This window comes from Bombina bombina, chromosome 6, assembly GCF_027579735.1.
Source record: "Bombina bombina isolate aBomBom1 chromosome 6, aBomBom1.pri, whole genome shotgun sequence".
Taxonomy (NCBI): domain Eukaryota; kingdom Metazoa; phylum Chordata; class Amphibia; order Anura; family Bombinatoridae; genus Bombina; species Bombina bombina.
Window position 1 is genome coordinate 1,117,065,591 of NC_069504.1, and position 72,089 is coordinate 1,117,137,679.

Consider the following 72,089-nt stretch of genomic DNA (forward strand, 5'->3'; position numbering starts at 1 on the left):
AACCCATGAAGGACTGAACTTGACGTTTAGTTGTTGGTATGGGCCAATTTAAAACTGCATCAACCTTTTTTTGTTCCATATGGATACCTGAAGGAGAAATTTCATATCCCAGAAAGGATATGGTCTGTGAATTGAACAGGCATTTCTCAGCCTTAGCATACAAGTGGTTACCTCTGAGCCTTGATAAAACTTGTCTAACATGGGAAATGTGTTCCTGATAGGTCTTGGAATAAATTAAAATATCATCCAGATAGATGACAATAAAGACATCTAATATGTCCCTAAAAATGTCATTAATTAAGTGCTGGAAAGTTGCGGGCGCGTTGCAGAGCCCAAAAGGCATCACGACGTATTCGAACAATCCGTATCTTGTTCGAAACGCCGTGAGCCACTCATCTCCAGATCTAATTCGGATGAGATTATAGGCTCCTCTTAAGTCCAATTTTGTGAAAAATTTTGCTCCCTCCAACCTTTCAATTAACTCCGGGATGAGGGGTAAAGGATATCTGTTTTTTACTGTGATTTTATTTAGTTGTCTGTAGTCTACGATTGGCCTTAATGAGCCATCCTTATTTTTAACAAAAAAAATCCCAGCACTAGCTGGAGAGGTGGAGGGACGGATGAAACCTTTCTTTAGATTTTCATCTAAGTAAGATTTAAGGTGTATTAACTCTGGGTTTGAGAGTGGGTAAATATGACCCGTGGGGATCTCAGAGCCAGGTATGATCTCAATAGGACAATCATACTTCCTGTGAGGAGGAAGATTGTCGCACTGGGTTTTGCTGAATACATCTGCATAATCCTTATAAACCTCAGGAATTTGAATTGTCTCATTGGATTCAGTGGTTTGCAAAATAGTAGCTGGGAAACAAGTAGTAGAGCAGAATGTAGAATTAAATGTGACTGTTGAAGTAGACCAATTTACTTCAGGATTATGAATTCGGAGCCAGTTTATACCGAGAACTATGGGTGAAATAGGGGATGATATTACATCAAATGACAAATACTCCCTATGGTGGTCTTGGGTAACAACAAGTAAGGGTATTGTTTGATATTTAACTGGACCTGATGTGATTGGATTACCATCTATTCCACGTAATAACACAGGAGACCTTTTTTGCACAAGTGGAATTTTATTGAATTTAGTGAATACAGTATCTATGTAAGATGCTGTAGCTCCTGAGTCAATAATCGCGGGAGCGTTGATTCGATGTGACTCCCACTGTAAAAGAAGAGATAAATTTAGGTAAGGGAGAGCATGATCCTGAGTGGTACAACAAAAAGGTTCTTTATACATCTTACCCTTGTTTTGTTTCAGGAGGGAAGGACAGTCCCTGACAGTGTGTTTGTCTGAAGCACAGTATAAGCAGAGGTTATTAACCCTTCGTCGGATCTTCTCCTCAGGGGTTAATGGTCCCTTTATAAAACCTATATCCATAGGTTCAGCAGTTGATTTGCTGGGGCTGGGTGTATTTTGTTTCTTTGCAGGATATTCATGAAATGATCTCTCCTGCTGTCTCTCTCTCAGTCTTCTGTCTATAGTTATGCTAAGTGACATTAAAGCCTCAAGAGTATGTGGTAGTTCAGATCTAGACAACTCATCCTTAATTCCTTCTGAAAGGCCTAATCTAAACTGATTTCTCAGTGAAAGGTCATTCCATTGAGTGTCTTTCGCCCATTTTTTAAATTCGGCAATGTAATCTTCAACTACTCTTTTCTTTTGTTTCAAGCCTCGCATTGCAGTTTCAGCAGTAAGCTGTTTATATGGATCCTCATATAGCTGACCCATAGCAGAAAAAAAACTTTCCAACGAATTAAGTATATCATCGTTATTCTCGAAGTAAGTGTTGGCCCATGTGCGGGGCTCACCTCTCAAATAGGATATGACTGTGAGTACCCTTGCTCTATCAGTGGGATAGGTATGAGGTTTAAGGGAGAACATAAGCAAACAAGCATTCTTGAAATCTCTATACTCAGATCTCTCACCACTAAATTTTTCTGGTGTACTAACCTGTGGTTCTAATATAGGTACTCTCTTATCAACCACATCCCTGATATAAGCTTTTAAAGTATCATTTTCTGTTTTCAGAGAATTAACAGCTTCAGTTAATAAATCAACCCTCTGTGTGATATTTTGCACATGTGCGTTCATTCCAGCTGGGTCCATAGTTTTGGGCTTAGTATTATGTCAGGCACAACTAAGAAAGAAAAAATGTGTGCAGCTTAGTTATTTGGACCACAACTGCTGGGAATGAAAAAAACAATAAAAATTGTATGGTTGTTTGCAACAGAGTGATAAGGTAAAACAAAGATTAGGAATTAGGCAGCTATGTAAAACCTTATTCCTTATTGCAAAGTTTTAATATACAGGCAGTAATTGAGCATATTCCCTATGGCTGCCACATGTGTCTGGGTAGTCACTGTGAGAAAGTAAATGCAGCAGGGATATGCTCAGATAAACCTGAGATTTTACCATTAATGAAGGAAAAAATAAATAAGCAAGGAAAAAATGGTACTATGATCATAGAAAAAAAAAATAAGCAATTGCTATTGTGTACAGAGTTATGGTAAAACAGCAGGATATGAGGAATGAAAATAAAAGTCACAGAAAAATAACAGCAGCAACTGAGATACTAATCTTAGAGTATAGCAGCAAAGTAAAATACAGAGACTGGCTTACCCCTAACAGGACTGTTATAATGATAGTTGCAAACACCGGGTTGTAATGGCGACTTGCCAGAGGGAGCAGGGAAGCTCAGTAGCAGCTGGCTGATGACGTCACAGCATGAGGAAGTGGAGCTCAGTGAAAAGTGAATCCCAAGGCCGGTGAGCTGCAGGGGAAACTGAGTTAGAGTAAAGGTATGAATGAGGCTTTTGAAATAGCTGAATCTTCTTGAGGGAGAAGCAGGCAGGAAGGAGAGGATGACAACAAAAATCCAGCTAGGAGGAGTAGAGGAATCCAACAAACAGAAGTAGTAAGATAAATCTTACAGAGAGCAGGCTCAGGTTAAGGTTTAAGACAAACTTCAATACTAAGCAATGTGAAAATGCTGGGAGGGGCCTTAAATAGGTTGATGTTAATGAGAGCAGGATGCTTTAAAGGGACAGTGCAGAGAAATAAGTATGCCATTATCCTGACAGGGGGGAAACATACAGTCCTCTTCAATCGTAAGGAAATATCGTAGGAGGTAGGGAGTCAATAGGTCTTTAAAAGTGGCATAATACTCATTTCCAAAACCGTCCGGTCCAGGTGCTTTGCCCCCCTTAAGGGATTTGATTGCATTCAGAGTCTCAGATAATGTGAAGGGGGCGTCTAAGTCATCTTTTTGTTCTGATGTGATCTTGGGGAGGCCTAATTGTGCTAAATAGTCTTGTATGGCATTGTCTGTTGGGGTTGTATCACTACGATTCAGGTTATATAATGATTCATAGTACTGTCTGAACTTTTCTGCTATGTCCACAGATGTATACCAGTCCTTGCCCTTCTCATCCTTAATATGTGTAATATATCTACTAAGTGTTTTTCTCTTCAGTTGTCTGGCTAACATCCTCCCCTGCTTGTTGGCCCCCTCATAGAATTTTTTCCTTAAATATAAAGCGTTTCGTTTAGCTTCCTTGCCTAGGTAGCAATTGAGCTGTTGCCTCTTATGTTCTAGGCTGTCTAGTAGGGAACGGTCGTTAGGGAAGGTCTTATGTATTTCCTGTAATTTGTTTATATCTGCCAACAGAGAAGAAAGGTAAATATGGTTTTGTTTTGGCAGATTTCATAGCTATTAGTTCTCCACGTAAAAAGCACTTGTGTGCATTCCATAAGTGTTGGGGGTTAATGCCTGGAGTGTCATTTAGCCTGAAATACTCTTCTAGTTTGTTGGCTGTTTGAATTCTAATCATGGGATCTTTTAAAAAGGTCTCATCTAGTCTCCAGGTTCGCCGTAGGTGGGGTTGCAATGGAAAGTTTAGTGTACAACTAATCATGGCGTGGTCTGACGACGTTATGGGAAGAATCTCTGTTTGTGTAACTTGTGCTAGGCTAGTGACATCAATCATGAGATAGTCTATCCTGGAATAATGTTGGTGTGGGTAGGAATAGAAGGTGTAGTCTCTAACGTTAGGATGGTGCAAGCGCCAAGCATCATGGACTGCCAAGGAGGAGAGATGGGTTTTGACTAGGTGTATGGCTTTGGTAGAGGTTGAGGATGTACCTGTGGAGCAGTCTATTGATGGGTCTAAGGCTATGTTGAAATCACCACCAATCATCAAACAACCTTGGCGTGTGTCCATAATTCTTTTACATATGTGCTGAAAAAAACGAGGAGAGTCTAGGCTGGGAGCATAGATATTGACTAATGTAATATTTTTATGGTGGAAAGACCCTGTGAGAATTAAATATCTTCCCTCCCTGTCTCTGGTAACTGAGTTAACCTTAAGGGGGGTGTTTTTATTGATTAGTATTCCTACACCATTATGCTTAGTGGAGTTTGAGGCAAAATATGTAGGGCCAAATTTCAAGAAGGAGGATTTGGGCTCGTGGCCTCTTTTAAAGTGGGTCTCTTGAATCATCACCACATCACAGTGTAGTCTTTTATAATCTTTAACTGCCACAGATCTTTTCTGCGGAATATTGAGACCCTTTACATTATGGGACAAGATTTTAAGATTATTCATTGTTTTTGTTGACATGGATTATTAGCATGAAACCTATTTTGGGTGTCTTGTGATAATGGTATATCGAATTCCTGACTTTAGAATAAACACATGTTGAAACATTCGAGACCTCAAAATCATATATATCAAAACAGTAACAAACAGAAAAAAAACTGTAGTAAACATTTTCAACACTTTGTGTATCTGTGAAATTATACACCATAATTGGGGGAAATGGTGTCGTATCTTTGCTCTAAACTAATATATTCAAGTTATAGTATAGGATTGTGGGGGGGGTCTGTCTGTGAGAGAGGTAAATCTATTCTAAGCAAACAACAACTGCCTGGTCTATCACTCTGATATCACAATAAATGAGTAAAAACAAGACTTTCATTACAACATGAAATACAAACTGAACAGTATATCATCAGAACAATATTAGTGCTTTGTTTGTGCAACATTTCTAGTAAATAGGTCAGAATGACCCTTCTGGGCGGGCCCTGATGGTTTAGCAGGTGAAGACCAAACTTAAATTATAAGGAAATTTAACATGTAAGTCCCCGAGGGCATGATAGAAAGTCATATTTGCATAGTCAATGAGGACCCCCTAGTAAAAAGAGAATCCCTTTCCATCTTTCTTGCTGTGGGAATGTGTTGTGCCCCTCTCTCCACTGCATGAGAGAGTAGTGTGATGATGGAAGGATTGAATTATGTAAGCCCCAGATGAAGCTTAGGGTAGAGGGAAGCATTCAAATCTCTTTGTGGTGCTATTTAAACTAAACCCAATATCACATCACAACTACATTTTTACTTTATGTCTTACCCAACCTTCATACTCAGGGACCTCCTTGAGGAGTACTACAGTGGTGTCATTGATATTATCTTGGATTGAGTCATAATGTTAGGAGGTAGTTTCAAAGGCTTGTGAGTTAAAGGGAAAAAAAGTCTTTGTGAGGTTGCTAGTGGGATTCCTCTTGAGATGGAGGGTCTGTTTTGCGTCTCTTAGGTTGTGATTTGATCCATTGAGATCGTTGTTCCCTGGGAGGGTCACGATTATTGTCCTTTAGTTGAGAAGATGAGTTCAGAACATTGTCCTCTGGGGGATGGATAGAGATATTTAATTTCTTGGAGAAATTTTCTAGGTCTTGAAAGTTCTTATATATGGCCTGAGTGCCCTGGTGAGTAGCTATTATACTGAAGGGGAAACCCCATCTATATTGAATGTCATTGTCTTGGAGAGCTTTTGTGATAAATCTCACCTCCTTCCTCCTCTGAATAGTATGTGGGCATAGATCTTGGTATATCTGCAAAGAACTGTCTCTGAACGAGATTTCTCTTCTAGCCCGTGCTGCGTGCCATAGATCTTCTTTAATGGTATAGCGTAGAAACTAAATAATTACATCCCTAGGGGGTGCAGGCGGCTTTGAAGGTGGTCTAAGAGCCCTGTGTATTCGCTCAATGTCTTCGGTCTGGAGAATAGGTGACCTTGGCAATAGAAAGGCACATAAGTCCTTCAGATATGATTTTAACTGGTCTTGCTGGACCTCTTCTGGGACACCACATATCCTAAGGTTATTGCACCTTCCACGATTATCCAAGTCCTCTATCTTTTCCTGTAGGCTTTGGACAATTGAATCTTGTATCGATAATTGAGTTGTATTGGAGCTGACTAGATTATTAAGAGCATCTTGCCCCTCTTCCAGGTACTCAATTCGAGAGCCCATATCTGTTAATTCTTTTTTAAGGTCCCTCATTTCTTCTTTTATAAAGGACCTTAAGGAGGCCAGGTCAGACTTAGAGGGAAGGTCTGCTAGTTGTGATTGCAGCATCTTTAATGTGTGATGATGTAAAGATGAAGATTCTGTTTGTGAGTCTGAAGGGGACTTGTCTTGAGGGTGAGATGTGTCAGGGGGTGATGTCTCTGATGATTGAAAAAAGGTAGACACTGATGGCGTAGTCGATATTGCCTTAGGTGGATTATCTGACTTTGGGCCTTTGCGTTGTGACATTTCAGCCCCACCTGCAATTCGTCAAACGAGTGGCTCAGGCCTAGACAGGATCTTAATCACTCACTCCCGGTTTCTAATAAGAGACCCGTTGATTATGGAGTAGCAGTTTATAGTTATGTAGGCCTTGGAGTTTTAAATTAGAAGTTAGGTCAGATGAAATCTAGCAGATCGCATAGGCCTCGCAGGGGGTGGGTAGGTCGCCTCCTCTTTACACACCAAACTTGCAGGTATAGTATGATCTCTCTAAAGTCTAAGTATGTCTGTTAGCGTGTAGTGTTTGCGGTGGGGGCCCCCACAGTCTGGGCCGCGAAACTCACCCCTGTGTAGGCCGCAGATCGATGCGATGCGGTAGTACACCAGGCAGCTCAGTGGTCCAAATCAAGGTGACAGGAACTGCTCCGATCGTGAGTGGGGATAGTGCAGGTGGCCCTTGTGTGTCTGGCTGTATCGGGTAGGTACTCCGTGAATGCGGTATGCGAGCGCCTGCAGAGTTTTCTCTCCTCTAAGTAATCAAAGATGGCGGCCGCTAACTCCACTGGGTCAAACAAAAACCACACCTAAAATCTCCCCACGGGTCTGCAGCCAGCAAATTCTTTCTCCGTTTCAGGGCATAAGTGTTAGTTGTTTAGAAATGGCAAATTTAAGACCTCCACTTATCCTTTATGTGTCATTAGAGCTACGACAGCTACGGAGCTCAGCTAGAACGCAGTCATGTTCCAGCACGGCTTGGCTCCTCCCCCCCAATAATAATAATTTTAATATATTTAAAGTTTACAAAAAGTTATTGAGCTAAAATTCCCAGCATATCCATCATGCCCATATTTAAATGGAATTCAGATTGTTTAACACATATCAGAAACAACACTCTATCCATCTGCAAAATACACGCATGGACTCCATTAACCGTATTTTGTTTTTCTTTTATGAACAGCCATTATCATCTGTTATGAGGAAAAAGAGTATGGATTGGTGAATGTTTTGTAACATTTGAAAAATTAAACAAATTTTAACACATTCCGATATTTTAAAGTATTAATGCTGGTACATGTACAATATTCTAACATTTGTAATGTAATAGCATTTCTAAAGCTTTCATTTAATGTAATTTTCCATTTGAATTTTTCTCATAATTCGATGCGAATTATGCAATATTCAAATTAGAAAATTTCGAATTGATATATTTGTATCTATTATCTATCAATTTACTAAATTCCATACCATATGAACTATTGAATTTCTGAATGGTATTTGTTGAATCGAATGTTTCGAATGTGGATATTCGATCTAATTATGAACATTCGAAAATGAAAGTAACATTCCAAAACCAGAAATAACATTTGATTACTGAATTTGAATCGATTTTCATTCTTATTAACATTCAATTGTCCAAAACAAATGTCCATGGGGCTATTTGTTCTACCAAAAATAACTACACTTTCAGAACATTCACCCATCCCTAAAATAGAGACAGAATATAATGGAAGTTAACAACATCAATTGTGGCCAATCCTGATGTTTTTTTGTTATATAGAACGAGAATTTTAGAAACTTTGGAACTGAATGTGACAATATTAATGTAACTTTCTAATTGTGTTTCCCTCAGCCATTGATTACACAGAAGTCCAGTTGACAATAATTGCCTGCTTTAAATCTGTATCTATGATTAAAGGGACAGTTTACCCAATTTTTTTCTCCCCTTTAAATTGCTCCCAATGATCCATTTTATCTGCTGGAGTGTATTAAATTGTTTACAAGTAGCTCATTCACCCTTATTTCTGCCCTTGAAATAGCTGATTAGCCTGTGGGATATGAGATATATCTTGAACCCACCTAATATTTTTTTGTTTATTTATTTTTTATATATTTTTATTGAGGTTTTCAAAACACATATCATACATTGAAGATTCACTTGTCTCAAGAATCATGTTACAGTAAAATATAGGATCTGCATCAACAAACAGAAATGCATATCAAACAATAATCTGTATAATGACTATGAAATATTGTAGTCCAGCATTAAATACCATGACTGCTCAAATTTAACATATTTTCAGTAACAGAATAAAATATAGCAACGCTTTTACCACAGTATTTTGCCTTGCCTATTGAAATGCCAGAACTTGAGAAAAGAACCTATAGAAAAATACCTCATTTAACTTTTAAAGGGTACAGGGGGATATATCGATAACTTCTATGGGTAATCACACTTAAACATAATGTAGGGATTTGCGTGTGGGATCTGTGTCCCTATACTTAACCAGTAAGTAATATAATGGGGGAAATGGAGCAATATGAGGATCACGATTGTCAGTCTGCTAGGGCTAATCAAATAAGATATGAAAATAACTCACTCAAGACAAATCTGCTTGAGGGCAAATTAGGCATTATAATGAGACTGTTTTAGCTCTATCCGCATGAACCAAAAGGAGACTATAACTATAGCAGCAGAGAACACTAAATGAACCAGTTGAGTATACATATTGAACGTTGAGTTACCTTTATAGGAAAGCATAGAATGGATAGTATAGGTGCCTCAATTGGGACAGTAGATACATATAATGCAACTTAGAGAGACATAATTAGCACTATAATGCTATTATTCACCTTAATATAGGTGGTCTATGAAACTGTATTGTAGCTTTGTATTTAAAATACCTCTAAATATGGCTTTATCAGTACAAACATGGCGTGTTTGCTAGGCTGTCTCGGCCACAGGAAGCCCAGCAGAGGGAATGAGAGCCGTTTACAGTGTCTCAGACCTAGTTCTATTATTATTATACGGTAACTCCAAAACTGGTATGCACATACATAAACCAGCGGTTTGTACTCAATGTTGGCTAATAAGTGCCTAGGGTGCATAGAGAAAGAGCCGTCTATTCTGTATTAAAGGTCTAATTAAAAGGGTAGGAGGTGTTTAGTCCTGCCTAACCTGGACTTCAATCCAGTTGAGAAAACCCAAAATGTGCCAGCTTAAAAACAAACCAGAACATCTAGTATATACATTATATAACTAAAGGCATTCCGGAACAAAACACAGTGTATATAATAGCATTCTTGACAAAACATATATGCTGAACACGCAGACTAACTAATACTAAAATCACATTTGCATTAACCAAGGAAGTCTCTGCGTAGGGCTTAATATGCTATCACTCCCAAGTTTGTCTAGTAGCAAGCTGCCTGTCTAATATAGCATTCTTAACATAAAATACATTCTGAGCACACGGCATAAAATATGTACATGGCAATAGGGCTAAATTAAAAAAAAGGCAAACAATCATATATACGTACTAGTGTCTAAAGTATATTCAGAATAAATCTCTGTGTATGGCTTAATAGCCTATCTTTCACAAATTTGTCTAGCAGCGTGCTGCCTGTCTAGTATACCACTCATATCATAAAATACACACTGAACAGACAGCATTAAATATGGAAATGGCAATAGAACCAAATGTAAAGAAAAGCCAAACAATCAGATATATATAAACTTATACTAAGAGTACATTCAGAATAGCCAAATAAGCCTCCATGCAAGGCCTAGCAGTCTACCCCACTCCAACTTTTCTAGCTGCGTGCTGTATCAGATTATAGGACGGGCGCAAATGCTGGAAACATAGCCGTCTAGCACCTTGGGAATAAGCCCTCTGGACCGAAGTCCCGGTAAGTCTCCCCACTGCCACTGTCTTAGGGGTAAAGTCACCTTTGTTATATGCTGCAGCTGTGGCGGTTTGGGACATAAAGAAAACAATTTCCTCATCAGCCGCCTCGTTGTCTCTGTCCCACTTAGACGATTTCACTTTGCCGCCTGGAGGTGAGATGTCGGGAGGTTCCGCGTCTGGGCTGCCCATGTCCCCGTGTTCGATGCACTGCCAGTACAGTAGAGATCTCTGTAAGCTTGTTGCCCTCCGTGTAGATCCTATTGTCAGCATCGCTCTGTTCCAGTGGGGCAGTAGCATCTAGTTGCGATTCAGCGCCATCTTGAAGTGCATGCTTTCTGTCCATGTTCTCGCACCGCTTCAGGAGCAGGGTGCTTAGCCCAGACAAATGGTCTCTCACCAGATCACATAGTCTGTCCTCAAGTGTTCCCAATATTGTTAGGAGAGGATGCAGTAAAAAGGTCTCTTCAACGAGATTAGCGTCTACAGTTGCTGCTGCCTGTTGAGCCATTGAAGCAGTTACCCGGGTAGAAGTAGAAATGTAAAAGTAATTCTTGGTCCTTCTAAAGCTGTATCATGAACCCTTAATTAAAGGTCTCTATGAAAACTCAAAAACATGCCAAATATTGAAGTCAAGAACCCCAATAAATAAAATGATATCCAGGAGCTTCTGCTATGTGCTTCTAGCTCCGCCCCCGAACCCACCTCATTTTTTAAAAGGTTTTATACTGGATGTTTATATCAGTATCAGTTCATATTATTCGTTATAGTAGTGTCTTTTACATGTAGTTATATGAAAATTGGTAAATACTGTCCCTTTAAAGGGACATCGTACACTAGATTTTGCTTTGCATAAATGTTTTGTAGATGATCCATATATATAGCCCATCTGGTAGTGTGTATATAAAAATATATAGTTTTGCTTATTTGTTAAGAACATTGTGATGATTTTTAGACTCCTAACCAGGCCCCACAGTGTCAGATGTATACACGCGTTTACAGACTCCTGCCGGCTCCTGTTTATGTTATGTGTCTTTTCATATGCAGAGAGGGGGGGGGAGCGGGGGACAGTCTGCTCTTTTTGTTTACCCAAGCCCTTTTCAGTGGGTGTCCCAGACTAGTCCATTAACAGAGCTAAACTGGGAGCTTCTAAGTAAGTTTTTAAAAGGTTTTCTACTGGATTTTTAGATCAGTATCTGTGCATAGCCTTCTTTATAGTAGTGTCTATTACATGCAGTTATATGAAAATTGGTGTACACTGTCCCTTTAACTGTGTGTGTTGATTTTTTTTAATATGTTTGTAATAAAAGACTGTTTTTACTTGTCAAGATCTGTGAACAATGTTTTATCTGTCCCTAATCGTCCTCAGTAATAGAGATTAGATAAAGGGAATCCTAGGTTTCAACATGTTCAACATTACTTTATAAACACTCAGCATTAAATTACAGGAAAGGGGGGGGGGATAAATAATTTAAGTATACAGCAAACTGTTCAAGTTTACCTTTAAATTGTCCACTTTAGATGCAACAAAGATAAAACTATTTTTGCGCCCCTTTAACTTATAAATTATAGATGTATATAGTTCCTTGTATACTGCCGGTCCCAGATACTTGTATAAAGCACCATTATTTTCCATTTTGACATGTAAAAGAGGGTATTTTAAAATGTAACAGATTTCTATGTAGTCAAAGGGTTAATCCCATACATTTTTTAACAATTTATTATTAATACTTTTTACCATTTTGTATTGTAGCCTATTTATCCTGCAGTACGCTGACTGCATATAATTGTTTATGGACAATAAAGACATTTTAAATGAAGAAAACTACAGAACTCAGCTGGAATCATCTTTATGATTTAGCACAAAAAGCATTGTTAAATACTTTGTCTATTACAGGCTTGTCTGTTCTGTGTGTGAGCTGGTGATTTGGAGGCAATCAGTGAAAAAGAATAACTGATTTGAATCTCAGTGGGTCATATACAGACATAAGTAATACAAGCATTGAAAACACCAGCTGTAAATAGTCTGGCTTGTTCTTATTGTCAGATTGAAGGCTACACATTGTTCAAAAGAAAACGAAATCTGGCGATTAATTGACAGCTGTTATTTCCAGCTGTTAAGTATTTTATAAGTATCAGCTAAGCAAAGATTATTGGAATCATATAATAATTATTGCTATTTATTGAATAAGCACTGTTTCTTTCCACAGGGTTTTGCTTTATTTACTCTTGCTATGATTTGTGTAGAAATAGCGCTGATATAAACATTACCATAGGCCGGCATTTGCCTAATACGCCACATGCTTTTAAAGAGGCAAGATAAAATAAGCCGCCACTTAATATGCTATTTGCAGTAAAATCAGCAATATTTTCTCAGTATGTTAAAGGGTTAAGTTCATAAGCTCTTCCATACATGCAGTAATTCACAGCAGCAAGTAGAGGGAAAGGAACTTTAAATTGACACTGCAAAATTATTTTTATTATGAGTTAAAAAAAATTTTTTCTTGATGTTAGAAGCTATAGTAGCCCTTTTAATTATGTATAATGTATAGGTCACCAGAATATTGCATTGGTTACATTATTCAATACATTTTAACTTTCAATATTACCTCTCCTGCAATAGTAAAAGCATAAGTAATTGCACAACTAGTACTGCTGACTGGATCAGTGGCATTTTCTGTTCTGGACCTGCAGTGCTCTGTGGGTCTCGAGCAGGACTTTAACTATGTGATTACAGCACTGCTAGTGTTAAAATGACATTCTCTAATGAATTATAGAATGTCATTTTAACACTATAATGGCTAATTAAAGGGTAAGTTAATCTTTTTTTTTTTTTTTTTTTTTTTTTTAAACTTTATTTTTCAATCGAAGGTTGCCATAAACAAACAAACAATGCTTCAACATTATGTAGCTGCGGTTACATTCCAAAGATTCTGTTACAAATTCAAGTTTTCCCTGGCAACACCCTCATTTTCAATATTTTCCTTCTTAAGTACCCTCCCCCTCCCCAACTCCCTCTCCTTTATCCAAACTCTTACCTCCTCTCTCCCTAGCCAGCAGCAACAACATAGTATGTCACCAGGTGTAAGTTAAGTGTTCTCTACGTGTCTCTCTGCCCTTTCCGTGTATAGGAAGTCCCATTTGCCCCTGAGGTTTTCTCCTAGTAGGTATTCAGTGTTTTTGAGGGGGAGTAGTAATTGTTTTTGCATGGATACATTCAATGTGCGTATGTATGTTTCCCACTTTCTCATGAATAGTCTTGTTCTACCCTGTACATCCCCTAAAGTGTCTACTGCCTCACTTGTCAGTTGTCTTTGCATACGTGCTTTAAGCTGCAAGATCGCGATGGGGCCTTTCCATCTAGCCACTCCCTGAATATAAGGTTTCTGGCCTGGAGAATTATGTTACTGATCCACTCCTCACTATTATCCGTGATTGATGAGGAGGTCTCCAGGAACACTATCAATTCGGGGGAGAGTTTTAAAGTTGTATGAAAAGTAGTCTTTATCCAATAAGATACCATTCCCCAGAATCTATTTATTTTTGGACAACTCCATAGCATGTGTATTATGTCTGTGTCTGGCGCTCTGCATTTTTGACAATGTCCCTCTGAGTCCGGTCTCCACTTTTTGTAAATTTTTGGAGATATATATGCTTTCTGTAGTAGTCTAGTGTGGGATTCTTGGCTGGCCGTCGATAGAGTTGCCCCCCTTGTGTGTCTTATACTTCGCTTTACCATGTCCGTCGTGATATCTGTGTGTAGGGTGGACGTCCAGCTATCACTAATGTGTTTAACAGTTGCCTCATTGGTCTGCTGAATGTAGAGTTTGTAAATAGGTGTGATGGTTGTCTCTCCCTTTTCCCTCCTGTTAAGTAGTCCGTTTATCCCCAGGTTTTGGTTGGCAAGTTCATCGTGCTTAAGTAGCTCGTTAACATAATGTCTTGTCTGCAAGTATTTTGATACGTGGAGTGTAGGTGGCGCTAGAAGTACACTAGGTATACCAAGCAATGGGTTAATAAACTGATTTTCTAAGTTTGTATTATGCTAATGATAAAGTGGTGGATATAGGAGGCGCTATATAAGCTGTAGGATATATAGATATGAGTTTAAGTTAACAGTATCGTTATCAGCCCTAGAAAATCCTATTAAAACAAAGTGTCCGTTAATATATATATAAATACAATAATTAATATCAAAGTAAAATCAAAGTGAAATTTAATGAAGTTGTGATAATTCAATAAAATACAAACTATCGATGCTACATCAGAGTTACCGTTAAAAAATTGTATCAGCAGATAAAATTCATAAATTACATATAACACTCAAACATACATAAAACAAAACCGGTTAAATCATTCACACTTCATACCGCATATCAGATTCTTGATATCAAAGACACAATATATAGCTGTTGGAGAACACAAAAATAGCTGGTGTTCTAATCTCACTGGCCTAGATTTGGAGTTTTGTCGGTAACGACCCGAAAAACTAACGCCGGCTTTTTTCTGGCCGCACCATAAAAATAACTCTGGTATCGAGAGTCCACATAAAGGCTGCGTTAGGCTCCAAAAAAGGAGCGTAGAGCATTTTTAACGCAGCTTCAACTCTCGATACCAGAGTTGCTTACGGACGCGGCCAGCCTCAAAAACGTGCTCGTGCACGATTCCCCCATAGGAAACAATGGGGCTGTTTGAGCTGAATAAAAAACAAACACCTGCAAAAAAGCCGCGTTCAGCTCCTAACGCAGCCCCATTGTTTGCTATGCGGTAACCCTTCCTACGTCTGCACTTAACACTCTAACATGTACCCCGAGTCTAAACACCCCTAACCTTACACTTATTAACCCCTAATCTGCCGCCCCCGCTATCGCTGACCCCTGCATATTATTATTAACCCCTAATCTGCCGCTCCGTAAACCGCCGCTACTTACATTATCCCTATGTACCCCTAATCTGCTGCCCCTAACACCGCCGACCCCTATATTATATTTATTAACCCTTAATCTGCCCCCCTCAACGTCGCCTCCACCTGCCTACACTTATTAACCCCTAATCTGCCGACCGCAAAGCGCCGCCACCTACGTTATCCTTATGTACCCCTAATCTGCTGGCCCTAACACCGCCGACCCCTATATTATATTTATTAACCCCTAATCTGCCCCCCACAACGTCGCCTCCACCTGCCTACACTTATTAACCCCTAATCTGCCGACCGGACCTGAGCGCTACTATAATAAAGTTATTAACCCCTAATCCGCCTCACTAACCCTATCATAAATAGTATTAACCCCTAATCTGCCCTCCCTAACATCGCCGACACCTAACTTCAATTATTAACCCCTAATCTGGCGACCGAATCTCGCCGCTATTCTAATAAATGTATTAACCCCTAAAGCTAAGTCTAACCCTAATACTAACACCCCCCTAAGTTAAATATAATTTAAATCTAACGAAATTAATTAACTCTTATTAAATAAATTATTCCAATTTAAAGCTAAATACTTACCTGTAAAATAAATCCTAATATAGCTACAATATAAATTATAATTATATTATAGCTATTTTAGGATTTATATTTATTTTACAGGTAACTTTGTATTTATTTTAACCAGGTACAATAGCTATTAAATAGTTAAGAACTATTTAATAGCTAAAATAGTTAAAATAATTACAAATTTACCTGTAAATGAAATCCTAACCTAAGTTACAAATAAACCTAACACTAGACTATCAATAAATTAATTAAATAAACTACCTACAATTACCTACAATTAACCTAACACTACACTATCAATAAATTAATTAAATACAATTGCTACAAATAAATACAATTAAATAAACTAGCTAAAGTACAAAAAATAAAAAAGAACTAAGTTACAAAAAAAAAAAATATTTACAAACATAAGAAAAATATTACAACAATTTTAAACTAATTACACCTACTCTAAGCCCCCTAATAAAATAACAAAGCCCCCCAAAATAAAAAAATGCCCTACCCTATTCTAAATTACTAAAGTTCAAAGCTCTTTTACCTTACCAGCCCTGAACAGGGCCCTTTGCGGGGCATGCCCCAAGAAATTCAGCTCTTTTGCCTGTAAAAAAAAAACATACAATACCCCCCCCAACATTACAACCCACCACCCACATACCCCTAATCTAACCCAAACCCCCCTTAAATAAACCTAACACTAAGCCCCTGAAGATCATCCTACCTTGTCTTCACCATACCAGGTTCACCGATCGGTCCAGAAGAGCTCCTCTGATGTCCTGATCCAAGCCCAAGCGGGGGGCTGAAGAGGTCCATGATCCGGCTGAAGTCTTCATCCAAGCGGGCCAGAAGAGGTCTTCCATCCGATTGAAGTCTTCATCCAAGCGGCATCCATCCGGAGCGAAGCGGCAGCATCCTGAAGACCTCCACCGCGGAACATCCATCCTGGCCGACGACTGAACGACGAATGACGGTTCCTTTAAATGACGTCATCCAAGATGGCGTCCCTCGAATTCCGATTGGCTGATAGGATTCTATCAGCCAATCGGAATTAAGGTAGGAATATTCTGATTGGCTGATGGAATCAGCCAATCAGAATCAAGTTCAATCCGATTGGCTGATCCGATCAGCCAATCAGATTGAGCTCGCATTCTATTGGCTGTTCCGATCAGCCAATAGAATGCAAGCTCAATCTGATTGGCTGAATCGGATGGAAGACCTCTTCTGGCCCGCTTGGATGAAGACTTCAGCCGGATCATGGACCTCTTCAGCCCCCCGCTTGGGCTTGGATCAGGACATCAGAGGAGCTCTTCTGGACCGATCAGTGAACCTGGTATGGTGAAGACAAGGTAGGATGATCTTCAGGGGCTTAGTGTTAGGTTTATTTAAGGGGGGTTTGGGTTAGATTAGGGGTATGTGGGTGGTGGGTTGTAATGTTGGGGGGGGTATTGTATGTTTTTTTTTACAGGCAAAAGAGCTGAATTTCTTGGGGCATGCCCCGCAAAGGGCCCTGTTCAGGGCTGGTAAGGTAAAAGAGCTTTGAACTTTAGTAATTTAGAATAGGGTAGGGCATTTTTTTATTTTGGGGGGCTTTGTTATTTTATTAGGGGGCTTAGAGTACTTGTAATTAGTTTAAAATTGTTGTAATATTTTTCTTATGTTTGTAAATATTTTTTTATTTTTTGTAACTTAGTTCTTTTTTATTTTTTGTACTGTAGCTAGTTTATTTAATTGTATTTATTTGTAGCAATTGTATTTAATTAATTTATTGATAGTGTAGTGTTAGGTTAATTGTAGGTAATTGTAGGTAGTTTATTTAATTAATTTATTGATAGTCTAGTGTTAGGTTTATTTGTAACTTAGGTTAGGATTTCTTTTACAGGTAAATTTGTAATTATTTTAACTATTTTAGCTATTAAATAGTTCTTAACTATTTAATAGCTATTGTACCTGGTTAAAATAAATACAAAGTTACCTGTAAAATAAATATAAATCCTAAAATAGCTATAATATAATTATAATTTATATTGTAGCTATATTAGGATTTATTTTACAGGTAAGTATTTAGCTTTAAATTGGAATAATTTATTTAATAAGAGTTAATTAATTTCGTTAGATTTAAATTATATTTAACTTAGGGGGGTGTTAGTATTAGGGTTAGACTTAGCTTTAGGGGTTAATACATTTATTAGAATAGCGGCGAGATTCGGTCGCCAGATTAGGGGTTAATAATTGAAGTTAGGTGTCGGCGATGTTAGGGAGGGCAGATTAGGGGTTAATACTATTTATGATAGGGTTAGTGAGGCGGATTAGGGGTTAATAACTTTATTATAGTAGCGCTCAGGTCCGGTCGGCAGATTAGGGGTTAATAAGTGTAGGCAGGTGGAGGCGACGTTGTGGGGGGCAGATTAGGGGTTAATAAATATAATATAGGGGTCGGCGGTGTTAGGGCCAGCAGATTAGGGGTACATAAGGATAACGTAGGTGGCGGCGCTTTGCGGTCTGCAGATTAGGGGTTAATAAGTGTAGGCAGGTGGAGGCGACGTTGAGGGGGGCAGATTAGGGGTTAATAAATATAATACAGGGGTCGGCGGTGTTAGGGGCAGCAGATTAGGGGTACATAAGGATAACGTAGGTGGCGGTCGGCAGATTAGGGGTTAAAAACATTTTTCAGAGTGTCGGCGATGTGGGGGGACCTCGGTTTAGGGGTACATAGGTAGTTTATGGGTGTTAGTGTACTTTAGAGCACAGTAGTTAAGAGCTTTATAAACCGGCGTTAGCCCAGAAAGCTCTTAACTACTGACTTTTTTCCTGCGGCTGGAGTTTTGTCGTTAGATGTCTAACGCTCACTTCAGAAACGACTCTAAATACCGGAGTTAGAAAAATCCCATTGAAAAGATAGGATACGCAATTTACGTAAGGGGATCTGCGGTATGGAAAAGTCGCGGCTGGAAAGTGAGCGTTAGACCCTATTTTGAGTGACTCCAAATACCGGCGGTAGCCTAAAACCAGCGTTAGGAGCCTCTAACGCTGGTTTTCACGGCTAACGCCAAACTCTTAATCTAGGCCACTGTCTTTTATGGGGATCCCCAAAAAAATTTTTTTCAGAATGACACTGTGGGTTAGAGTATATACTCCAAATCAAAGACGTTTGGGTAAGTGCCCCCGAAAGAAGCCGTTTAAACCTTCAGTCACTCTCTATTTAAAATAGAGCCCAAGGTGGTGTAAGTCCCTTCCTTGCCGTTCTCTCAGTAGTATAGGCAGTCAAATATACTGAACAGAGCCGGGAGGCTCTCTTACCTCCTTTCAAGTGTCTGCCAACGGTCTCCTTACCTGGCCCGACACTCCGGCTACTCCTTCGGATATCAGTCAGCGAAAGTCCCGTGAATGACGTCACCCGGTTTCCGGATCCTAGGTGACCACTTGCGCAAGTGTTTGTTTCCACGGTTGTATCCACAAAATATCCTCTGCACTTCAGTACACCAGGGTACGCAGAGTTCGGTTCAGCTTTGCTTGTTAAATATCCACAAACGATAGCAGGTAAGTCCTCTACGCGTTTCAACCCCTTTCTGGGTCTTTCTCAAGATGCCACTTCCTGCAATCTCTGTCCTTAAATCCACTCTCTGCACAGGTGATTCGCTACCGCTTCTGCACCTTTCTTGCAGGTAAGTACTTCCTAATATAGGCCCTGATTCGGGGCGGAACTACCGGTGGTGCAGCAGTCGCGGTCGCGACCGGGCCCCTGGAGGCACCACTTAAGGGGGGCCCGGGGCCAGCAAAATAGAGAGTGACTGAAGGTTTAAACGGCTTCTTTCGGGGGCACTTACCCAAACGTCTTTGATTTGGAGTATATACTCTAACCCACAGTGTCATTCTGAAAAAAAAAAATTTTTGGGGATCCCCATAAAAGACAGTGAGATTAGAACACCAGCTATTTTTGTGTTCTCCAACAGCTATATATTGTGTCTTTGATATCAAGAATCTGATATGCGGTATGAAGTGTGAATGATTTAACCGGTTTTGTTTTATGTATGTTTGAGTGTTATATGTAATTTATGAATTTTATCTGCTGATTCAATTTTTTAACGGTAACTCTGATGTAGCATCGATAGTATTGAATTATCACAACTTCATTAAATTTCACTTTGATTTTACTTTGATATTAATTATTGTATTTATATATATATTAACGGAACTTTGTTTTAATAGGATTTTCTAGGGCTGATAACGATACTGTTAACTTAAACTCATATCTATATAACCTACAGCTTATATAGCGCCTCCTATATCCACCACTTTATGATTTGTATTTTTTGAATTGTCTGGGGAGGAGACAATTACCATAGTGAGGCTAAGTAGGTTTTTGGTCTAGCGCTGTACCCTATCCTTGTTTGTCATGTATTATGCTAATGCCCTCAAATGCACTGGGTGGTGATAATAGGAAAAAATAGTCTAAAACTATTAAGTGGATTTTATATCAAATTTATTCAATATTTTGAACTTAAAAATCAACAAAATCAGTCATGTATGTGGCCCACACTAGTCATTCACAACACCTTTCAAATCACAATAATAAAATCAAACTTGTCAATATAATGAAAAATATAGCAGCATTAAATCATTTAGCAAATGTGTTTAAATTAGGCAATAATAAGGCAATAAAAATGTTGAGGCAATCTGACTTATGTTCTATTTGCCTTTAAAGGTTTCTATTCGTTAAAATCTTATGAGATGTCAGCCGCTCTGGAATCAATCCGGGATGTAACCCAACTGCTAGCGTGAATTGAAAGCACACGCTAGCACACTGAGAAATATCCAGGACGTGACCCACTCAGGAAGCAGATTAGAAGATAACTAAAATGAATATTGTTCCAGAATGCAGGAAAGCCACAAAGGATAAAACGTCCCTTTAAGTAGTACAAAGAACAAAAAGGAAATGCTCTTACTTGAAGCTTCTGAAAAAAGGTCCTCTTTAGCAGGCTTGTAAAACAAAGGAAAAGTTCTCTTTTGCAGCTTGTAAAAGTAAAAGACCCTTTTAAGCAGGTGTATAACAAACAGAAAGGCAAAGTTCTCTTTTGCAGCTTGTAAAAGTAAAATGTCCCTTTAAGCAGGTTTATAACAAACAGAAAGGCAAAGTTCTCTTTTGCAGCTTGTAAAAGTAAAATGTCCCTTTAAGCAGGTTTATAACAAACAGAAAGGCAAAGTTCTCTTTTGCAGCTTGTAAAAGTAAAATGTCCCTTTAAGCAGGTTTTTGTTTATCAAAGAAAAGGTTTAAAGGTAAAGGCAAAAGCAAGGTCAGGCAGGCAGAAGTCGGCATCCAAATATCAGCAAAAGGTATAGGCAAAAGACAAGGTCAGGCAAGCAGAAGTCGGCATCCAAGTATCAGCAAAAGGGTAAAAGCTACAGGCAAGGTCAGGCAGGCAGAAGTCAACATCCAAATATCAGCAAGTAGGGTTTAGGCATGAGGCTTGGTCAGGCAGGCAGAAGTCGGTACACAAAAGAACAGAATTGATACGGTACTCACACTCCAAAGGGAAACAAACAAACGGGCCCAGATTCAGATCTCCCGCCGTGGTTTAAAGGCAGGAGCGTAACCGTCATCAGAGGGGTGTGTCGAGAAAGCGTCATGTTGCTAAGCAACATGACGTCAGACACACAGAGAAGTTCCGGGAGCTGCGGCGACACGGCGATGAACGGAGGCAATCATGACAGCACCCCCCTCCTCAAGGACCCCTCCGGGGGACAGGACCAGGTCTATCAGGATGAGTCTTGTGGAAGGTCTTGACCAAAATAGGAGCATTTACTTGATGAGCAGGTTCCCAAGAACGTTCCGTGACTGGATAACCCTTCCAATGAATGAGATAATACAATTTCTTGCCCCGCAACTTGGAATCTAGAATATGGCTGATCTCAAACTCAGGATGTCCATGCACCAATAACGGTGGAGGTTTAGAAAAAGGCTTAGAATACCTGTTAATCATCACAGGTTTTAAAAGAGAAACATGGAATACCGGATGGACTTTGAGAGACTTGGGTAAAGCCACCCGATAAGCAGTGGAACACACCTGACCCAGTATTCGGAAAGGACCCACATATCGTGGTCCCAATTTGTTAGAAGGTTGTTTCAGGCGAAGAAATCGAGAGGAAATCCAAACTTTATCACCAGGGCGATATTTGGGAGCCTTCTTCCGTCGAAGATCTGAAAAGAACTTGTAACGTCTAGAAGTTACAGAAAGAATACGATGTATCTTCTGCCAATGTCGAGTTAATCTTCGGGCTGTAAGATCAGAAGCAGGATTCACTGTGGAGGAAGTATGCAAAGGGAATGTTCTAGGCTGATATCCGTAAGCTGCATGAAAAGGAGAAGTCTGAAGGGAGGAATTGTACCGGGCATTATGAGCCAATTCAGCCAAAGGAAGGTAAGAAGTCCAGTTAGAGTGATAATGATCCACATAATGTCTAAGATATGTTTCAAGACACTGGTTTACTCTTTCAGTCTGACCATTCGATTGTGGGTGGTGAGAAGTAGAGAGAGATATAGTAGTTCCAAAATGTTTACAAAGTGACCTCCAAAATCGAGAAACAAATTGTACCCCTCTATCTGAAACAATATCTAGAGGAAATCCATGGATTCTTACAATATGTAGAATAAAAAGTTCAGAGAGTCTTTTGGCAGATGGTAATCCTGGCAAGGGTACAAAATGAGCAGTCTTAGTGAACCTGTCGACCACCACCCAGATAGTATTGTTCCCAGTGGACAAGGGAAGATCGGTAATAAAGTCCATGGATACATGAGTCCAAGGCTGGTGAGGTATAGGCAATGGTTGGAGTAATCCTGAAGGAAGTTGGCGTGGAGTTTTGTTCATGGCACATTGTGTGCATACTGAGACGTAATCCTTCACATCTTGAGAGAGTGTAGGCCACCAGACATGTTGTTTGAGGTTTTGAGTGGTAATACTGATGCCAGGATGTCCAGAAAGGGGACTATCATGAGCCCAAAATAAAATCTTGGAACGAAGGCGTTCAGGAACAAAGAGTAAACCATCGGGAGGTTTACAGGACAAAGGAAGATGCTCTTGAGCGGACTGTAATTCTTGTAACCAAGAAGTTGTTAACTGGGCAATGACTTCATGAGGTTGGAGAATGGTACCAGACTCAGGAACTGGGGTATCTTGAAATTGTCTGGAAAGTGCGTCTGCTTTAATATTTTTTGAACCAGGTATGTAAGACAAATTATAGTGAAACCGAGAGAAGAATAATGACCAGCGTGCTTGCCTGGAATTTAATCGTTTGGCTGTTTGGAGATACAGAAGGTTCTTATGATCAGTAAGTATAGTAAATGGCAAAGAAGTACCTTCCAGCCAATGTCTCCATTCATCCAATGCCATTTTGATGGCAAGCAACTCTTTATTCCCTACGTCATAGTTAAATTCGGAAGGAGTGAATTTTTTAGAGAAAAAAGCAACAGGATGAATCCTTCCAGTCTCTGGTATTCGTTGAGACAGAACAGCTCCAGCAGCAACAGAGGAAGCATCCACCTCCAGAATAAATTGAAACTCAGGATTTGGATGACGAAGGATAGGAGCTGAGGAAAAAGCTTCTTTGAGAGATTCAAAAGCTTCTATAGCCTCAGACGGCCATACTTTACAGTTTTGTCCTTTTCTAGTGAGAGAAGTAAGAGGAGAAGTAATAGTAGCAAAATTCTTGATGAACTTTCTGTAATAATTGGCGAAGCCTAGGAAACGTTGTAAAGCCTTCAAAGAATCAGGTCTAGGCCAATCCAAAATGGCAGAAAGTTTAGTAGGGTCCATCTCGAATCCAGATGCCGATATTACATAACCCAGAAAGGGTATGGATTTTTGATGGAAAGAACATTTCTCCAGTTTAGCAAACAGATGGAATTCTCTTAGACGTTGAAGTACTTTCTTGACGTGGTGCACATGATCCTGGTGGTTCTGAGAAAAAATTAAGATGTCGTCCAGGTATATGATAACAAAAATATTCAAAAAATCACGAAAGATCTCGTTTACAAAATGCTGGAAAACCGCCGGAGCATTGCATAGCCCGAAGGGCATGACCAAATATTCATAATGCCCAAATCGAGTGTTAAAGGCAGTCTTCCACTCATCTCCTTTGCGTATACGGATCAAGTTGTATGCACCACGTAGGTTGAGTTTGGTGAAAATGGTGGCTCCCTGAAGATAAGTAAAAAGTTCAGGAATAAGGGGCAGGGGATAACTGTTCTTGATGGTAATCTGATTCAATCCACGATAATCAATACAGGGTCTTAATCCGCCATCCTTTTTTCCCACAAAAAAGAAACCAGCCCCTACAGGGGAAGAGGAGGGTCGAATAAATCCTCTAGCCAGATTGTCTTTTATATATTCTTCCAGAGCCATGTTTTCTGGTTTAGAAAGTGGATATGTCTTGCCTCGAGGATAGGCAGCCCCAGGAAGGAGATCAATGGGACAATCAAAAGGGCGATGAGGAGGAAGACGTTCAGCTTCTTTTTTGGAGAAAACATCCACAAAGTCATGATAATGCATAGGTAAGGATTCCGGAGTTTCAACTGTGAGAGCAATAGTGAGTGGTAACTTAGTAATCTTTTGAAGACATTTAGTCTGGCATGTAGATCCCCAGGAAGTGAGTTCACCGAAAGTCCAAGAAAAAATGGGATTGTGAATCTGGAGCCAGGGTAATCCCAAGATAATGGGAAATTGCGGAGTGGGAATGACATCGAAACAAATTGTCTCGGAATGAAGTATTCCTACGGTGAGGAGTAAGGGTTGAGTAGAAAACTGAATGTATCCAGAACCCAAAGGATCTCCACTGACCGTAGAGACTGAAATGGAATACTCCTTCTTTAGTAAGGGTATAGAATGAGTAGAAACAAATGTAGAGTCAATGAACACACCTCCAGCACCAGAATCAATTAGAGCTTGGGTATAGATCTTCTTATGTCCAATTAGAAGAGTTACTGGAACAAAGAGTTTCTTGTATAGGGAATGACCACTATTTTGGCTTAACTCAGTTCCCTGGACTAGAGTTAAGCCCTGGCTTTTACTGGCCTAGTAGGACAATCCCTTAATAAATGCCCTTTAAGGCCACAGTACAGACATAAGCCAAGAGTCCGTCTTCTCAAGCGTTCAGTCTCAGTTAATTTTATACTTCCTACTTCCATGGGTTCAGCCTGATCAGTAGTAGGAGAGACTGGAGTGACTGGATTAGAAAAACGAGGAGCCAAACGAAAAGGAGTTCGAGTTGAAGTCCTCTGTGTTCTATCCTTTTCTTGTTGGCGTTCACGAAACCTGGCGTCGAGACTGATACAGAGATTTATTAAGGTTTCTAAGGACTCTGGAAGTTCACGATACACCAATTCATCCTTGAGACGCTCAGAAAGTCCTTTACGGAAAGCGGCTCTGAGTGCTCCCTGATTCCAAGTGGTTTCAGAGGCAAGGGTGCGGAACTCAATAGCATATTGAGAGACTGGTTGATTTCCTTGACGTAAATCCAGGAGAGTAGCTTCAGCAGCGGATGACCTTCCAGGTTTATCGAATACGTTTGAGAATGTAGATAGAAATGTATCAACATCCAACAGTATAGGATCATTCTTTTCTAGCAAAGGTGATACCCAAGCCAAGGCTTTTCCTTTCATTAAGGAAATAAGAAATGTGATTCTAGAAGAGGCAGTAGCAAAGAGAGTAGGGCTATTTCGGAAATGAAGACGGCATTGATTCAGAAAGCCTCTACATTCTTCAGGATTCCCATCATATTTATCCGGAAGAGGTATCCTGGGACTTAGTTGTACCTGAGACTGATTGTTAGGAATCGGAGGAGGTAACGCCTCAATCGGATTTGGATTGGGATTAGGTGCGGTAGCAACCAAATTTTGTAATAGAGCAGTAATTTGATCAAGTTTAGTGTCCAGAGACTGCAAGTGAGTGGCATGAGAACCCAAGAGCTGTCCCTGGTGAGCCACGGCCATAGATAATTCAGTGGGGTCCATTTTTGGGGCCCGTTTGTAATGTCAGCCGTTCTGGAATCAATCCGGGATGTAACCCAACTGCTAGCGTGAATTGAAAGCACACGCTAGCACACTGAGAAATATCCAGGACGTGACCCACTCAGGAAGCAGATTAGAAGATAACTAAAATGAATATTGTTCCAGAATGCAGGAAAGCCACAAAGGATAAAACGTCCCTTTAAGTAGTACAAAGAACAAAAAGGAAATGCTCTTACTTGAAGCTTCTGAAAAAAGGTCCTCTTTAGCAGGCTTGTGAAACAAAGGAAAAGTTCTCTTTTGCAGCTTGTAAAAGTAAAAGACCCTTTTAAGCAGGTGTATAACAAACAGAAAGGCAAAGTTCTCTTTTGCAGCTTGTAAAAGTAAAATGTCCCTTTAAGCAGGTTTTTGTTTATCAAAGAAAAGGTTTAAAGGTAAAGGCAAAAGCAAGGTCAGGCAGGCAGAAGTCGGCATCCAAATATCAGCAAAAGGTATAGGCAAAAGACAAGGTCAGGCAAGCAGAAGTCGGCATCCAAGTATCAGCAAAAGGGTAAAAGCTACAGGCAAGGTCAGGCAGGCAGAAGTCAACATCCAAATATCAGCAAGTAGGGTTTAGGCATGAGGCTTGGTCAGGCAGGCAGAAGTCGGTACACAAAAGAACAGAATTGATACGGTACTCACACTCCAAAGGGAAACAAACAAACGGGCCCAGATTCAGATCTCCCGCCGTGGTTTAAAGGCAGGAGCGTAACCGTCATCAGAGGGGTGTGTCGAGAAAGCGTCATGTTGCTAAGCAACATGACGTCAGACACACAGAGAAGTTCCGGGAGCCGCGGCGACACGGCGATGAACGGAGGCAATCATGACATGAGATAGTTTTATCCATAAATATGTTCCTTATAGCAGTCAGATTCAGGTAAATCTTATCTCAAATGGGTAGGGCAAAACTCCGGTAATTCAAGTCTCTTTTGTAATATGCCCTGTTAAAAGGAAATTCTTGCTTACACTTCTTTGAAAGGATTCCCAAGTATTATATTGACAAGTTTGATTGTATTATTGTGATTTGAAAGGTGTTGTGAATGACTAGTGTGGGCCACATGCATGACTGATTTTGTTGTTAAGTTCAAAATATTGAATAAATTTGATATAAAATCCACTTAATAGTTTTTGACTATTTTTTCCTATTATCACCACCCAGTGCATTTGAGGGCATTAGCATAATACAGACTTAGAAAATCAGTTTATTAACCCATTGCTTGGTATACCTAGTGTACTTCTAGCGCCACCTACACTCCACGTATCAAAATCCTTTTGAATTCAGAACTACCTAGGAAGGAGGTAGTATAAGAGGTTGGCAACGTGGGTTGAGTCCAGCGCTCAACTTCACTGTTTTATACAATTACTTGTCTGCAAGTATGCAAAGTGGTGTCTATGTGGCAAGTCATACTGAGTTTGTAAGTCCCTGAACGACTTAATTGAGCTGTCTAAACCATTAATTATCTGAGATACTGAATTCAGACCCTTGGCTTTCCATGCTGCAAAGGCCTCTGTGTCAATACCTGCCGGGAATTCTGGGTTACCCCTCAGTGGGAGATATTTTGTGTAATGGTGGTTAAATTGGAGTTTCTTACAAAGTTTCCAGCAAGCTCTCAGAGGGTGGTGTAGCATAGGGTAGTCGTTGAGAAGTTTATTAATTTGTGCAGGTGCCCAAATTAACCTAGCCCCCCTAATCTCTATGTACTTCTGCAGCGCTCTGGTTATCTGGCCCGGTATCTCAGAGCCACTCTTTGACTGTTTTACTGTCTAGGGCCCAGTGATTAAAAAGGCAGTCTTGAAGAAAATCTGCTCAGTAGCTATGTCCTAGTCCTCTCCTTTCACTAGGTGTTATTGCTCCCGGTGTGTTAGTGGAGCAGCAGTTTACAAATGAGGGAAAGATGGCGCTCAGTTTCGCACCTAAATGTTAATGCACTCTATGGGATCTCCTTATTGCTCTTTATCCCTTACTTTTATAATTATCAGTCACTTTTACTCACAAACCGGGCCGATTGTCCAATAATGCTGTGTCTCCACTGTGGTCTGTGTGTCTCTTTAATCCGCCGTCCGGCGACTGCGCAATTTCCCTCTGGTGTGGAGCTAGGTGGTTGCTCCTTTCTCTTTTAGATTCCGACAGCCTTCAACTGTTAAGGCTGCCAAGGATACGAGTTGTGGGGCGCTTTGAAAGGGAGTTTAAACCCTTTTTCCTTGCTAGCTGCACGGAGCTCTCTTGCTGTGCATCTTGCTGGTGCGCCCGCCCACCGGAAGTTCCAAGTTAATCTATTTTTATACAGTAATGCAATTGCTGTTAAATCACAAAACACCTGGGAGGTATCACAGTGCAGAGTTCCCACAGCACAAATCACCCAGTCACAAACTCAGGGAAGGACATACAAAGGCCCCGGTAAAAAGCACGAAACTGCGAGCGCCATATTGACGACACCCGGCACCACTGCAGGCCCAAGTCAGCTTGTGGGAAACTTGACGAGTGGCCCACATCAGAGGATCGGTGGTGGTAATGTACTGATCGGCTTGTCAATTGTTTATTAACTTGTTAAGGTGGCTGCTTTACATTATGGCCTCTTGGACCGAACACTCACCCAATATGTATTTGTGCTACAATACACCATCAGGTCCGCACGCTATTGCTTACTATAGGGACAGAATTAACCCACTTGCTATACTTTTAAACTACCCGTACTGGAACTCTTTGGATAACTTGGTATTTTATTAGTCCCTTCAAAGCCATAGCCCTGACATCCCTAAGCCTGCACGGCCATCTTGTGCCATACAGTGGAAGTACGATGGCCATCTTTTTCATTACATGTGCCCTCCCCTAGTGACTACCATATTGTAACTATTGCAAGGACTACTGCAACACCTTGGCCTCTCCTCTTGCACACAAGTCCTTTCCACCACACTGGTGATATATCTAGGACACACAGAACCAAACGTTGACTCACTTAGAACTCTCTGTTTTGTGCACTATAAGTGGAACTCTTGTGACCTACAACACTAACTTCTTTTCTCCACCATCCAGTGACACTTTCAGCAGCTTGTCGCACAGGTTTATACACCCTATTATAATGCTTACATCTGTTACCCTTACGTAGAGGTGCATGTGGAGCACATAAACCAGGAAGTGACATTGTTCAGGACTGTTTTTGTTTTGTTTTATGTACTCCCATGTTCATGTTTGAATGATATATCCTGCTGTACTTTTGTATTGAAAGCTGTTTGCTTAGGTTCTCTGACCATATTTACAGGTTTTACTGCTCACTTGGTTTAGTGATAAAGCGATAAAACAAGGGAGACCCCCTTCATGCGGTACTCAGCAGTTTCACTAAGTTTGCTCTACCTGGTATGCCAGGCTTATTGTATACAATTAAGTAATCCTTGCTTAAATAACGATTCCTTTATATGTGTATGGAGAAATATTTAACTCATATCCCAATGGTTAGTCGTAACAAAAATAATGACTGTAGGGCTAAAACTGGATCAGAAAATTCTGGCCAGGGACAGTCTAGTGATATCCCACTAGAGGGCAGTTTACCAGAAATGCACCTGATTGTGAAACAAATTTCTACCTTATTTATGCCCAAAATAGATAACCTCCAAAAGGGAGTAGATACCCTAGCTGAGGATGTCAAACAATCTCTGATCTCGAAGATATGCAGGTTACTAACACTGGTAAAATTGAGTTCTTGGAAAAACAGTCCCTGCTATTACTGCAAAAATTAGACAACCTTGAAAATAGATTGCGGCGTAATAATGTACGCCTTTTAGGTTTGCCTGAATCTATCAAACAGTCTGACATTCTACACTTTGTTCGAAAATATCCTCCCTACTTTACTAAACATTCCACCTGCGAACCTAATAGGCAGTGTAGAAAGGGCACAAAGGATGGGTCCAGAGAGATTTGACATTGAAAAAAAAAACAAGCACGCCCAATCATGATTAAATTCCTTCACTTCCAAACCAAACTCACTGTTCTAAGGGCGTATAGGAAAGTAGACACCTTGACATATGCTAATTCCAAAATCTAACTTTTCTAGGATTATTCAGTGGACCTTATGAAAAAACGTAAGGAGTTCTCTCCACTGTGTTCAAAACTTAACAAGGAAGGAAGACAGGCCTTTCTCCTCTGTCCCTCCAAACCTAAACTTATCACTGTAAGAAGCCCCAAATTTATTGACTCCCCACATGAAGCTAAAACTTATCTAGAGGCAGAAAGGAGTTCCTTGAGCCCCAACTCACGTGATAACTCTAGTGGAGAGGAAGCATGAGGGGTTGCACTGTTAGTTAGCTAGACATGTTACCTTCATTATATTTAGAGTAATGGCTTCTGCCGATATGGCAGTGATGAGCATTCCCTCTGTGACGATTAAGCCTTTCCACCCAACCTTCACAATGGGGAGGGTGTGGGCATGAAGGCGTTAATAGCATGCAGCTTCTGGTTCCCTGAAACCTTTATCTCTAGAAAGGACATAAAGGGACACCAAATTAACCCACAAATCCTGCCTACACCAACCCAGCTTAACACTTGCTGCCACCACCAAGAATTTTAAATTAAAAGGGTGCCTTGGAAACCCAATAACTCACATAATTAACAATTAGGTAACGTGCCTTTAACCTTGTCTCTTCAGTGTGTGAATTCAGATATTAGAGCCCAAAGACAGAATTATATTTTCTCTATGTTTAATAACAAAAATACCAAAACAGGTTACGCAGTGCCAAATTATAAAAACAATCAAAATAACAAGAGATATGTGCAAAAATATAGTCTGAAATTAAAGGGGACAACATAAATACAAACCTATCCTTATTACCAGACTTCCAGTAGTATGTGCAAAAATATAGTCTGAAATAAAAGGGGACAAAATAAATGCAAGCCTATTCTTATTACCAGACTTCCAGTAGGTCTGTGTGAGAACCTCCTTCAGCTGATGTTAGCTGCTTCGTGGCTAGTTCTGCCTAAGTTTTGGGTAACATTCAGTTCTAACTCAGTGTTTCCTTTGTCTTGTCAAGGCCCCCACCCTTGTTATAATTTATGATCATTCAACCATTAATAGCCAGCCTTAACTCACAGTATCAAGAACTACCATGCACCAAGAGGAGGGGGTTGGAGGGGAGTCTTTAGATCACAGCATTCCTGAACAAACACAGATCTTACACAAATAACATTTCAGATTAACCACCTCTTTTGGGTAGCCAATCTAGGTATCAACTGTGAAAAGCACACTGGTCTAAAAGAGGCTGCTTCCGGGTGGTAAATCGCCATAGAACAAGCCACTGAGCTGTTGTTCGTTCCTGGTAGAGCGCTTCTCTCTTTGTATGCAAATTATTATGACCCTGGGGAAGTCTCCCTATGGGTGATGGGGGAAACCAGATGTGGACTCCTTGCTCAGTGTGCTTAGAGGAATGTGGCTGCACCTCACTGACGAGGCCCATAGGAGGCCGAAACGATCGTCTGGGGTTGTCATGTTCCTTGTTCAGAGGAGAATTGCCTGGTATTTCGGGGCTGGACTGACCTTACTTGGCGGGATCAGACTGATATACTTCAGGAAAGTTTTCTTCTGTGAAAAGCACACTGGTCTAAAAGAGGCTGCTTCCGGGTGGTAAATCGCCATAGAACAAGCCACTGAGCTGTTGTTCGTTCCTGGTAGAGCGCTTCTCTCTTTGTATGCTAGGTATCAACTACTCCTCATGAGTGTATAATGACACCCTCCATAAAGAAAGAACCCACCTTTATTTTCTATATTACATGAGTTTGTGTTATATATGTTGGTTTATGGTTACATTACAACTGTGTAAGTTTAATCTGAAGAAACCTAACTTTAAAAATTATACTGTTTTATTCCAAGACCTCTATGAGATTTGTGAAATTGAGAAAATGTATTCTTATGCATATTTATTTCAAATAATGATATACGGCTATGGTTACTTGAAATGTCTTATCTTTTTTAGACCAGATGAATTGAAAGACCTTGAGCGATAGGGCCCAGTAGTGGTATATTTTATGGACTGCCTAACACTAAGAATATGTGAGATGCATTTTTTCTTTTTCTTTTTTCTTTTTAATCTTCTTTTCATGGGAGAGGAGGAAGAGGGCTCCCCTTTTTTTCTCCTCCCCCTACCACACATTCTATCCTAATCTACATTAAGATTTAATATATATTCTTGGGATGCTGGGGAAATTCATTCCCCCATTAAAAGGAAAACCATCCTTACTCAACTGAGAAAGAAGGGTGCAGACATTGTATTTCTACAGAAGACACATTTGTCTGATTTGGAGCATGAAAAATTGGAGAGATTGGTTTGGGAGGGTTGAATTTGCCTTCTATAAAAGTGCTAGTCGAGGTGTGGCCATACTGTTTGGGAGAAAACTTGATATTGACGATGTGACAGTACTTAAGGACCAGGATGGGAGAACATCATTGTGCAGGCCAAAATTGCAGATAAAACATATACAATGTGCAATATGTATGCCCCTAATCAAAACAAAGTGTTTTGGGATGATCTGATGACAGTTCTCACTCCTTATCTTGGTACACCCATTATATTGAGAGGGGACTTTAAAGTGATGGTAAATTCAGTCCAATTGTTTAACATATTTTAAAAGCTCTTATCCTAACTAGCATATCGATATGCTTTTTTATTAATAAAAACATCAGTATACTGAATAACTTCAATTTTTGTCCTAAACTGTTACACTTTTATATTCAGCCTTGCTCGTTTGTATAACAGGGTCCTCGCAGAGAAAAAAAAACTTGCTGCTGTCACAAATGTCAGTAAACAGTGAATCAGTACGAAACAAATGATTTACTGTTTATTTACATCAGATGCAATGTTTACTGTAAGTGGAGCTGATGATTCTTGTTTTCACTTGTGCAAGTAGTGTAAGAGTTGTGCATGAGCATTGCATCAAGATTAGTGAGTTCAGAGCATGGGAGCGTGCAGGTACAGTTTTATATGGGGTGCATGGTGAGGCTATGATTGGATAGAACGTATGTCACTCAAAGAAGTACCTTCGAAAATTTAAGAGAGAGGCTGAATATAAAAGTGTAACGTTACAGGACAAAAATTGAAGTCATTCAGTATACTGATGTTTTTATTAATAAAATAGCATATCGATATATTAGTTAGGATAAGAGCTTTTAAAATATGTTGAGCAGTTGGGCTGAATTTACCATCACTTTAATTTAGCACCTAACCCATAGTGTGATAGACTTAGGGGTCTCACCAGGTGCAAACAAACCACCCCCTCTAAGATGAACGTTAATGTTTGAAGTGGAATTTTCTGGTCCCTGGTAGCCTCCCTAGATGTGGTAGATATCTAGTGTAAATTAAATCCGGATGGGAAGGACTTCACTTGTGTCTCTCGAGCCTCTCCCACCATGTTTCATATTGACCTATTTATGATATATAATTCCCCAAACTATAGATGTGAAAATTGGAGATGTGGTTGTCTCTTACCATGCCCCCATTGGAATTTTTTTAGCTACAGAAGCACCTTGTAGTAACAGGCAAACTCTTAGATTCCCACAATACTTAAAGGGCCATAATACCCAAATGTTTAAACACTTGAAAGTGATGCAGCATAGCTGTAAAAAGCTGACTAGAAAATATCACCTGAACATCTCTATGTAAAAAAGAAAGATATTTTACCTCAAAAGTTCCTCAGTAGCCACCTCCCATTGTAAAGGATTTCTAAGCAGCATTTTAGTGTGTCTGTCCTGGGACATCTGAAGGGATGAGCATCGTGCACTCTCATCTTATTTCACCAATCAGGTAAAGGAAATTTACAATGAAATCTCATGAGAGTCAAGTCAAATCTCATGAGATCACAGTAAAAGTTCATGACCTCAGCACTGCTGATGCTGATTGGCTGCTGTTCATTTCTTCATTTTTTTATTTATTTTTACCTGCAGCTGGGAGCAGCTGAGTATAACTTTTTACATAGAACTTACTCTGGTGAGCTGAGGAGATTGTGAGGTAAAATATCTTCCTTTTTTACATAGAGATGCTCAGGTGATATTTTCCTGTCAGCTTTTTACAGTTATACTGCATTAGTTTCAAGTGATTTTGCATATGAGTATTATGTCCCTTTAACTTTATCCCAAGAATTCTAACACTATCTTGTATAATGTTGGGATGTCTTTCGCACTAACAATGTGCAACACCTAACGACCCCTGAGCTTTTTTAGAACACAGCAAAAGCCGTTCTCTCTGGAAACATTTTAGCTTATCTGTCCCATAGAAAAAAAAAACACACATGGAAAGGCTAGAGTGATTAAGGGATAACTTAGCTTCATCCTATATTAGTTATCATAGCACACCTATGAGGGTCAATAACAAAAAAATACATTTAAATCAAAAAGGTATTTGATGCTTTGTTGGCTTCCCAAGCTTCCCAAACACTATTTAGAACCAGAGATAAATACTACAGGTATGGCAACAAGTCGGGCAAATTGTTAGCCTCTTTAGTTAATTTAAACATCTCCATGTGAAATATTGCTGCACTTAAAGATAAAGGAAAACTCATTAAATACCCCAAGCACATTGCAGAAGCCTTCACATCATATTATACCAACCTATACACCAATAGCCCACCAACTTCAGAAAGAGTTTTGGAGCTCAATTGCTCTACCACAAATAGCAAGGGAACAGTTAGACAAACTAAATGCGCCTATCACTAGAGAGGAGGTGGATAAAATGATTATGTTCCTGGCACTAGGGAAAGCTGCAGGTCCTGATGGTTTGCCTATAGAACTTTATATAATGCTTAAACCACAAGTAACTCCGATTCTAACAGATCTCTTCTCTTCACCTTTTCTGTGGCCTATGTCACTCTTATCCCTAAAATAGGAAAGTATAACCTCCTTCCGGAGTCATACAGACCGATTTCCTTGCTGAACTCGGATTACAAAATTCTGACCAAACTTTTAGCGGAGCACCTTAAATTTATTTTGCCAAATTTTTTTCATGAAGATCAAACGGGCTTTATGTTTGCCCGCTCCTCTGTGGTTAATGTACATTGAGTTTTGCAAGTAATCCAGCATTATTTTAGTAAGAGACAGTGTGGATCGGGTGTGTTGTTACCGGAGGCCTTCCTGTTGTCTTTGGAGGCAGAGAAGACCTTTTTGATAAGGTTGAGTGGGAACCCCTCTTCTTTACTATGCTTAAGTTCTTGCCCTTTCCTCTCGTTTATTCAAAATCTCTACAATATGCCAATAGCTAATATCTGTGTTAATAACATATTCTCCCCTAACGTTAATTTACAAGAGGACACCAGACAGGGATATCCTCTCTCCCCTCTACTTTTTAATTTGGCCTCAGAGCCTTTAGCAAATAAACTTTGGCAAACTTTTCCTGGTATAGATGTTGTGGGGGCCCGCACACTTTGCACTTTATGCAGATGAAATGCTGCTATTTGTTCAAGATATGAAAATGCATATTACTCCCATCTTGGGGACTCTACAGGATTTTGGCTCTTTCTCTTGGGCTATAAAGTCAATATGCAGAAATCAGAGATTATCTGGCTGCGCCGAGATGACAAACTAGACCATAAGTATCCTTTCACTATAGCTAACCACACGATAACATATCTCGGTATTCAGATTAATGTTAATCCCAATAAACTCTATACCACCAACATCACTACCATATGTACTAAACTCTGCACCTTGATGAAAAGCTGGAAATCACTTACACTTTTATTAACAGGACGGATAAGCCTTCTTAGGATGATGGTCCTACCCCGCCTATTGTAACCAATGCTTATGTTACCCCTCCTACTAACTAAAGCTGATGTGAAACTATTGAACTCTGCAGTAAGATACTTTATATGGAGAGGTGGCAAACCACGGGTATCAACAGACAAGCTGAGTATGAGCTATCCTAATGATGGTTTATTACTACCAGACATTAAATTATACAATTGTGCAGCTTTGATTCACCTGGTCCTGGATTGGCAGGTAGGTACACAACATTGTTACAGACATAATCTGGAGCAAGCAGCTTTGGATGGTATTTCCCTGGATTACCTCTCACATATGTCCAATTTTAAAAGTGTTAAAACTGTTGGTTTGAACCTCCTCTATAGAGTTCCTCTTATGGCTTTGCAACAAGCACATAGATTTCTGAAAAAATCATGTAATTCTTCTGTATACCTACCTATTGATGGCAACCCAGACTTTCCGGCAGGATTGGACACAAGGCCATTCCTGTACTGGGAACAATTAGGTCTAAAATCTGTTGGCCTGTTAATAGATTCACTGACACGCTCAATGAAAACATTTACCTCTATACAGAGAGAATATAACCTCCCAAATGCTAATTTTTATGTCTACCTTCAGCTACGCCACTATGTTGGGACACTGGTCAAAAACAATCCTGATTTTTAAGATAGGTCACCTTTTCGACTCAAACAAACTTTGTTCAAAATGGGTAGATTTTCCTTGTCAGAAATATACTAAGCTGTTTTACTGAAGCATTTGCAACCAACACTTTTAGCCAGATAGGAGAGGGAAGGCATACAAGAGATTACATGGGTAGAGGCTTGGGAAGGACTAGAAATGACAAGAAGGGCCACTCTGCAACACTCATGGAAACTCAGACTAGACTCCTACACAGGGTTTACCTGACACCTAGAGGAATGGCCAAATGGGCCACTGACTGGCCCAACAAATGCTCCAAATGCTCGCTGGAATCCCCCAACCTATTACAGTATATGTGGACATGCCTATTGATAAACCAATTCTGGAGTAAAATACAATAATAAACAGTTAAAAATCAAATTGTTTTGCAACCAAATAGTGCATTATTTATGTAATGGGATGCACAGTACAGACATTTTGACTCAGTATTGAGTTTAATAATCCTATTAGCTAGGAAATGTATACTTAAACAGTGGATTAAGAGAACAGCACCCTCATTTTCTTGCTTCCACAATGTGTTGAAATCACAGTTGATCGTGTAACAAGTGAACATTAGAGTAGATGTAAAAAATCGACTGAGCCTATTTTTGCAAAAATGGAGCAGACTAATCTTAACATTCGAATTAGAAGTACAAAAGACAAGTCCTCTTACCATTCTGTGACAGTACTATCTTTTTAGAAGACTCCATACGTGGAGAATGTTCATCCATTTTTGCTCCTGAGGGACAGTTACATTAGGAAGTATTATTGTTAGGCTCCTGTAGTCTGTCATCCCCTCACTCCCCTTTTTTTCTCTCTCCCCCCTCTCCCCTGCTGGGCCCTCGAAGCTGCAAGTATGCCTATGTAAGATATTCACTGGTCAAACAAATCATCCTACCAGGAAAATGTTAATATTTATTGTTAAATTGTTGTTTAATTACAGTTTACTGTTTTGAAAAAAATAAAAACAGAAGAAACTTTTCTATTATATAATACAAAACCATGAGAGAATAACTGCATCAACCAGATTGATAACGCATTGCTTCCAAACAATACTGACTGTTATTCGACTATTGGATAAATAATGTGCAAGGAATAATAATAGTATTGTTTTTTTTCTGTTGGTCATGTTTTGTCAGTGACTTTCTATCAATAAAAATAATTAAAAAAAAATGGCCAAATAAACGGACATAAAAGTGTAAAAATAAAAATCTATAAATGTGTTAGGACATTTTATTAATATACTACGGGGTCGAACATCATGGCTGCTGAAGAGTAACGCTTCGGAGTGAAAATCCCACGGATCACATTATCACCTACCTACAGTATCTCTTTGAACCTGAGAATGGCCGGATTCAGTGCCGGAAAGATTGCGCTACATAACTATGCGCCTGAAGGCAGCTTGACTTTCTCCAGCTCACCGGACATCATCACGCCGCACTATAACAGCCACCATCTTCCATCACAATGAGATTTATCTGCTGCACCACAGCATAACAGATAGTGATGAAGGACGCAAACACTTTTGAAAAATTAAGGAGAGTGCAACGACTACTGAGCTTAGCCGGATCCAGGCAGGAAAAGGTCATTTGAGTCACATACGCAACCCTGGGTCATAGCTTATCACACCAGGGAGTGTATTACCTACAGCCTAAGGCACAATTCAAAAGTCACAAAAGGGGATTAATACCCTACTCTAATCTGGCAACAAAATAAGGCTTAATATTACAATATACAGTACCTGTGCCTACAACCGCAATGAAATAAACACCTGCAGACCCAATATACCCCTGATCTCATTTAACCCAAGTGGTTCCTAAGATAAAATATTTATACACCACCCATTGAGGCCTGAAAACCACAGCACAGTCTTAGTCTTAGTATTCAACACAAGAAAACAAGAGACATTGCCACTATCTGCTCTATATATAAATAAATATACAAATAATGGGAAAATAAAGGAAAAATAATTGAAACCAGATTTAACACACCAGCTCTCATTACAAAACCTTTGCCTACTTTAATAAAAACTGATCTTATACTGCTCTGCAGATCCTCCTGACCATAATGGCTTTAAGAAGAAACACTAAACCAAGTAATCCTAATAAATCAACCAGTACACCTGGAAACAAACTCAACACATATTTTAAGGCTCTTGAAAACTCAATCATAGAACCAGGGCCACAATCTGAGACTCTACATCATGAATAAATAGAGAGAGATCAGACCCTGCATTCAGAGGATAACAGTCCTATTACCAGATCTGATCTGCGTTTTTTTCCCACAAAATCTGATTTTGCAGCCTTTCTGACACAGGTCCACCAAATTATAAAAAATGGCCTCTCCAAGATTAAGAGAGATGTCTCAGCCCTTGGCAACGGAGTAGTAGACCTGGAGGAGGGTGCAGAAGGACTTTCTACCACTACAGAAGTATTGACACAACAAGTCCAACAACAATAGGCACTATTTCACAGCTTCAAACTCAAATTGAAGACCTGGATAATAGAGGGAGGCGTCAGAACCTTAGAATAAGAGGCATACCGGAGACAGTACTCCTAGGACAACTGCCTGAATATGTACAAGCTTTATTTCAATTTTTACTGGATGAACCTAACCACGCCAACATACCCCCTGATAGAATACAGAGAGCCCTGAGACCACAGCCGCAAGAGTCAGCCCCACCTCGAGATGTTATTTTTAAGTGTCATATATTCCAGGAAAAGGAAAAGATCATAGAAGCTGCAAGGAAGAAGAGCTCAATTACCTTCAACAACTCCACAATACAAACATTAAATGACCTAAGCCCACTCACTCTGTTTTAACGGAAAGAAGCATGTTATTTAACTTTACACCTGAAGGACTTGGGCATTCCCTATCGCTGGGGATTTCCCTTCTGTATCAGAGTGCTAAAGAGGGTCGCACAATCACATACAGAGAACGTGAAGATATTGCTGAATTTAAAAAAAAAAACTAAATATTGAGCAACCCTCTCTTCCGAAACTTTCTGATGATCATCCATCATCCTCAAGCTCATCAAACGGACCTAGACCTCAATGGTCATCCTGGCAAAAGGTATCTAGGAAGAGAAGAAACTCCCCACACTCATCAGCCCCTCAAGCTTCATCTTTAACAGATCCTACATGAGCAGACAAACACAGGAAGTACTTGGATCTGTAATTATTTGGATAGTCCCAATGGGAGACAAATTCCCACTACATTGAATAGGACAGTAACAAGACCTCTTTTTTCTTCTTTTTTTATTTTAAACTTTTTTACAATGACTTTCACCATGTTCTAAATGTGGGACTGTTACAATACAATACTTAACCCCCCAACATACCTCTTCACATAGAGAGATCTACCTACATAGTGCTTCCCTCTTGGAACCACTGTGTTAACTTTCGCAGTTATGTTTTGATTGTTTTTTGCACATTGTTGTTTGTACTGTTTAACCACATACAGTATCCCACAAAAGTGAGTACACCCCTCACATTTTTGTAAATATTTTATTATATCGATTCATGTGACAACACTGAAGAAATGTCACTTTGCTACAATGTAAAGTAGTGAGTGTACAACCTGTATAACAGTGTACATTTGCTGTCAAAATAACTCAACACAAAGCCATATGGGGTGTAAATGGGCTCTAACTCTCTTTTGTAAATGCTTCAAGGAAATCTAGCAATACAATTTAAAAATTAAAACTTTACAGAGTATCCAGTTATGCTCTAACAGAGCTGAAGTAGATAGAAACAAGATTGCTATTATAACTTTCTATATTGAAGCAGATGTGTTGAATTGGAGGAACTAATACAAACCTCCTCACTATTGTGCACATATAATTTTAATACAGGCAATACCGCTAAATATTAGAAAAGCTGTATGAGATGTGGTGGCTCTGCTAAGTTACTATCTACCTCTGTATAGGAAATTAACTATAAACCGCATATGTAAGTGAGATGGTCAAATAGTACTTTTTTGATCCATTTATACTGTTATTTTATAATAGGCGGGCTATATAGTTCTCCTGGAAACATACAGTCAGTTTTGGAACGGTAAAGCACCGAAGAGGACAAGATTAATATATTTAATATTTAGATATAATCTTACTGCAGCAGTCTGCCTATTTATTTAGAGATATACAGTACATATGTGTATATTAGGTGGACGTTTCTATCACAACGTATTATAGTTGCAAATCAGGTCACTTTGAAATTTACCGGCATATATAAAACGAAGTCATTGTGCAATTGAATAATAAAAAATGTATATGTTATTAGGTTGATGCTAGGATTTAGACCTACCACATCAATAAACCTGGCTTGTAATTCACCTAATCAGTTACAGCATATACCAGGTATTTGGACCTAAACGTATTACAGCAGTCCCAAGATTTGTGACATACACATATACAGATATATTTGGACCCAAACGGATTACAGCAGTCCCACAATTTGTGATATGCACATATACAGATATATTTTGCTGAAGTTCTGATTGAGACATATTACAGCAGCAGACTGAAATATTGACATACTCGGTTATACAGGGAGCTCAGAATGATTAGGCAAGTTGTATTTTTGAGGATTAATTTTATTATTGAACAACAACCATGTTCTCAATGAACCCAAAAAAACTCATTAATATCAAAGCTGAATAGTTTTGGAAGTAGTTTTTAGTTTGTTTTTAGATATAGCTATTTTAGGGGGATATCTGTGTGTGCAGGTGACTATTACTGTGCATAATTATTAGGCAACTTAACAAAAAACAAATATATACCCATTTCAATTATTTATTTTTACCAGTGAAACCAATATAACATCTCAACATTCACACATATACATTTCTGACATTCAAAAACAAAACAAAAACAAATCAGTGACCAATATAGCCACCTTTCTTTGCAAGGACACTCAAAAGCCTGCCATCCATGGATTCTGTCATTGTTTTGATCTGTTCACCATCAACATTGCGTGCAGCAGCAACCACAGCCTCCCAGACACTGTTCAGAGAGGTGTACTGTTTTCCCTCCTTGTAAATCTCACATTTGATGATGGACCACAGGTTCTCAATGGGGTTCAGATCAGGTGAACAAGGAGGCCATGTCATTATATTTTCTTCTTTTATACCCTTTCTTGCCAGCCACGCTGTGGAGTACTTGGACGCGTGTGATGGAGCATTGTCCTGCATGAAAATCATGTTTTTCTTGAAGGATGCAGACTTCTTCCTGTACCACTGCTTGAAGAAGGTGTCTTCCAGAAACTGGCAGTAGGACTGGGAGTTGAGCTTGACTCCATCCTCAACCCGAAAAGGCCCCACAAGCTCATCTTTGATGATACCAGCCCAAACCAGTACTCCACCTCCACCTTGCTGGCGTCTGAGTCGGACTGGAGCTCTCTGCCCTTTACCAATCCAGCCACGGGCCCATCCATCTGGCCCATCAAGACTCACTCTCATTTCATCAGTCCATAAAACCTTAGAAAAATCAGTCCTGAGATATTTCTTGGCCCAGTCTTGACGTTTCAGCTTGTGTGTCTTGTTCAGTGGTGGTCGTCTTTCAGCCTTTCTTACCTTGGCCATGTCTCTGAGTATTGCAGACCTTGTGCTTTTGGGCACTCCAGTGATGTTGCAGCTCTGAAATATGGCCAAACTGGTGGCAAGTGGCATCTTGGCAGCTGCACGCTTGACTTTTCTCAGTTCATGGGCAGTTATTTTGCGCCTTGGTTTTTCCACACGCTTCTTGCGACCATGTTGACTATTTTGAATGAAACGCTTGATTGTTCGATGATCACGCTTCAGAAGCTTTGCAATTTTAAGAGTGCTGCATCCCTCTGCAAGATATCTCACTATTTTTGACTTTTCTGAGCCTGTCAAGTCCTTCTTTTGACCCATTTTGCCAAAGGAAAGGAAGTTGCCTAATAATTATGCACACCTGATATAGGTTGTTGATGTCATTAGACCACACCCCTTCTCATTACAGAGATGCACATTACCTAATATGCTTAATTGGTAGTAGGCTTTCGAGCCTATACAGCTTGGAGTAAGACAACATGCATAAAGAGGATGATGTGGTCAAAATACTCATTTGCCTAATAATTCTGCACTCCCTGTATATGCATATACAGTATATGCTCACTCGAATATACTTGTATACTTACATATCTATACACATTAAGTATTGGTTTCATAAACTAATATCAAATGCCTAGTAAATTCAGGGGTATTTTGATTAATAGCTATCGATTAATATCCACATCCTAGGTTATTTAAAACGTGGGACCACTGGCTGGAGATCCGGTAGGAGGAGTTCAGGTGCAAAGGCAGGCTGACACCTGTTCTACATCTCCTAAAGAGCTATTGGCAGCAGCAAGGCTTGCTCAACACCTCAGTCCTGGGGCGGCTTATTCAAGCAATTTGTAATCAGCTACCGGTTCTCCCAAAGTGCTAAACTACCGCACTTAAAATTTGCAGATGGGGTATATGGTCTGAATTCAAAACACCAAGAGATGCAAGTATTTGCTGTAGATTTTACCCCTATCTTTATCCTGGCAAAAAGAGAAAAAGGGAAATAAAATAAAAGTGGCAGCGCTACCTGAAAGACCTGAGCTCTCCTGGTAGAGCAGCAGGCAGGAAGGGACTTTTCTTTCTCTAAAACTCAGATTTGAAAATAAAAATATAAGCCAGCAGTGGCAAATTTATCTGATCAGTGGACCTGCTACATTAAAGTTTAAATACCGGCATATTGGAGCGGCACAGCCAATCTGAGGCGTAGTGGTGTGGTCTTGGATTCCCGTGCCTGAGAGGTCTGGAGGGGGGCGGCTTGAGACGATCTGCTGTGGCCACAACCGGGGGAGCACCAGACTGAGTGGCTCCTAACTTACCTTCTTCCTGCCCTCCTTGACGGCCCGGCACCTTGACCGGCGGAGGGATACCTCTTTGAGTTCCGGAGACTGCTTGCTGGAAGACACAGTCGGCTGCTGTGGGCCTCACAGCGTGGCTGGCGCGGAGTGAGAAGAGGCTCTGCTGGAGGCTTCGGTTTGTTCCTCTCTGGGGGTTTGGGATGTCCTATATCTGAGGTGCGAAGTCGCTTCGCTGCTGTTGGGGAGCCTTCTGCGGAGAGGCCTTGGCTGGAGGTGCTTGTTTGTTCTCCTTGTCTCTGAGGAAAGGGCCGGGGGCCCGGTCACACAGCTTATCACAGTATCTGACTTTTCTCTCCCCACCGATGCTGCGTGGAGAATTATTAAGTCAGTAAGTTTTCCTAAGGAATCTGCATAAAGTTTGAACCAGCGAAGACACCCTCCAAACCTCACGAACGAGGGACAGGTATTCATGTTATGCTCCAGAACGGTGTTCTTATCTATTTTATAATACACATCTGACTCTTGCTAGAACTGCCTCAGAAAAACTCTGATTATATACTATTTGCAACTAAAAATTTAACAAAAATTCATGTACAGACAAATGTTTGGTTTGATATAACTCAGTTAAACAGTCAAACTAAAAGGGGCATATCTCTGTAAAATTGCACTATTGCAGTAAGATTGGTTTTTCATTTTTTTTTTTTTTTTTTTTTCTCTGTGCTCTTTTTTTTTTCCTTTTTTTTTTTTTGGCTCTCTGATTTCTGCCCTTTTTTTTTAACTAAATCTGGTTTAAGAGGGTGCATAAAAATAATAGGAGAGGTGTTCATTATCCAGTCCCCCCCCCCCTTAAAAATTGGGACATAAGGGCCTTACAGAAAATAAAGCAGTAAAATAATCTTGTTGGTAAAACCAACTACATAATTGTGTAAAGATGAATATAACATTTATGCAATAGAACTGTGTTTTTTACCTTTTGCTTTGAATAGGTACCTGCTGTATTTTACCTGGGAAAACATAGGATTAGATTACTCTCATTATTTGCCTAAATCAACAAAAATAAGAAATATTGTGTATAAAAATGACCATTGTTTACTTGTAGATGACTCTTACTATTCAAAGAGTTGCAGTGTTGTTTAAGCCAGGGATAGTAGTTCCATTTTATCTAGAAATATTTTAAGTACTCTGCAGATATTTAAGAGAGAGGAAGAGGAAGGGAAAAGAAAAGAAAGGGAAAAATTTTCTCTTTGATAGGGCAATTCAGTATTAGTAGACACTAAAACAAGTTATAAAAAGAATGTTTTGCAAGTCTTAATCTAAGAAAAAAAAAATGTGTTATCAATAGCACATAACTTCTCTCACAAAAACACCTAATTTAAGCACTTCCCTCACATTCACCTCCCCCTTTTTTTTTTTTTTTTTTTTGTTGTGTGTTCCCCCTTTTTTTTTTTTTTTTTTTTTCACATTCATTTATATATGGACAAATTTTGCACTACACACACTAAAACACCTCCCTCCAATATGGCTGGAAGGAACAGAGAAAAAAATAATAATAAAACCACACCAGGAAACACAACTGAAACCTCTCTCACGAGCACAAATATGACACAAATCAATGATTTAATAGACTTGCAAGCCTTAGTTACAAGTATCTCTGAAGCCTTAACACCCAAATTTGAGGCTCTCAAAGATGAAATTAAGCAGGACATGCATGCCCTAAAAACTGAATTTCGCCAGTTTTCAAATAGACTAGCAGAGGCGGAACAAAGAATCTCTGACTTGGAAGACAACACTATAACTCACAACACTAAGCTAGATTCTTTAAACTCTAAACTTATAAAAGTCCAGCTAAAATTGGAAGATCTGGAGAACCATGCCAGACGAAACAATTTTAGAATTATTGTTATACCCGAAGAAAGACAATATGAAGATCTTGATAAATTACTAACGATAACACTACCACAATTATTACAAATTCCTCAATCTCATCCACGAATAGTGTTAGAGAGAGTACACAGACTAGGGCGGCATAACACAGAAAATGAAAATCCTAGACCCAGACCAGTTATCGCCAAAGTCCTTAATTATCAGGACAAACTCCTACTACTACAATATTTTAAAAAGAACCAGCCCATATTTCTTGGGGGAGCTAAAATCATGCTTTTTCAGGATTTTTCTGCAGAAACCTCGGCCAAAAGAAGGGAGCTTGCCCCGATATGTACTAAGCTAATAAAACAAGGTCACCAAGCTACTATTATATACCCAGCAAAGTTGAAGATAACAATTGACAATAATATACATTTGTTTGAGTCACCCAGGGATGCAGAAAAGTTTATATCGCAACAGCTCCCCCTAGAATAGGTAGGAACTTAAAAACCTAGAAGATAAATATTAGCAGCTATGTCTTATATGATAATTGAAATGCAAGTCACCATGAGGGCTCTGACATACAGAAAGGCCTGGGGTCATAATTTTTGTTACTGTCTTGGTTCTTCTATGTTGTGGTTTATTAAGTTCTGTTTTGCCTCGCTCTGTTGTGTATCCCCTTTTTCCTCCCCCCCCCCCTTTTTCTTTTATTCAATTTTTCATTTTCCTTTTTTTCTTTTTTTTTCTTTTTTTCTTTTTTTTTCTTTTTTTTTTTTTGTGTTTTTGTTTTATGCATGAGTCTTGTTGTTTGAGATGATAGACATATTAAACGGTTTTAAATTAGCCCCTTGGAACATTGGGGGCATTACATCGCCAATTAAACGCAAAACAATAATTGCATATCTAAGAAAAATACACATAGACATTGCCTTTTTACAGGAAACCCACCTAAAAATGGAAGAAGTTCTTAAGCTCAAAAGTTCCTGGGTTAATGAAGTTATTGCTTCACCCAGCACTCAAAGAAAGGGAGGGGTAGCAATCTTGCTAGGTAAAAAAATAAAATACCAAGTTCTTCATACTTCGGAGGGGAGGTTCCTACTGGTCAAAATTAAAATAGATAAGATAGTTTATACACTTTGTAATATATATGCTCCCAATGTCTTCTGCCCTCTCTTCTGAGAAAGACTCCAAGCTGAATTACTATCCTATACAGAAGGTTTTTTGATCCTAGGAGGGGACTTTAATATGGCACCACAATATCCTCTAGACAGGCTAAGGCATAAGGGCTCCTTTCTCAGAACCAAAAGGGATAGCTTGGAATCGAAAATGTTTCTTAAGCTGTCTCAGAATCTTGGAGTTAGGGATATCTGGAGGACACAAAACCCAGATGCTAGGGATTTTACCTGCCTCTCTAAGGCGCATAAGTTACTATCACGAATTGACATGTTTCTTCTAGATGATAGACTATGCAAACAAAGACTAGCCGCTAATATTTTTCCTATCTGTATATCGGACCATGCTCCAATCTCCCTAGAGTTTTATCCGAGCAACTTAACTCCAAAATATTCTAGATTCTTTTTCCCAAACTACCTAGTCTCTGATCTTAAATTTAAAAATTGGTTAAATAATAAATTCCAAGAATATGCGTCCTTTACCAAAGAATATATTAATCGCCCTATGATCTTTTGGGAAGCCGCTAAGGCTGTACTGAGAGGAGAAATTTTAGCTTATACCATCAGTAGGACAAAAAAATTTAAGACCAGAGAAAGGGAAATCATGAAATCCATCTCTAACTCTTATAATTCCTATTTATTAGAGAAAACGCCTGATAAATGGGCGCAATATACCCATGCTTTAAAGGACAGAGATTCCTTTCTTTTACTTAAGACTTCTCAGAAAGATTTGAAATATCAAGCTAAACTATATAGGCATGGGTGTAAAACAGGAAAACTCCTTGCAAGACTAGTAAAAAGTGATGACTTCATCAGTGATTGATTCATTATGGGTACAGGATAGAATAATAACATCTCCAGAAGACCTTACTCAAGCTTTTTCAGAATACTACCAAGATTTATATTAATTAAAAACTTCAAATGTTCATAAGCGAGAATCTTTCTGGGATAAAATTATTTATAATCCTGTATCGGCGGACCTAGTTGAAACTCTTAATCTTCCTATATCTGAGCTAGAGATCTCGAGAGCAATTCAAGATCTTGCTCTAAATAAAGCTTCGGGCCCTGATGGCCTTCCTAATGAATTTTACAAAATACTTTCTACAACAATAACACCTCACCTATCTTCATTATACAATGATATTTATATTAAAGGCAACACCCCTCCACCTACTTTTGCTGCATCATTCACAACTCTAATTCTTAAACAAGGAAAGGAGGCTGATAGAAAGGAATCATATAGGCCCATAGCATTGCTTAATACGGATTATAAAATAATGTCTTCTATTTTAGCCTCAAGACTTCAAATACTTCTTACTAATATAATACACAAGGATCCGGCAGGATTTATACTCAAAAGAAATTCATCAGCTAAGATCAGGGAACTTTTCCTTACCATAGACTATTTTAAAAGTAGGGAGGAGGTGGGAGCGGGGGAGGGAGGGGACACCTCTGACTCTGCAATTATTTCAATAGACGCTGAGAAGGCTTTTGACTCAGTTCATCTGGATCATTTGCTACATTCTCTTCAACAATTTGGTATACAGGGCAATTTTCTTGAATTTGTTAACAATTTATATAAAACTGCCTCTACTAAGTTATTAGTGAATGGCCTAACTTCCTCAAATATCTTTCTCAGAAGAGGTACTCGTCAGGGATGCCCTCTCTCTCCCCTACTCTTTAACATTTCAATTGAACCATTTGCCATATACATTAGACAACACCTTGAGGGTATTAAGATCGGCAGGAAAGAGATGAAAATAGCATTGTATGCTGACGATATTCTAATCTACATCTCCAAAACCTCTACTAATAGTCCTAAATTAATAGCAATTATTGAACAATTCGGTGCTTTCTCTGGCTATAGGGTAAATATGACGAAATCTGAAATGCTCTGGATTAAACAATCTAAGGACTCTATTGTCAATATTCCATTTAAATTGGTGACTAGTTCCTTCAGATATCTAGGTATCATGATTTCCTCCAATCCAGATATGTGGTACAATCTTAATATACTCCCAGTTCTGAATAAAATTAAACAGAATTTAAAAAATTGGCAAAATCTTCCTCTTCCTTTATCTGGGCGTATCGCTTTATACAAAATGGTGTGCCTTCCAAAATTACTATATATCTTACAAAATACCCCTCTAATCCTTAAAACTAAGGATATTCTAATATTCAATACTGTCTTGAGAAAATATATCTGGCAGAATAAAAAACCCAGAATCTCGCTATCTAAATTGTCTCTTCCCAGAAAATATGCTGGATTAGCTTTGCCAGATATCAAACTTTATAATTATGCTTTTTTGATTCGGCTGATCATGGATTGGATGACGGAGAGAGACTATGTCACCAATAACGAGCTGGAAAAAAATATATTATATCCATATTCCCCATTAGCAGTCATTCATTGCACTAGGAGTTCTCTACCAAAAGAAGTGAAAAAAATGAAAACGATGCTTAATCCTTTACAGGCTTGGTGGAAAGTAGGTAAACTCCTTAAATTGGAACAGGAAGTATCTAATTTTATGCCGATAGCAGGCAATCCTCAATTTCAAGCGGGTTTGTATATGTCCCCTTTTCAAAGATGGGAGGTATTGGGCTTGAATAAAATTTCTCAACTGTTAGATTTTGACAGGAAATGTATTAAAACCTTTGGCTCCTTGAGAGAGGAGTTCAATCTCTCCCATAAGGAGTTCTTTGCCTATTTACAGGTAAGGCACTATGCCCTAAGCTTAGTAAATAAGTTTGGATGGACCTGGACATGGGGGAACATAAAAAAATGGTTATCCTTAGTTAAAAATGAACTTATGTCAATTTCCTTTAGCTATTTAGACCTAAGTTCCCTAAAAGGCAATCTAAACTTGGAAAAAATAGCGGCCAACTGGGCAGTGGCCCTATCACAAAATCCAGGGGAAATTAAATTGATCCAATCCTCAATATTTGAGGTCACAAAGATCACTCTCTCCTCTTCTTGGAGAGAAACACATATAAAACTATTACTCATGACCTTTTTTACTCCTGAGAAAGCTGTTCGATGTAGGAACTCAGATTTCAACACATGCCCCAAATGTTCCCTACCATCGGCAAATCTTATACACATGTTCTGGGAATGTCCAATTATTCAACAGTTTTGGTCGAAACTTCAATACTGGCTCGTGACACTAGGAATCTCCCCTTTGACTTTATTACCCGTACATATTATTTTTCTCTGGAAGGACTTAGAAGACTGTTCGGCAAATACTAAAATTGTAAATGCAGCTATCCTAGCAGCAAGATATCTAATTCTGAAGAAATGGAAAAATAGGGCAGCTCCCAGTATCCAAGAGGTTAAAAATTGTCTCAAAAAACAATGCATTCTTGAACAACTCGACACGGATCTAAATGACGAAAGGGATGTCACTTTATTTTTTAGAAAGTGGTCAGTTTTTATTAAATTTTTTTCTGCGAGTGAAATTGATAACTTAATCTATCCATTTAGAAATACTGAATTAGTCCTGCTTGGGATATGGTAACAATATATTGCCCCCCTTTTTTTTTTTTTTTTCCCTTGTTTTGTCTTGTCTTGTTTTGTTTTGTCTTGTTATGTTTTGTCTTGTTTTGCCGAGCTTGGCTATGTGGTGGCTGTCCTATCTTGAATTTCTGTTTGTTGAGAGGACCACGAGGGTAGGAGAGGAGAGAGGAGAGGAATTAGAAAAATAGAAAAATGTATATTTCAACAACAAAATAGAAAGACAGTGGAACATTAGATTAAAATCATATAATAAGATTATTTTGGAATGGAAAAGTTTGCAAAATACAAGAAGGGTGTCTTTTTTTCTGTTTATTATTGTAAAGATGTACAAACCTTGTGAAAAAAGGGTATTACTGATTGTTTATTACTCAGTTGTATTTTCATTTTGTTTTTTGTTTTTTTCCCTTCTGTCTTTTTTTCTTACAAATTGTTTGAAAATGTATAAATCTGCTGAAATATAACAATAAAAAAGAAATTTAAAGAAAACGTGGGACCACTATCATCCAATCTATCCTGCTTTGGTATTTTGCGACAGCAGTTAATTATTGCCTGTACTTTTCCCAGCACATTATTCATACAACACTCCTTTAAGGTTTAGTAACCATTCCTTGTGTTTTTAATTTAACATCATTTACTTTTAAGTAGCCTAATTAAAAAAAAAATTATTGTGTCCTTGGGGCTATTTATGAAAGGCCTGTCGGACATGATCAGACATTGTGGATCATGTCCGACAGACCTCGCTGAATGCGGAGAGCAATATGCTCTCCGCATTCAGCATTGCACCAGCAGCGGGGTTTCAAGCTACATCTGGAGCTTGATAAATATGCCCCTATGTCCCTTCTTAATCTTGCCACAAGATGTTCTTCAATGTTGAATTACTTCTATTAGGGAATTTAAATGCTTGAAGTTGTACATTTTTGCAGTCTTGTACTGTTTTTGGGAAATTGTTCACAATACACAGCACCAACACCTATAATTTATTAGCAAGAAAGAGAAAGTTCAGTGGCACTACCTATTAAATTAGACTGCCTACACCCTCATTATATTCAGTAGCTCCTTGGCTCTTGATTGGGGTACGTGGTGCTGTGTATTAATTTCATCAGCACGAACAAGCGAAGGGTTAAAGACCCTTCTCAGAATACACTCATAGCACTCCTAGTAGGCATATGTGACGTAAATTAAACTAGATGTAACATGGGCAACGAATGGTTAGAGAGATCTCATTGGATTAAATAAAATATAACTTTTAATTGTTAACACATAAAAACAGAGTTAAAATCTAGGGATGTGCAGGTTAAAATTGAAAAACTCGTAGTAGAGTGTTGAGATACTGAAATTAATACCTGAATGTAAGATTGTACCTGAGTAAAGAATTATGCTTTAGGTAACGATACCTGAATGTGCATATTTCACATAGTGAATGAAAATGAACACTCTTTCAGTGGAGTATTATCAGATGTCACCACAGTTAAAGATAAGGTGTACTCCTCTGATGGGTAATCGTGTGGCCCAATATAAATAGTGGTGTTCTTAGATTCTTGTATATTTCAGAAGTGCTCATATATAAATCAGAGCCCCTACTGAATTATAAATGTATTCCTATGATAATATATGTTTGTACAATCAGTGTGCTTGGTGCATACTTGGGTATCAAGTTATCTGCTGGCAAGTATTAAATCAGATCACAAATAGTATTTATTTGAGTAGATATCTAATACATCGTTTAAATTAGTATATCATCTCAACATAAAAACAATATGTTGAGATGATATACTAATTTAAACGATGTATTAGATATCTACTCAAATAAATACTATTTGTGATCTGATTTAATACTTGCCAGCAGATAACTTGATACCCAAGTATGCACCAAGCACACTGATTGTACAAACATATATTATCATAGGAATACATTTATAATTCAGTAGGGGCTCTGATTTATATATGAGCACTTCTGAAATATACAAGAATCTAAGAACACCACTATTTATATTGGGCCACACGATTACCCATCAGAGGAGTACACCTTATCTTTAACTGTGGTGACATCTGATAATACTCCACTGAAAGAGTGTTCATTTTCATTCACTATGTGAAATATGCACATTCAGGTATCGTTACCTAAAGCATAATTCTTTACTCAGGTACAATCTTACATTCAGGTATTAATTTCAGTATCTCAACACTCTACTACGAGTTTTTCAATTTTAACCTGCACATCCCTAGATTTTAACTCTGTTTTTATGTGTTAACAATTAAAAGTTATATTTTATTTAATCCAATGAGATCTCTCTAACCATTCGTTGCCCATGTTACATCTAGTTTAATTTACGTCACATATGCCTACTAGGAGTGCTATGAGTGTATTCTGAGAAGGGTCTTTAACCCTTCGCTTGTTCGTACCTATAATTTATTATAATCCTTAAGTGTAGACTCTTATTCTACTCTAAGATTGGAATTTATACAGAAATATTAGGTTCCCTTTAACCGTCATAGTAGTGCCATTGGTTTCTTTGTATTTCATTAATGTCTAAACCGTTGGCAACAAAAGTGAGTACACCCCTAAGTGGAAATGTCCAAATTGGGTCCAAAGTCTCAATATTTTGTGTGAACACCACTATTTTCCAGCACTGCCTTAACCCTCTTGGGCATGGAGTTCCCCAGAGCTTCACAGGTTGCAACTGGTGTCCTCTTCCACTCCTCCATGATGACATCATGGAGCTGGTGGATATTAGAGACCTTGCACTCCCTCACCTTTTGTTTGAGGATGCCCCACAGATGCTCAATAGGGTTTAGGTCTGGAGACATGCTTGGTCAGTCCATCACCTTTACCCTCAGCTTCTATAGCAAGCAATGGTCATCTTGGAGTCGTTATCATAATGGAACACTGCTCTGTGGCCCAGTCTCCAAAGGGATGGGATCATGCTCTGCTTCAGTATGTCACAGTACATGTTGGCATTCATGGTCCCCTCAATGAACTGTAGCTCCCCAGTGCTGGCAGCACTCATGCAGGCCCAGACCATGACACTCCCACCACCATGCTTGACTGTAGGCAAGACACACTTGTCTTTGTACTCCTCACTTGATTGCCGCCACACACGCTTGACACCATCTGAACTAAATAAGTTTATCTTAGTCTCATCGGACCACAGGACTTGGTTCCAGTAATCCATGTCCTTAGTGCTTGTCTTCAGGAAAACTGTTTGCGGGCTTCTTTGTGCATCATCTTTAGAAGAGGCTTCCTTCTGGGATGACAGCCATGCAGACCAATTTGATGCAATGTGCAGTGTATAGTCTGAGCACTGAAAGGCTGACCCCCACCCCTTCAACCTCTGCAGCAATGCTGGCAGCACTCATACGTCTATTTCCCAAAGACAACCTCTGGATATGATGCTGAGCACATGCACTCAACGTCTTTGGTCGACCATGGCGAGGCCTGTTCTGAGTGGAGCCTGTCCTGTGAAACCGCTGTAGGGTCTTGCTCACAGTGCTGCAGCGCAGTTTATCTTTATGTAAAACATCAATTATTTTTCTCAGATCCTCAGAGAGTTCTTTGCCATGAGGTGCCATGTTGAACTTCCAGTGACCAGTGTGAGAGCGATAACACCAAATTTAACACACCTGCTCCCCATTCACACCTGAGACCTTGTAACAACCTGAGACCTTGTAACACTAACGAGTCACATGACACCGGGGAGGGAAAACGGCTAATTGGTCCCAATTTGGACATTCCACTTAGTTATGTACTCACTTTTGTTGCCAACGGTTTAGACATTAATGGTTGTGTGTTGAGCTATTTTGAGGGGACAGCAAATGTACATTGTTATACAGGCTGTACACTCACTACTTAACATTGTAGCAAAGTGTAATTTCTTCAGTGTTGTCACATAAAAAGATATAATAAAATATTTACAAAAATATGAGAGGCGTACTCACTTTTGTGGGACACTGTATGTTATATTTCTTGCAGAACAACTGATTCACCTTATCACCAAACCATTCCCTTCTTCTCTGCATACCCATCTCTGCTACTATATCCTTCCCCCCTGGAGAGGATGAGGTACCAATTTCCTTCAACCATATTGCCCACAAAGGTAAGGAGATATAGCAATGATACTCCACACACCCTCAACAACTACACTAAGCTTGAGAGAACGCTGACACCAAAACACAAATACCATGACTAATCGTAAATTAATTGTAATATCACAAAATGCTAACTGCCAGATTACGAGTTTTGTCGGTAAAGACTTGCGGGGCTAACAAGCCTTTTTTTCCAGCGCTCCCTTAAGCCAATGCTGGTATTACAAGTTTTCTGAATGGCTGCGTTAGCCTCAGAAAAGTGAGCGTGGAGCAAATTAATACCTGCGTTGCTTAAGTCAGCGGTAAGGTGGCTAAAACGTGCTTGTGCACAATTTCCCCATAGGAAACATTGGGGCTGAGCTGGCTGAAAAAAAACCTAACACCTGCAAAAAAGCAGCGTCCAGCTTCTAACGCAGCCCCATTGTTTCCTATGGGAAATTAAATAATATGTCTACACCTAACACCCTAACATGAACCCTGAGTCTAAACACCCCTAATCTTACACTTATTAACCCCTAATCTGCTGTCCCCGACATCGTCGCCACCTACATTATACTTATTAACCCCTAATCTGCCGTTCCGGACACCGCCGCCACCTACATTATACTTATGAACCCCTAGTCTGCTGCCCCCCAACATCGCAGAACCCTACATTATATTTATTAACCCCTAATCTGCCGCCCCCAAAGTCGCCGCAACCTAACTACACTTATTAACCCCTAATCTGCCGACCGGACATTGCCGCTACTTTAATAAATCTATTAACCCCTAAACCGCTGCACTCCCGCCTCGCAAACACTATTTAATTTTTATTAATCCCAAATCTGCCTGCCCTAACATCGCCGACACCTACTTACATTTATTAACCCCTAATCTGCAACCCCCAACGTCGCTGCTACTATAATAAAGTTATTAACCCCTAAACCTAAGTCTAAGTTTAACCCTAACACCCCCTAATTTAAATATAATTTAAATACATCTAAATAAAATAACTACAATTAAATAAATTATTCCTATTTAAAACTAAATACTTACCTGTAAAATAAACCATAAAATAGCTACAATATAACTAATAATTACATTGTATCTATCTCAGGGTTTATTTTTATTTTACTGGCAACTTTGTATTTATTTTAACTAGGTATTTTAACTAGGTAGAATAGTTATTAAATAGTTATTAACTATTTAATAACTACCTAGCTAAAATAAGTACACAATTACCTGTAAAATAAATCCTAACCTAAGTTACAAAGAAGCAGAGCTCATCTATAAAATGAAAACCCTACATCCACTGGGCCTTAATTCAGAACTGGATGTCACGCCTTTCATGTACGACTAACACACATACCCATACATGACCCTCAGATAAAAATAAAAATAATTTGTCACAGTATCTAATATCTCCATATGGGTATAACTATTTTACTATAACTTTATATTTTTACTATACGCCTAAAAATATGTGTAGTTTAACCGTCCTCATATTTATCTACTTATCCCATATTCTCCCTTGTACCCTTGTTACTAGATCCTTTATCTGAGGAATAACGTATCCCCTCTAAGAACAAATAGGAGGTTTTAAACCATCCAATATATACATCCTTTTTCTTATGTATGTTCCTACACATTATGATATTTGTCAGCATATGGTAATGACCACTATCCATACTTATATTAAACATTTGTGAGAACTCTGCGAAACAATAAGGGTCCAACCTCAATGCACACTGATGCTCTATATCTAATGGAAAAACAGATCACATACTGGATCACTTTAAAGAAACCAGAATGGGTATATTCCACCTTAAAAAACTTAATAATGATGGCAACCTGGATTACACTCCCACGGCCAATTATCCAATAGGATCCTGGCATCTGCCTTAAATGAACACACATTTGAAGTTGTGACTCATTCTTGAAAAAGCCCAAAGCATGGGGTGAAACGCGTTGACTGAGTCACTTTTACCCTTTATTGCACTTGAACTTGCTGCGTTCTCATAGCCATACTGCTTCTGGCTTTATTTTGAAAGACCGGACTTTCTTTGCACTTATTGGGTGCACGTAGTATAGAATATTGACTCTGACTTATTGTCTACTTATACAGAAAACTACAAACTAAATGACTGATACATAGTATCAGCTGGAACATATCCTGTACGGAGCAACAGACTACAGACTACATCAGTATCATACAGAAAACCACAGGCTATGAGACTGATACATATTATCAGCTGGATCATATCCTGTATGGAGCAATGGAGTACAGGCTACATCAGTAGCATACGTCGCACCCAGAAGAGGTCACAGAGGACCTAGGAGTAAAGCAGAGCTACATCTATGCCAAAATTTACTACTATCAGAAAATAGGATTACTTCCTTCACAGTGAATCGAACTTAACTTATTCCAGTTACTCTACTTAAGCGGTTCCCACTTACCCATGCTACATAATATACACCGTCCTAGGCATCAATTGCCCCATATAATGAGAGTGGATCCATTACACAGTGTATTGCACGCTTAATATTCCCCACTCTAGACGTAGAGTGAGAGGTTTACTCAGGAACTTTTAATAACATTTTACCCTCCTTGATTTGAAATCGAATAGAGTGCACTTATTTTTTATATGGGTGTCCATAACGATGTTCAGGGCCGCCACTAGAAATATTGGGGCCCCTGACTTAACCATTGATCAGGGCCCCCCCCCGCCCCCTCCTTTGACATGTGCAATTTTTGACCAAGTGACTAAAACGTATATACACTTTATTCTTAAGTGTCTATTTAAACTTGGAAATGTTGTAAAGGTAGTAACATACAAACACACAGACACACTCATACACTGAAACACACACACTCACACATAAGGATTCACATAAAGACACTCTAGCAGGCACGCAAAGAAACACACTCAGACACAGACACCCAAATAGACACTTAGCACTTGTTTACATTGACCTGACAAGTAATGAAGTAAACTACTGTTTTGTAAAAAAAATGGAGATTTAAAAAACAAAATATGGAGTTCTGATCATCTTTTTGTAAAGGAAGATGCCAACTAAATGATGACAACAGCATGCAGAGCCTGAAAGGAAGGGCCCCTAACTGCCTAAACAATAATTTAAAGGCTAAATGGTGGATTGGTAACTTCCGGAAAGGTCTCATTAGTCTCAAAGTCTGTAGAAAGATGTGAATAATCAGTAGTAAGGTCAGAATGTCCAAAAAAGGAACAGACAATGGACACACACACACACAAACTCAAACTTGCACATACACCCAAGGAAACACTGACAGAGACAGCCTCAGAAAACACACAAAGACATATACACACACACACAGAGACACCCACAGAAAACACACAAAGACATACACACACAGAGAGACAACCGCATAAAACACAGAAAGACATACATACACACACCCTCACTGAGACATCCACAGAAAACACAGAAAGACATACACACACCCTCACAGAGACACCCAAAGAAAACACACACCCTCACAGAGACATCCACAAAAAACACAGACATACATACATACACACACACACACCCTCACAGAGACATCCACAGAAAACATAGACATACACACCCACCCTCACAGAGGCATCCAGAGAAAATACACAAAGACAAATATACACACACCCTCACAGAGACACCCATAGAAAAAGCTCAAAGACATATTCACACACCCTCACAGACATCCACAGAAAATGAACAAAGACATACACACCCACCCCACCCTCACAGAGAGACCCACAGAAAAAAAATACATACACACTCATAGAGACACAAACCAAAGCACACAGACAGGGCCGCCATCAGGGGGTGACAGGGGTGACTCCTGTCAGGGGCCCAATGGCCCAGGGGGGGCCCATGAGGCAAGAACAAAACAATTTTTTTTTAATTTTGGCAGCCACCAGTGGGTACTACAGCAGAGTGCTAATTGAGCATGGGAAATGTTATTAAAAGGAGTAAAGTATTAGCATTTGAGAGGATTTCTGAGTGTGCACTAAACCACTATGCACAGTGTGAGACAGACTTGGCACTTCGTTTGTACAGTGTGTGCATGAGTCAGACGGCAGATCACTTTCATTTGCAGAGGTAGGACTTACTTAGCAAATGTTTTTTATTTATTTGTGCAATTTTGGATTGTAACTTCAGTGTGGTAGTAGTTGTATGGTGGGGCCAGGGGTCCATAAAAACACATTTTTTTTAGCAGCAGTGTATTTATGATTATTTGACAATGCTGTAGAAATTCTATATTTAAAACCATGCAGAAAATTGGCAGATATGCATTTTTTTATTTATTTATTTATATATATATATATATATATATATATATATATATATATATATATATATATATATATATATATATATATATATATATATATATATATATATATATATATATATATATATATATATATATATACAGGAAGTGCAGAATTATTAGGCAAGTTGTATTTTTGAGGATTAATTTTATTATTGAACAACAACCATGTTCTCAATGAACCCAAAAAACTCATTAATATCAAAGCTGAATAGTTTTGGAAGTAGTTTTTAGTTTGTTTTTAGTTATAGCTATTTTAGGGGGATATCTGTGTGTGCAGGTGACTATTACTGTGCATTATTATTAGGCAACTTAACAAAAAACAAATATATACCCATTTCAATTATTTATTTTTACCAGTGAAACCAATATAACATCTCAACATTCACAAATATACATTTCTGACATTCAAAAACAAAACAAAAACAAATCAGTGACCAATATAGCCACCTTTCTTTGCAAGGACACTCAAAAGCCTGCCATCCATGGATTCTGTCAGTGTTTTGATCTGTTCACCATCAACATTGTGTGCAGCAGCAACCACAGCCTCCCAGACACTGTTCAGAGAGGTGTACTGTTTTCCCTCTTTGTAAATCTCACATTTGATGATGGACCACAGGTTCTCAATGGGGTTCAGATCAGGTGAACAAGGAGGCCATGTCATTAGATTTTCTTCTTTTATACCCTTTCTTGCCAGCCACGCTGTGGAGTACTTGGACGCGTGTGATGGAGCATTGTCCTGCATGAAAATCATGTTTTTCTTGAAGGATGCAGACTTCTTCCTGTACCACTGCTTGAAGAAGGTGTCTTCCAGAAACTGGCAGTAGGACTGGGAGTTGAGCTTGACTCCATCCTCAACCCGAAAAGGCCCCACAAGCTCATCTTTGATGATACCAGCCCAAACCAGTACTCCACCTCCACCTTGCTGGCGTCTGAGTCGGACTGGAGCTCTCTGCCCTTTACCAATCCAGCCACGGGCCCATTCATCTGGCCCATCAAGACTCACTCTCATTTCATCAGTCCATAAAACCTTAGAAAAATCAGTCTTGAGATATATCTTGGCCCAGTCTTGACATTTCAGCTTGTGTGTCTTGTTCAGTGGTGGTCGTCTTTCAGCCTTTCTTACCTTGGCCATGTCTCTGAGTATTGCACACCTTGTGCTTTTGGGCACTCCAGTGATGTTAAATATGGCCAAACTGGTGGCAAGTGGCATCTTGGCAGCTGCACGCTTGACTTTTCTCAGTTCATGGGCAGTTATTTTGCGCCTTGGTTTTTCCGCACGCTTCTTGCGACCCTGTTGACTATTTTGAATGAAACGCTTGATTGTTCGATGATCACGCTTCAGAAGCTTTGCAATTTTAAGAGTGCTGCATCCCTCTGCAAGATATCTCACTATTTTTGACTTTTCTGAGCCTGTCAAGTCCTTCTTTTGACCCATTTTGCCAAAGGAAAGGAAGTTGCCTAATAATTATGCACACCTGATATAGGGTGTTGATGTCATTAGACCACACCACTTCTCATTACAGAGATGCACATCACCTAATATGCTTAATTGGTAGTAGGCTTTCGAGCCTATACAGCTTGGAGTAAGACAACATGCATAAAGAGGATGATGTGGTCAAAATACGGATCTTTTCCAGATAAGCCCCGCCAAAAAGTTAAGCCCCGCCACCCAAAAAACAGGATATGAAACTTGTAATATCTGGAAAAGATCCAAGACTTTTAAATCAGCCGCTTGCTTGCTGTAATGTGGTATGAGAGAAACTGCACGCTTTAGGCAAATTATCCAAAAACGGTTATGCTTGTACACAAGTAGAACAGAAAATAATCTACAAGTTTACCCTTTGTTTTACAAGAAGTTGTAATATCTGGAAAAGATCCAAGACTTTTAAATCAGCCGCTTGCTGTAATGTGGTATGAGAGAAACTGCACGCTTTAGGCAAATTATCCAAAAACGGTTATGCTTGTACACAAGTAGAACAGAAAATAATCTACAAGTTTACCCTTTGTTTTACAAGAACATGTATCCCAGTGACCACTGCACCAGCCTCTAACAAGTTAAATATAACTTGCAGGTTTTAGAATAAAAGATGCCACACACATACAATAAAAAAACACCTTTTTTTTTGTTCATTTTAACATTCACGCTTCTGGTGGAAGTTAAACACTCTAAAAACTTACAGCTGTCACGCTTCTGGTGGAAGTTAAACACTCTAAAAACTTACAGCTGTCACTTTAATAAAGTTTGGTGTCTCTTACTTGCTGTGTGCTCTGTCACTCAGCACATCAGCTATCAGCCTTCCCAAACTGCTACGCACAAAAGAAAAAACGCAGGTGTAAAAGAAAATAATGCATCTTGCACGCCTTACCTTTCCCAGTGTATCCCTCCCTCTGCTAGTGTATTTATTACCATAATATCCTAAACACTGCTTAGCCTCTCCTCCCATACTAAGCAGCCTCCCCTTCCTTCTTTTGTTGACTGGAACTCAGGTTGCATAGCGTGCAGAGCGTGCGTGCATTAATTGGATCTGCTGGCAAAAGTGGCGGGGCTTAACTTTTCCCGCGTGCACTTTTTGCATTACTGGCGGGGCTTATCTGGAAAAGATCCCAAAATACTAATTTGCCTAATAATTCTGCACTCCCTGTATATATATATATAAAAAACATTCCTACATTATAAAACATTTCTACATCTGCATAAAATGTTATGCTCTCAGACTAAGATTGCTCAGTGTTTGAAATGAGACAGGTTAACTTAAAACTGTTCAGTTTACACTACAGTTGACTTAATTTTGAAATACATACCAACAAGCCTAAATCCTGCATTTAACCAGATCTAATGGTATGAGTACCACAGCTTATGGTTCCTCCAAGACCATATAGAGTACAGCATTTTCAAAATCCATAAGTACAGCTGACAGATGGGAACATTTGCACACTATATTTGAAGTGGTGCTCTTGGTTGGGGAAATTGGGGAAAAACAAAGAAACATATGTCAACTGTTTAAAAGTACTTTTCTTCACCTAGACATCTACCCAGATCATTAATGTACAATTTTGAATTCACAGAATTATTTTTGTTTGCACATTTACAAATGTGATTCTTTAAAAAATGATCTCTTCATTTCTGCAATTTTTTTTATCATGCATGTCACACACTGTTGATTTAGGGGATGCAAGCTGCATAAATGTTTCCTCCTGTGAGTGTTTCTGTGGGTGTCTGTGTTTATGTCTGTGTGCTTTGGTTTGTGTCTCTATGAGTGTGTATGTATTTTTTTTCTGTGGGTCTCTCTGTGAGGGTGGGTGTGTATGTCTTTGTGCATTTTCTGTGGATGTCTGTGAGGGTGTGTGCATATGTCTTTGAGCTTTTTCTATGGGTGTCTCTGTGAAGGTGTGTGTATGTTTGTCTTTGTGTATTTTCTTTGGATGCCTCTGTGAGGGTGGGTGTGTATGTCTAGGTTTTCTGTGGATGTCTCTGTGAGGGGGTGTGTGTGTATATATGTATGTATGTATGTCTGTGTTTTCTGTGGATGTCTCTGTGAGGGTGTGTGTTTTCTTTGGGTGTCTCTGTGAGGGTGTGTGTATGTCTTTCTGTGTTTTCTGTGGATGTCTCAATGAGGGGGTGTGTATGTATGTCTTTCTGTGTTTTATGCGGTTGTCTCTGTGTGTGTATGTCTTTGTGTGTTTTCTGAGGCTGTCTCTGTCGGTGTTTCCTTGTGTCCATTGTCTGTTCCTTTTTAGGACATTTTGACCTTACTACTGATTATTCACATCTTTCTACAGACTTTGAGACTAACAAGACCTTTCCGGAAGTCACCAATCCATCATTTAACCTTTAAATTTTTGTTTAGGCAGTTCAGGGCCCTTCCTTTCAGCCACTGCATGCTGTTGTCATCATTTAGTTGGCATCTTCCTTTATAAAAATATAATCAGAACTCCATATTTTGTTTTCTAAATCTCCTTTTTTTTTACAAAACTGTAGCTTACCTCATTACTTGTTAGGTCAATGTAAACAAGTGCTAAGTGTCTATTTGGGTGTCTGTCTCTGAGTGTGTTTCTTTGAGTGCCTGCTAGAGTGTCTATATGTGAATCCTTATGTGTGAGTGTGTGTGTTTCAGTGTATAAGTGTGTCTGTGTGTGTGTATATGTTACTACCTTTACAACATTTTCAAGTTTAAATAGACACTTAAAGGGACACTGTACCCAAAAAAATTCTTTCGTGATTCAGATTGAGCATGATATTTTAAGCAACTTTCTAATTTACTTCTATTATCAAATTTTCTTCTTTCTCTTGGTATCTTTATTTGAAATGCAAGAATGTAAGTTTAGATGCCGGCCCATTTTTGGTGAACAACCTGGGTTGTCCTTGCTGATTGGTGGATAAATTCATCCACCAATAAAAAAGTGCTGTCCAGAGTACTGAAACCAAAAAAAAAGCTTAGCTGCCTTCTTTTTCAAATAATGATAGCAAGAGAACGAAGAAAAATTGATAATTGGAGTAAATTAGAAAGTTGCTTAAAATTGCATGCTCTTTCTGAATTACAAAAGAATTTTTTTGGGTACAGTGTCCCTTTAAGAATAAAGTGTACATACGTTTTGGTCACTTGGTCAAAAATTGCACATGTCAAAGGAGGGGGGCCTGATCAATGATTAAGTCAGGGGCCCCAAAATTTCTAGTGGCGGCCCTGAACACAGACATAAACAAAGACACCCACAGAAACACTCACAGGAGGAAACATTTATGCACCTTGCATCCCCTAAATCAACAGTGTGTGACATGCATGATAAAAAAAATTGCAGAAATTAAGAGATCATTTTTTAAAGAATCATATTTGTAACTGTGCAAACAAAAATAATTCTGTGAATTCAAAATTGTACATTAATGATCTGGTTAGATTTCTAGGTGAAGAAAAGTACTTTTAAAAGGTTGATATATGTTTGTTTGTTTTTCCCCCATTTCCCCAACCAAGAGCACCACTTCAAATATAGTGTACAAATGTTCCCATCTGTCAGCTGTACTTATGGATTTTGAAAATGCTGTACTGTATATGGTCTTGGAGGAACCATAAGCTGTGGTACTCATACCATTAGATCTGGTTAAATGCAGGATTTAGGCTTGTTGGTATGTATTTCAAAATTAAGTCAGCTGTAGTGTAAACTGAACAGTTTTAAGTTAACCTGTCTCATTTCAAACACTTAGCAATCTTAGTCTGAGAGTATAACATTTTATGCAGATGTAGAAATCTTAGATAAAATGCCTCCTTGCATCTGGAAAGTCCTTGCATAGAGAGGCAGGAAACTGGAATGTTATATATATATATATATATATATATATATATATATATATATATATATATATATATATATATATATATATATATATATATATATATATATATATATATATATATATATATATATATATATATATATATATTTAGGGATAAAAGAGAATCACAATTACACTCAGCAACCTAAAGAATCAATGTCCTTTTGACAAAAAAGTGTCCAAAAAAGAGTCCTTAATTGAACAGAAGTGAGGTACTCCTGAATAAACTATTCCAAAATGCAGTTCATGTATAATTTAAAGTTCATATATGAATTAAAGCAAAGTGGTTGTGTCACTCCAGCACGCCCGTATAACCATGAGAAACAACCTTAAAGCCCAGCTATAATCTGCATGTAAAATGTTTTTGCAAGAAGCGGCATGTACCTCGCTCAGCAATATATATCGAGCATTTAGCTCGCACTCACCATACCAGGCGACCTTCAATGCAGATGCGGCTGTATAGGATGTCCGATAAATGTCCTGTCAGTTGTACAAGGGAACCTCCGTCAATGGAGAAAGCGGTATCTTCAGCGTCCTACGTATGCAGGGGGAGTGACACAAACCACGTGATTTGGGAGACCAATCCAATCCTGTTCAATGCATCTTTCCGGCTCTGCTTAATGGAAGAGGGCGGTCTGCAATCACTGCTCGATGGGGGACTCCAGGAACTGTATAATAGAAAAAAGTCGCCGTGAGCGGCGAAACATGTCAGCAGCAGTCTTTCTACTGGAGTTGTGAGACATGCCGATTTGATCATGTATTCATGGATTGTTTTAAATTGAAATAAACCGAGTTTTGGACCTGCAAAAAGTCTTCTGCAATTTGTTTCTTTATCGCTATATATATATATATATATATATATATATATATATATATATATATATATATATATATATATATATATATATATATAAATGCATATCTGCCAATTTTCTGCATGGTTTTAAATATAGAATTTCTACAGCATTGTCAAATAATCATAAATACACTGCTGATAAAAAAAAATTGTTTTTATGGGCCCCACCATACAACTACTACCACACTGAAGTTACAATCCAAAATTGCACAAAGAAATAAAAAACATTTGCTAAGTAAGTCCTACCTCCTCTGCAAATGAAAGTGATCTGCCGTCTGACTCAGGCACACACTGTACAAACGAAGTGCCAAATCTGTCTCACACTGTACATAGTGGTTTAGTGCACACTCAGAAATCCTCTCAAATGCTAATACTTTACTCATATTAATAACATTTACCATGCTCAATTAGCACTCTGCTGTAGTATCCACTGGTGGCTGCCAAAATTAAAAAAAAGTTCTTGCCTCATGGGGCCCCCCCTGGCCCATTGGGCCCCTGACAGGATTCACCCCTGTTACCCCCTGATGGCGGCCCTGACAATATTAAGTAATTATTTTTAGCAACTGTTCTGGATGTCCAGACTATAGGTTTTAGACTTCATTTTGTATTATACACTAATAAATTGTATCTTTTATCCTTTAAGATTATTTCGGTCATCTGTTACTCAGTGTATTTACATATTCACACAACTTTTTTAGAAGTGTTTATTTATATGCTTACAGATTTATATGAAATCACCTATCCACACCTTGCTGGACATTATTGTAATCTGCTTTCTCCGAGCTTGTCCTTAATGTTCCAACTTTAGAGTTATTCATCTACATACAGATTGTTTGTCTTTATATAATATTTTCATATTGATCATTTACCACTATATTGTATAGTTATACACTGCTTTTATTATTTCCATAATCAGTCAGTTTATTTAAATACTCATTTATTTGTACACTCATATTTTAGAATTTAATCTCCCATTTCAGACATATGTCTTCATTATAGACTCCCCCTAGCTTATTAGCACCAGTACTTCTGCCTATTTACATACATTACTCAAAACCATTCCTTACTTTTTTATCGAAACTTTACACCCCTCTTAAAGAAAATTCAAGGAGACTTTAGAAGATGGAATATGAAACCACTGTTCTGGTGGGGACGTATTCAATCTATTAAAGTGATGACTTTACCACAAATACTATATGTCCTACAAGCACTTCCAATACACCTCCCAAAGTGGTTCATCAACCAACTCCAAAAAAACATTAAAGCCTTTGTCTGGAATAAGAGCAAACCTAGAATAAACAAATCTAACCAGTACAGGTCCAATAGAGAGGGAAGGTTGGGACTCCCGCGTATTCAATGATACTATTAATCAGTGACCCTGCAGAGCATCTTGAACTGGCACAGAGCAACTTCTAATAAGGTGTGGGTAGCCTTAGACTCTCAGATACTTAAAGTGCCTAGCGCTGGGGCTCTCTGCTGGGTACCAAAAACTAACAGACCTGCTTAATGCTACAAAATAATAATTCAGAAACATGTCTTTGATAGCTGGGATAAGATCATCACAACTAGAAGGAACATATCCTTACTACGATCACCTATGTACCCAATACCCCTTAACGCAGAACTAATTGGAGGGCTTGATAGCAAAGAGGAAAGAAACACAGAATGGGACTGCACAATCTCATTATCCAAAATAACAAAAATTGGAACACTGCTGCCCAGGGACCAACTCACAGAAAAAGTAAGGAATACATTCTCCTCCTGGCTTAAAATAGCACAAATCAAACACTTCCTAGATACCTCATGATACAAATCTGACCTGATCAGAACCCCTACCCTATTCAAATCTCTATTCCTCAATGAGAAACCAATTAAAAGCCCACTTGTAACAACCCAGACATACAAAGTGTTGTTATTATTATTGCAAGTAAATTTTCTGAGTTACTCATAGACATAATAAATAGAACCGACAATCAAGAAACAATACCACATCAATAAATGTAAAATATAGGTGTGTTATCCTAGGCAATGATATATATAGGCAGATTCTGATACCTATATAGAATGCTAAGGATATTTGATATAGTTATTTGCTAGCTCAGTGTCAATGTCTGAATGACACTGAGGCTAACAAGACAACATGGTGGTTAATATGGTATATAGAGCAAGTGATCACACAGAGAATGATGAGCAACGTAAATATAGATTTAGATTAAGTGAAGTTAAGTACTGAGACAATGTGAGAATATAAACAAGTCAATGTTCGTTACCAATCGTTGTTGATACCAAAACTTCCTGTGGCTGAGAGCGTTGCTAGTAACACTGAGCAGAGCGGTGTGGAGTAGCAGAGAGCAGCCGGGTAGATGTTTGCAGCGTGGCATTGCGGATGGATCCGATGCGGCCGTCGGTGACGTCACCCACCAAACAGCTGAGCCTGTAGGATCCGGAGAAGTGGCAAGCAGAGCTGGGAGAGGTGGCTGAAGGATCCGGAACAGCGGTAAATGCTGTAAGTAGCAGGATCTGATTTAGTAGGTCTTAGAGAGTCTCAGCAAGAGACAAATAGCATAGGTTGAGACAAAAAGTAGTCTGAGAATATCGGAAAGGCCAGTATCTCTGTAGATAGGACATTCAATACCAAGCAATGATACTAAACAGAGGTGTGCCTTATAAAGGTGGTGCAAGATGAGATGGAGGCTGGGAGGATTAACCCATCACTACCCATAAGGATGTTACAGAGGGGTCCCCCAAAATGAACCACTCTGGGGTTCAAGGATGAGGCCTGTCTGGGTTACGCCGATGGAAGATAGAAATCAGTCTTGGAGCGGAAAGATTAACGGAAGGCTCCCAGGAATCATCTTCGGATGAATACCCTTTCCAACATATCAAGTACTGCAAGCGGCCAGATACTCTTCTAGAGTCTAATATTTTCTCCACCTCAAATTCACAATCCGGAATAACAGGAACCTGAGTAGTAGAACTTGTAGATGGATTCCTTAGTTCTTTGTATGGCTTTAGCAGGTTAACGTGAAAGGTGGGATGTATCCTATAGTCATCAGGGAGTTGCAAAGTGACTGCATTGGAGTTTATTATCCTCTTAATTGGGAAGGGTCCAATGTAGAACCTATTCAATTTCCTAGTGGGTGTACTGAGACGGAGGTTCCTCGTTGATAGCCACACCAGATCTCCAATCATATATTCGGGTGCTGGTTTTCTCCTTAAATTATAGTAGATTTTCTGTCTGTCCTGAGCAGTCTTAATATTGTCGGCAAGAATAGAGAAGGTTTCAGCGATATTATTAGTGGTGTCATTAACTACTGGGCACTGACTGTCATTTTGAGGGTTGACATGGAACAGTGGATGAAATCCATAGTTGGCGAAGAACGGAGTGGTCTTGATAGTGGAATGATAGGCGTTGTTATGGGCAAACTCTGCCAATGGGAGTAGTGATGACCAGTTATCTTGATTTTGTGTGGCAAAGCATCTAAGATATTCTTCCAACCACTGATTTGTTCTCTCCGTTTGACCGTTAGTCTGGGGATGGTATGCGGTACTCAAACGTTGTTCAATGGAAAGAGCCTTACAGAGTTCTCTCCACATTCTGGAAGTAAATTGCGTTCCTCTGTCTGTGGTAATTGACAGAGGCAACCCATGTAGTTTTATGACGTTATCAATAAGTAGAGATGCGGATTCCATAGAGGTTGGCAGTTTGTGAAACGGAATGAAGTGTGCCATCTTCGAAAACAAATCAACAACCACCATGATTGTAGTATTATTGCTGGATTTTGGTAGTTCGACTATAAAGTCAGCAGCTATATGAGTCCAAGGTTTTTCAGGTATGGGTAATGAAAGTAAATATCCTACCGGCTTGTGTTTTTCAATCTTGCAGGTTGTGCAAATGTCACATGACTGAATGTATTTCAGTATATCTGTGGACATATGTGGCCACCAGTAAGATCTCTTAGTAAGTTCTAAGGTCCTTTGTACCCCTGGGTGACCCGTTAAGGTTGAATCATGCATGGCTTTGAGAATAGACATTCTTAGGGATGGGGGTACATATACCATATTGTCTTTATGGTATAACCCGTCAGTACCTCTTTTTAGCAAGTGTTGTGGCAATGTAACATCAGTTTGCTGATGTTCATGGAAGGAAGATCCTTCATTAAAAAGTAATCCAAGTGATTCGCGAAAGCAGTGATCTGGAATAATAGTTCCATATGGTGGTTGTACGGTAGGTAATTCGGGTAGTCTTGAAAGAATGTCAGCTTTTTTATTTTTTGATGCGGGTCTATAAGTTATGTTGTATGTGAACCTTGAAAAGAATAGACTCCATCTGACTTGTCTAGAAGTCAATGTCCTATGGGTCTTGAGGTATTGGAGGTTTCTATGATCAGTGTAAATTTGGATAGGTTTGTCAGTACCTTCTAGAAGATGCCTCCAATGCTCTAGGGCTGCTTTCATAGCAAGTAGCTCCTTCTCTCCAATATGATAATTTAGTTCTGAAGCTGTAAGAACTCTAGAATAGAAAGCAATAGGGTGAATGGGTTCTTGGGGAGAAGGGCGTTGGGATAGGATGGCACCAATAGCGTAATGGGAGGCGTCAACCTCTAAGATATATTGGAGGTTTGATTTGGGAAAAGAAAGTATAGGTGCTGTAGTAAAACATGTTTTCAAATACTGGAAAACTGTGTTTGTGCTCTGTGACCATAGGAATGGAGTTTGGTTCTTTGTTAGTTCAGTTAGGGGTTTTGTTATGCTAGCGAAATTCCTTATAAATTTTCGGTAAAAATTAGAAAAACCTAAAAACTTCTGAACGTCTTTCTTTGTTTTTGGGATCGGCCAGTTAAGTATAGTTGAAACCTTGTCGGTTTCCATGGAGATACCTTGTGGTGTAATGTGGTATCCCAGAAATGTAATCTCCTGTGAGTGGAAGATACACTTCTCTAATTTCACGTACAAGTGATGTGCCTGTAGCCTAGATAGTACAGTTCTGACTAACTTGATGTGTTCATCAATGTTAGATGAATAAATTAATATGTCATCTAGGTAGATCACCATAGACCTGTCAAGTAGATCTCTGAATATATCATTTATGTACCTTTGAAAAGTAGCAGGGGCGTTACAGAGCCCGAAAGGCATTACGGTGTATTCGTATAATCCGTAACGGGTTCTGAACGCCGTAAGCCATTCATCACCTGGTCTAATTCTTATCAGATTATATGCTCCCCTTAGGTCAAGCTTTGTAAATATAGATGCACCCCTAAGATGTTCTATTAACTCTGGAATCAAAGGAAGGGGGTAACGGTTTTTAACAGTCCTTTTATTTAATTCCCTATAATCTACAATGGGACGCAGGGAATGGTCTTTGTTTTTGACAAAAAAGATACCTGCTCCTGCTGGAGAGGTGGAAGGTCTTATAAACCCTTTTCGTAAGTTTTCGTTTATGTATGTTTTTAAATGAGACAACTCATTTTCAGATAGTGGGAAAATGTGGCCATAGGGAATATCGGATCCCGGGATTAAATCTATTGGGCAGTCATATGGCCTATGTGGAGGGAGTGTTTCTGCCTCTTTTTTACAAAATACTTGTTCAAATTCTATGTATTGTTGTGGTATTTGAACCTCTGTGACTGACAGTATAGGTATGTTTGGTGTACATGTAGACTGACAGTATGGAGAGTTGAAAAGCATGGTGTTGGATTCCCATAGTATCGTGGGTTGATGTAACCTAAGCCATTGTAGCCCAAGAATCAAAGAAAAGATGGGTGATGTAAGTACATCAAAAGTTATGTACTCGTGGTGGTTGTTTTGTGATGTAACCAGTATAGGTACTGTCTGGTGTGTAATAGGCCCTGACTCAAGTTGTTTACCGTCAATAAGGCGCACCAGAACAGGTTTCTGCTTCTTAACAAGTGGTATTTTATTTAACTTAACAAGTGCATAATCGATATAACAGGAGTATGCCCCAGAGTCAATAACAGCTTCAGAGCTGAGGCGGCGGTGGTCCCACTGTAAAGAGATTGGAATAAGACAGTTTGTTACCTGGGAGTTAGTAATTTTCAAGGTAAACACTGTATCACAATTCTTACCCTTTTTAGTTCTTTTAAGTACTGGGCAAGTGGATACATCATGTTCCCTTGAAGCACAATATAGACATAGGTGATTAAGTCTACGTCTATTTTTCTCCTCTAAGGTGAGAGGTCCCTTGATGGCGCCGATATCCATTGGCTCCTCTGTACCCTTTAGTTGTAAAGGACCTCTGGGATCATGGTATCTAATATTGGTGTCATGAGAAACTTTTTCCTGTTTTCTCTCTCTAATTCTGTGATCAATCTTAATGCTTAATTGCATTAGACCTTCCAAATTATCTGGTAAGTCTAGTCTTGCAAATTCATCTTTAATATGTTCTGACAGTCCTAGTCTGAACTGACTTTTTAGGGAGACCTGATTCCAGCCTGAATCTAGTTGCCAGATTTTAAACTCAGAGATGTAATCTTCCACAGCTCTTTTATTTTGCTTAAGATTCCTGAGTTTGTGCTCTGCAGTGCTTTGTCTGTGGGGGTCCTCATATAAGGAGGATAAGGAACTGAGGAAATCATCAAGTGAGTTTAACATAGGACTATTTTGTTCGTATAGCGAGTCTGCCCAAACCCTGGGTTCACCCCTTAACCCTTTCGTGACAGGGTTAAAGTGCCTACATCGGAACAACTGTTCCGATGTAGACAAATTGAAACTACGCGATCGTGCATACGATCGCGAGATTTCAATTATTGGATCGCATCTGGGGGGCGTCCCTACAATCCTAGGAACGCCCTCCAGACCGCGATTAAATCCCTGAAGCACAGAAGGCTTCAGGACAGCCGTTAGTTATGACGTTCCATTCCGTCATAACGGCTTTAAAGCCCAGTCTAATTATGACGGAATGGAACGGCATAACGGCTTTAAAAGGTTAAATAGGATATCATTGTTAAAACCTTGATTTTGTCATTTGCAAAGGTTTTTGGTTTTAAAGTAAAGAATAAGGTGCAAGCATTAATGAACTGTCTGAATTGCTTCCTGTCACCACTAAACTTATCAGGTGGACTGACAGGGGGCTCTGGTGGGGTATCAGTGTGATGAGGTGCTGGGGTAAGCCCTTCTTTAATTATATTTTTCAGGGTTTGATTTTCTACCTGTAGATCTCTCAGGCCCAAATTTAATTGATCCACCTTTTGGCCTAGAGTGACCACATAATTAGAGAGCTCTACAGGATTCATCACACCTATATATCTTTTTTGGGCTTGGTATTCCTGTAACAACCCAGACATACAAAGTGTTGTTATTATTATTGCAAGTAAATTTTCTGAGTTACTCATAGACATAATAAATAGAACCGACAATCAAGAAACAATACCACATCAATAAATGTAAAATATAGGTGTGTTATCCTAGGCAATGATATATATAGGCAGATTCTGATACCTATATAGAATGCTAAGGATATTTGATATAGTTATTTGCTAGCTCACTGTCAATGTCTGAATGACACTGAGGCTAACAAGACAACATGGTGGTTAATATGGTATATAGAGCAAGTGATCACACAGAGAATGATGAGCAACGTAAATATAGATTTAGATTAAGTGAAGTTAAGTACTGAGACAATGTGAGAATATAAACAAGTCAATGTTCGTTACCAATCGTTGTTGATACCAAAACTGCCTGTGGCTGAGAGCGTTGCTAGTAACACTGAGCAGAGCGGTGTGGAGTAGCAGAGAGCAGCCGGGTAGATGTTTGCAGCGTGGCGTTGCGGATGGATCCGATGCGGCCGTCGGTGACGTCACCCGCCAAACAGCTG